The 71,843-nt window shown below is 48.7% G+C and overlaps 1 protein-coding gene across 1 annotated transcript; it reads left to right on the top strand.

Moving 5' to 3' along the window:
- Positions 1–56,789: 56,789 nt before the first annotated feature.
- Positions 56,790–67,006, top strand: LOC147096222 (tumor necrosis factor-like). The gene is made up of 4 exons (XM_085975076.1): positions 56,790–57,161; positions 58,511–58,553; positions 60,124–60,189; positions 63,541–67,006. Exons 1-4 carry the CDS (start codon positions 56,976–56,978, stop codon positions 63,954–63,956), a joined length of 711 nt encoding a protein of 236 aa, XP_085831202.1. The 5' UTR covers positions 56,790–56,975; the 3' UTR covers positions 63,957–67,006.
- Positions 67,007–71,843: the final 4,837 nt, after the last annotated feature.

Raw genomic sequence — 71,843 nt, 5'->3', positions numbered from 1 at the left:
CCAGATCAGGTACCGCACGGGTTAGATACAGAGTAAAGTTCCCACTAAACTGTCCATCAAACACTCCCAGGGCAGGTGTAGCACGGGTTAGATACAGAGTAAATTTCCCTCTACACTGTCCCATCAAACACGCCCAGAGCAGGTACAGCACGGGTTAGATACAGAGTAAAGCTCCCTCTATACTGTCCCATCAATCACTCCCAGGGCAGGTACAGCACTGGTTAGATACAGGGTAAAGCTCCCTCTACACTGTCCCATCAATCACTCCCAGGGCAGGTACAGCACTGGTTAGGTACAGAGTAAAGCTCCCTCTACACTGTCCCATCAATCACTCCCAGGGCAGGTACAGCACTGGTTAGATACAGAGTAAAGCTCCCTCTACACTGTCCCATCAAACACTCCCAGGGCAGGTACAGCATGGGTTAGATACAGAGTAAAGCTCCCTCTACACTGTCCCATCAAACACGCCCAGAGCAGGTACAGCACGGGTTAAATACAGAGTAAAGCTCCCTCTACACTGTCCCATCAAACACGCCCAGAGCAGGTACAGCACGGGTTAAATACAGAGTAAAGCTCCCTCTACACTGTCCCATCAAACACGCCCAGAGCAGGTACAGCCCGGGTTAGATACAGAGTAAAGCTCCCTCTACACGGTCCCATCAAACACTCCCAGGGCAGGTACAGCACAGGTTAGATACAGAGTAAAGCTACCTCTACACTGTCCCATCAAACTCTCCCAGGGCAGGTACAGCACGGGTTAGATGCAGAGTAAAGCTCCCTCTACACTGTCCCATCAAACTCTCCCAGGGCAGGTACAGCACGGGTTAGATACAGAGTAAAGCTCCCTCTACACGGTCCCATCAAACACTCCCAGGGCAGGTACAGCACCGGTTAGATACAGAGTAAAGCTCCCTCTATACTCTCCCATTAAATTGCTCGGTCCCAATAGTGAATGGACAGCGGTCTAATCCCCTCCACCACCGAATTCCCCAACCTTGAATCTTGAAAATGTAATTGAGAACAGTTGTGTTGAAACCTGCTCTGCTGCAAACACTCAGTTATATCCCCCAGAATATTTCTGGGAACAGATGAGAAGAAGCGTAGCGCCGGAGGGAATTTTACCAACTAAGATGATGGTGGTGAGATGCTTTGTTGTGGGAGTGCGTGCTGTCCCTCCCACACTTTACCAACCAGACCCGTACCTGATATGATGAAATTCTTGTAAATTGTCAAGGATGTGGTCAAAGTGATAGAAAAAGCTGTTGTCTGTTTTTGCACCGTACAACTCAGAGCAGACAGATCTGTGACTTTGTCTGTCTGACATTGGCACCGTTACCCTGAGCCACTGATTCCCCTCCTGTGGTCGTCGGTGAGCTGAGGGGAAACCCCACCCTGGTGAAGGAGCAACAGATTTTCAGCTCATTTTAACCTGAGCGGACCTCTTTCGTTTAGAGCTTTGTTTGTCAAATTAACGGCATCATCGTTTTAACACTGAATTTCAGTACTACCTCAACAAACATTGTGACAAACCAGACTCGACTATTCCAATTCTGTCCTGGCCGGCTACCCGTCTGCTGCCCTCCATAATCACATCATCACAACCAAAACTCGGCTGCCGGGTCCTAACTCGCACCAAGTCCTGGTCTCCCACCAGCTCCTGGGCTCGCGTACCTACATTGCCTCCCGGTCCGGCAACGCCTCGGATTGAAAATTCTCATCCTCATGTTCAAATCCCTCCGTGGCCTCGCCGCCCCATTCATTCTGCCCTCTTGCCCATCCCCGATTTTCCATCGCTCCACCAGCGGTGGCCGTGCCTTTAGCTGCCTGGGCCCCAAGCTCTGGAATTCCCTCCCTTAAACCTCTCCGCCTCCTCGTCCTCTCTCTCTCTCTCTCCCCTCTTTTAAGACGCTCCTTAAAACCTGCATCTTTGACCAAGCTTTCGGTCACCTGCCCTAGTATCTTCTCGTGTGACTCGATGTCAAATGTGTGTCTGATTACGCTCCAGTGAAGCACCTTGGGATCTTCTACTACGTGAAAGGTGCTATATAAATGCAAGTTCTTGTTGTGTAATGATCGGTTATGCAAGAGAAGTGGCTGATTATGTGTGGGATGGAGTGAAGTCAGACAGCACCATTGGTGGTGTTTAATGCTGTACTGTAGCTATACCCTATCTGGGGAACTGGTTAAGACAATTCATGTGTCTGTATTCCATCACGGTCTGAAAATTAGGGGTCGGCCATTTAGGACAGAGATGAGGAGAAATGTCTTCACTCAGAGGGTGGTGAATCTTTGGAATTTTCTACCCGAGAGGGCTGTGGAGGCTCAGTCGTTGAGTATATTCAAGACAGAGATCGATCGATTTTTGAATGTTAAGGGAATCAAGGGATATTCGGATAGTGCGGGGAAGTGGATTGCGGTCGAAGATCAGCCATGATCTTATTAGTCATAGAGTCATAGAGTTATACAGCACAGAAAGAGGCCCTTCGGCCCATCGTGTCCGCACCGGCCATCAAGCCCTGTCTATTCTAATCCCATTTTCCAGCACTTGGTCCGTAGCCTTGTATGCTATGGTGTTTCAAGTGCTCATCTAAATGCTTCTTGAATGTTGTGAGGGTTCCTGCCTCTACCACCCTTTCAGGCAGTGAGTTCCAGATTCCGACCACCCTCTGGGTTAAAAAGTTTGTCCTCAAATCCCCTCTAAACCTCCTGCCCCTTACCTTGAAACTATGCCCCCTGGTTATTGACCCCTCTACTAAGGGGAAAAGTTCCTTTCTATCTACCCTATCTATGCCCCTCATAATTTTGTACATCTCAATCAGGTCCCCGCTCAGCCTTCTCTGCTCTAAGGAAAACAACCCCAGCCTGTCCAGTCTCTCTTCATAGCTGAAGCGCTCCAGCCCAGGTAACATCCTGGTGATACTCCTCTGCACCCTCTCCAATGCAATCACATCCTTCCTATAGTGTGGCGACCAGAACTGCACACAGTACTCCAGCTGTGGCCTAACTAGCGTTTTGTACAGCTCCATCATAACCTCCCTGCTCTTATATTCTATGCCTCAGCTAATGAAGGCAAGTATCCCATATGCCTTTTTAACCACCTTATCTACCTTTCCTGCTGCCTTCAGGGATCTATGTACATGCACACCAAGGTGCCTCTGATCCTCTGTCCTTCCTAGGGTCCTACCATTCATTGTGTATTCCCTTGCCTTGTTAGTCCTCCCAAAATGCATCACCTCACACTTTTCAGGGTTAAGTTCCATTTGCCACAGTTCTGCCCATCTAACCAACCCGTCTATATCGTCCTGTAGCCTGAGGCTTCCCTCCTCGCTATTTACCACTCCACCAATTTTCGTGTCATCTGTGAACTTACTGATCATACCTCCTACATTGATATCTAAATAATTAATGTACACTACAAACAGCAAAGGACCCAGCACCAATCCCTGTGGTACACCACTGGACACAGTCTTCCAGTCATATAAACAACCTTCGACCATCATCCTCTGCCTCCTGCCACTAAGCCAATTTTGGATCCAATGTGCCAAATTGCCCTGGATCCCATGGGCTCTTACCTTCTTGACCAGTTTCCCATGTGGGACTTTGTCAAAAACCTTACTTAAGTCCATGTAGACTACATCAACTGCACTACCCTCATCCACACACCTAGTCACCCCCTCAAAAAATTCAATCAAATTGGTTAGACATGATCTCCCACTGAAAAAGCCATGCTGACTAACCTTGATTAATCCTTGCCTCTCCAAGTGGAGACTAATTCTGTCCCTCGGAATTTTTTCCAATAATTTCCCTACCACTGATGTTAGGCTCACTGGCCTGTAATTCCCTGGTTTATCCCTACTACCCTTCTTGAATAATGGTACTACATTAGCTGTTCTCCAGTCTCTGGCACCTCCCCTGTGGCCAGAGAAGTTCTGAAAATTTGTGTCAGAGCCCCTGCAATCTCCTCCCTTGCCTCACACAGCAGCCTGGGATACATCTCGTCTGGGCCTGGGGACTTTTAAGCACGCTAAAACTGCTAGGACCTCCTCCCTCTCAATGCTAATTTGTTCAAGTATATCACAGTCCCCCTGCCTGATTTCTATGCCTACATCATCCTTCTCCACAGTGAACACAGGTGCAAAATATTCATTTAAAACCTCCCCTACTTCTTCCGGCTCTGCACAGATTGCCACTTTGGTCCCTAATGGACCCTACTCTTTCCCTGGTTATCCTCTTGCCCTTAATATACTTATAAAACACCTTGGGATTTTCCTTTATTTTGCCCGCCAGTGTTTTTTTCATGCCCTCTCTTTGCTCTACTAATTTCTTTTTTATGTACTCATTTCTATACTCCTCTAGGGCTTCGACTGTTTTTAGTCCTTTGTATCTGCCAAAAGCTTCCCTTTTTTTCCTAATCCATTCTTGTATATCCCTTGACATCCAGGGTTCCCTGGGCTTGTTGGTCCCACCCTTGACCTTTACGGGAACATGTTGGCGTTGTACTCTCTCTGTTTCCTTTCTGAATGACTCCCACTGCTCTGATGTCGATTTTCCTACAAGTAGCTGATCCCAGTCCACTTTGGCCAGATCCTGCCTTATCATATTAAAAACGGCCTTCCCCCAATTTAGATCCTTTATTTCCGGTCCATATTTGTGCTTTTCCATGACTACCTTAAATCTCACCGAATTATGGTCACTGTCACCAAAATGCTCTCCTACTGACTCTTCTATCACTTACCCGGCTACATTCCCTAGAATTAGGTCCAGTACTGCCCCCTCTCTTGTAGGACTTTCTACATGCTGGCTCAAAAAGCTCCCCTGGATGCACTTTACAAATTCTGCACCCTCTAAGCCTTTCACACTCTGAATATCCCAGTTAATATTGAGGAAGTAGAAATCCCCTACTATTATTACCCTATTATTTCTACACTTCTCTGAGATTTGCCTAACTATCTGTTCCTCAATCTCCCCCTGACTGTTTGGGGGCCTATAGTACACTCCCAGCAAAGTGCTTGCCCCCTTTTTGTTTTTAAGTTCTACCCATATGGCCTCATTAGAGGAACCTGCTAAGATATCATCCCTCCTTACAGCAGTAATTGACTCCTTGATTAATATTGCAACACCCCCTCCTCTTTTACATCCCCCTCTGTCTTGCCTGAAGATTCTATACCCCGGAATATTGAGCTGCCAGTCCTGCCCCTCCCTCAACCATGTCTCTGTGATAGCAACAATATCATACTCCCATGTGTTCATCAACACCTTCAATTCATCTGCTTTACTCGCAAGACTCCTTGCATTAAAATAAATGCCATCCAGCCTTGCCATACTCCCTTGTGCCGTTACATATTTGCTCTGCCTTCCAGGCTGACTCCTCTATATTTGGCTGTGCATCACCCCCTACTATAGCTTCACTCCGTATCCCATCCCCTGCCAAGTTAGTTTAAACCCCCAACCCCCCCCCGCAACATTACTAGCAAACCTCCCCGCAAGGATGTTGGTCCCATTCCAGTTCAGGTGCAACCCGTCCGACTTGTACAGGTCCCACCTTCCCAGGGAGCAGAACCAGTCATCCAGGAAACTAACGCCCTCCCTCCTGCACCAACTCTTTAACCACGCATTTATCTGCTCTATCCTCCTATTCCTGTACTCACTAGCACGTGGCACTGGGAGTAATCCAGAGATTACAACCTTTGAGACTCTGCTTTTTAATCTGCTACCTAGCTCCCTAAATTTTTGTTGCAGGACCTTATCCCTCTTTCTACCCATGTTGTTGGTACCAGTGTGAACCACAACCTCTGACTGTTCACCCTCCCCCTTCAGAATGTCCTGCAGCTGCTCAGTGACATCCTTGACCCTGGCACCAGGGAGGCAACATACCATCCTGGAGACACGTGTGCGGCCACAGAAACGTCTATCTGTTTCCCTTACGATAGAATCCCCTATCACTATTGCTCTCCCATTTTTTTCCTCCCCTCCTATGCAGCTGAGCAATTCGTAGTGCCATGGACTTGGCTGTTGCTGTATTCCCCTGAGAAACCATCTCCCCCATCAGTATCCAAAACGGAAAATCTGTTGGAGAGGGAGATGGTCCCAGGGGACTCCTGCACTACCTTCCTAGTTCTTTTACTCTGTCTGGCGGTCACCCATTTCCTGTCTGCCTGTGTACTCTTTACCTGTGGTGTGACCACCTCATTAAACGTGCTATCCACGAAGATCTCAGCTTTGCGGATGCTCCACAGTGACTCCAGCCGCAGCTCCAGCTCTGAAACGCAGATTTCGAGTAGCTGCAGCTGGAGACACTTCCTGCACATGTGTTCGCCCTGGACACCGAAAGTGTCCCTAACTTCCCACATAGCACAGGAGGAGCACTCCACACTGCCGAGCTGCCCTGCCATGTCCAACCCTTAATTTACTCCCTTTACTTCCTTTAAATTAAAGAATATTCAATACACTAGGGACCTTACTTCCCTTTAAACACTACTTACTCTAAACTAGAGACCTTACTTTTACTTTAACGACTGGACTGTAGAAATACTCACCAGGTCCTGCTTACCAATCAGCTCCTTCCCTGGTTATGATGTCACTTTAGCGGTTTCACAGTTGTTGTTGTTTGACTGCTCCTGCTCTCGGACTCTTTCCTCGGTGTAAAGTAAGAACCAATTCTCAACTCGCAGCGCTCTGTTTAAACCACACTTTTATTTTTCTCCAGATGTGGTTGGGGGGTATCACAGAGCCGAACTCCCGCTGGTTCTCTGTCCCCTCTTGTGCAGCTTTTTAACTCCTGCTCTCCTGGAAGCTAACAAAGATAGAAAAAGAAAGGAACACCTCCCTCCCCGAACTCTCTCACTCACCAAACTTGCAGCTTAACATTCTGTTCCGATCTGCACTCCATGACCGCACTTATTGAATGGTGGAGCAGGCTCGAAGGGCCTACTTCTGCTCCTATTTCTTATGCAAGTGATCAAGAAGGCCAATGGAATGTTGGCTTTTATTGCTAGGGGGGTGGAATATAAAAACAGGGAGGTGTTGCTGCAGTTGTACAAGGTATTGGTGAGACCACACCTGGAATACTGCATACAGTTTTGGTGTCCATACTTAAGAAAAGACATACTTGCTCTCGAGTCAGTACAAAGAAGGTTCACTCGGTTAATCCCGGGGATGAGGGGGTGGTCATATGAGGAGAGGTTGAGTAGATTGGGACTCTACTCATTGGAGTTCAGAAGAATGAGAGGCGATCTTATTGAAACATATAAGATTGTGAAGGGGCTTGATCGGGTGGATGCGGTGAGGATGTTCCCAATGATGGGTGAAACTAGAACTAGGGGGCATAATCTTAGAATAAGGGGCTGCTCTTTCAAAACTGAGATGAGGAGAAACTTCTTCACTCAGAGGGTGGTAGGTTTATGGAATTTGCTGCCCCAGAAAGCTGTGGAAGCTACATCATTAAATAAATTTAAAACAGAAATAGATAGTTTCCTAGAAGTAAAGGGAATTAAGGGTTACGGGGAGCGGGCAGGAAATTGGACATGAGTCTAGGTTCGGAATGGTCGTGGCCCTGTGGGTAGTGGAGCGGGCCCAGGGGCCGTGTAGCCTGGTGCTGCTCCTACTTCTTGTGTTCTAATTCTGTTAGATTTCAGGAGATGGTTTTTATTCCTGTTCCTGGCTGGGGTGGAGATCACCTTTACAGAAGGTAAGTACTGTAGAAAATATAGGGACAGAGTGATCTCCTGGACGAGTTTCGATCGCCTAGATGGGTCGGAGAGGAATTTCCCAGATTTTTTCTCCCAAATTGGCCATTGGGTTTTTTTATCTGGTTTTTCGCCTCTCCCGGGAGATCACATGGGTTCGGGTGGGATGGAGAGTGATAGAAGATTTGAGGTTAGGATCAGATCAGCCATGGTCTTATTGAATGGTGGAGCAGGCTCGAGGGGCCGATTGGCCTACTCCTGCTCCTATTTCTTATGTTCTTATGTTATCTTATTGCCTACTGTTTACCCCTTTTACGTGAGTGTTGGGAGAATCTCAGAGGATTTTCATGCGACAGCACCGACCACCATTCCCATAGCGTTGTCGGAAGAATGGGATGACACTTGTCTCATGGCTGTTTCTGGCTTCTGAATTAATAACCTGATTTCAATTCCGCAACTGATAAAACATATTGTTCAATCTGAGCGTGTGGTAAGCGCTTCGCGAAATGAGACCGCTATCTCAGCTTACTCAAACTTGCAAATCTTTTGAGAGGAAGGATGTACTTAGCAGCCGAATAATCACTGACGGATTGTAAACGTTGTTGTTATCAAGATACAGAAATCACTAAAAGTTACTGGAAAGGTAAAAATAATTCAAAAGGTTAATACAAAGGGCTGAAAGTTACGCTACAGTCACATAAGCTCTGGTTAGAAGAAAGCATTTATACAGCGCCTTTCACGACCGCAGGGCGCCCCCAAATCGCTTTACAGCCAATGAAGTACTTTTTGAAGCGTGGTCACTGTTGTAATGTGGGAAGCACGACAGCCAATTAGCGCACAGCAAGCTCCCACAAACAGCAACGTGATAACGACCAGATAATCTGTTTTTGTTATGTTGTTTGAGGGATAAATATCGGTCCAGGATACCGGGGATAACTCCCCTGCTCTTCATCGAAATAGTGCCACGGGATCTTTTACGTCCACCTGAGAGAGCAGACGGGGCCTCGGTTTAACGTCTCATCCGAAAGACGGCACAGCCGTGTACCAATTAGACCCCATGTGGAGCACTGCGTTCAGTTCTGGGCACCGCACCTCAGGAAGCGTATATTGGCCTTGGAGAGGGAGCAGCACAGATTCACCAGAATGATACCGAGGCTAAAAGGGTTTAATTATGGGAACAGATTGCATAGACTAGACTTGTATTCCCTTGAGTGTAGAAGATTAAGGGGCGATCTCATTGAGGTGTTCAAGATGAATCAAGGAGTTGAGAGGGGAGATAGAGAGAAACTATTTCCTCTGGGGGGGGGGGGCAGTCCAGAGCAAGGGGGCAGAACCTTAAAATTAGAGCCAGGCTGATCAGGGGGGATGTCAGGAAGCACTTCTTCACACAACGGGTACTGGAAATCTGGGACTCACTCCCCCAAAAGCTGTTGAAACTGGGGGTCAATTCTAAACTGAGATTGGTAGATTTTTGTTCGGCAAGTGTATTAAAGATTAATCTCCTGGACAGAGCCGCGAGCAAATCAGGGGGAAAAATCATACGGACGTTAAAAATGTTGTGGTTTTAAAAAAATTTCTTTGAATACTTTTGAGTATTCGTTATAAAAATGTCGGCTGTGGGAAAGAAGAGGCAGTTTGACTAATAGTCAAGAATCATCTAATCGGGTAACGAGGAATCTATTCACTCTCCGATTGGCCATGGGAAGGCGGGGTGTCACGAGGATGGACATGTTGGGCGACCAATGGTGGAAGCGTGGGGTGGGGGGGCGGGGCTGACAGTGGGAGGTAGGAGGTCGTGCTGGGAACCTGAGTGTGGGCCCAGAACGGAGAGAAACACAGCTGGAAGTGCAAGTTAGAAAAGCAGTCAGCAAAACTAGTAGGGAGCAGAAACAAAGGCCAACAGCAAAGAGGGTCAAAGTACAGAAAAATATTAAACAGGCAAAGTTGAAGGCACTTTATCTAAATGCACGTAGCATTCGCAACAAGGTGGATGAATTAATGACACTAATAGAAGTAAATGGGTATGATGTAATTGCCATTACAGAGACATGGTTGCAGGATAACCAAAGCTGGGAACTGAATGTTCCAGGGTACTCAACATTTAGGAAGGACAGACAAAAAGGAAAAAGAGGTGGCGTAGCGCTGTTAATAAGGGATGAGATCGGTACGGTAGAGATAAAGGCCTAGAAATTCACTATGGCCCCGCCAGCTGGCTAGCGCCCAAAAGTTAGCGCTGGGCGCGGAGCCAGTTGCGACCGTCAGATATTCAGTTTTTGCGCCCCAAGTCGGAACCGGGCGCTATTCCAGGGTGTGCCCGCCCCCGCTTGGGGCGCTGAAACTGAATTTCAGCGCTCTAGGCGCCGCTGCGCCACCCGCTGCAGAGCGGCAGGCTGCGGTACTGCAGGCCTCCTCCTTCTCTTAAGGGGGAGGTGCCTGCCACGGGGAGATCGCCGCTGGATTGTGCTGGCCAATGAGCCCGGCACCACGGGGAAGTGCCGGGTTCGCGGAAAGCAGCCGGCAATGCCGCGGGGGGGGGGTGGTGGAGGAGGCCGGGGAAGGAGGTGCGGGCAGGCGGCTGCCGAAAAAGCGGCCGGCCGCACCTCCACCTTAAAGCGCCCCACTAAGGCTACAGGACGGCCCCGTTTTCTGGTCGCTGTTTGCGGCCGCTGCGGAAGAGGCGGCCGCAACTAAATATGGGGATCGGGCCGGTATCGGGGCGGAACTGGGGCACTGCGCACACCGATGACGTCATCGGTGCCGGCGCAGCGCTAACGGCTACTGCCGCCATTACCGCTGCACTGAATATCAGCGCAAATTCCTTTTTGGCGCAGAAGCCCTCTTTAGGCGGTAACTGGCCACAAAGCTGCCGGCGCCTTAATGAATTTCTAGGCCAAAAGATCTTGGTGTGGAGATGCCGGAGTTGGACTGGGGTGGACAAATGTAAGAAGTCACACAACACCAGGTTATAGTCCAACAGCTTTATTTGAAATCACAAGCTTTCGGAGCGCTGCTCCTTCGCCAGGTGAAGTGGAGAAATGCATAAAGACACAGCTTATATAGTCAGAGAATCATGTCAGATGTTTACAGGTAATGTTTCCAACTGCCATTTATCACACGATAAATGGCAGTTGGAAACATTACCTGTAAACATCTGACATGATTCTCTGACTATATAAGCTGTGTCTTTATGCATTTCTCCACTTCACCTGACGAAGGAGCAGCGCTCCGAAAGCTTGTGATTTCAAATAAAGCTGTTGGACTATAACCTGGTGTTGTGTGACTTCTTACATAAAAGATCTTGGCTTGGCAGATCGTGATGTAGAACTGGAAGCAGTTTGGGTGGAGTTAAGAAACAGCACAGGGCGGAAAACATTGGTGGGAGTTGTGTATAGGCCACCAAACAGTAGTGGTAATGTAGGGCACAGTATCAATCAAGAAATTAGAAGTGCATGTAACAAGGGCAATATGGTAATCATGGGGGACTTTAATCTACATATTGACTGGGCAAATCAAATTACCACTAATGGTGTGGAGGACGAATTCTTGGAATGCATGCGAGATGGTTTCCTGGATCAGTATGTGAAGGAACCAACCAGGGAACAGGCTATTTTGGATCTGGTACTGTGTAATGAGAAAGGGCTAATCAATAATCTTGTGGTAAAGGGGCCTTTAGGGACAAGTGACCATAATATGATTGAATTTTACATTAAGTTTGAGAGTGATGTATTCCAATCTGAAACTAAGGTCTTCAATCTAAACAGAGGAAACTACAAGGGTATGAGGGACAAGTTGATAGATTGGGAGACTGCACTGAAAGGTATGAAGGTGGAAATACAATGGCTAACATTTGTGATGAAATAACTCTGTGTTCTGGATTGTCTGTTGTTGTACTTGTTAATGTCTGTAATGTTTTACAGGTGTAACCACTAATGTTCCTCCTTAGCTCTGCCTTTATGGATCCTCCTGATTGGTGTGAGTCTTATTTATAAGAGCTGGGTTTTACTCATAAGGGCTGGGTCAGTGATGAATGATGGTTGCCCTGCGTTAACTTGATGCCATGATTCTTACTTAATAAAAGCCTTTAGTTTTAAGTTCTAACCTCATGGATTCAGGCAGTTATTTGGCACATCAACATTCAAGGAAATAATGCATAATTTGCAACAAACATATATTCCACTAGGGCATAAAAACCCAAAAGGAAAAGTGATCCAACCATGGCTAACAAAGGAAATTAAAACTAGTATTAAGTCAAAGGGGGAAGCTTATAAAGTTGCCAGAAAAAGCAGTCAGCCTGAGGATTGGGATCTTTTTAGAAATCAGCAAAGGGGTACCAAGAAATTGATAAAGGGAAAATGGAATATGAGCACAAACTAGAGACAAATATTAAAAACAGATTGTAAAAGCTTCTATAGCTATGTGAAAAGGAAAAGACTGGCAAAGGTCCTTGACAGTCAGAGATGGGAGAATTTGTAATGGGGAATGAGGAAATGGCTGAGAAATTAAATAAATCCTTTGTTTCTGTCTTCACGGAGGAAGACACAAAAACCTCCCAAAAATATCAGAAAAACAAAGGTGTGGCAAGAAGGAAGAACGTAAAGAAATTATTATTAGTAAAAAAACAGTACTAGCAAAATTAATGGGACTAAAAGTCGATAAATCTCAAAGACCGGATGACCTACATCCTAGGGTTTTGAAAGTGGTGGCCATTGGGGTAGTGCAGCTGTACAGGGCCTTGGTGAGACCACACCTTGAGTATTGTGTGCAGTTTTGGTCGCCTTATCTGAGGAAGGATGTTCTTGCCATGGAAGGAGTTCAGCGAAGATTCACCAGACTGATACCTGGGATGGCAGGAATGACGTATGAGGAGAGACTGGGACGATTGGGCTTGTACTCGCTGGAGTTTAGAAGAATGAGAGGGGATCTCATTGAAACTTATAAAATTCTGACAGGACTGGACAGACTAGAGGCAGGAAGGATGTTCCCGAAGGTCGGGGAGTCCAGAACCAGGGGTCACAGTCTAAGGATAAGGGGTAAGCCATTTAGGACAGAAATGAGGAGGAATTTCTTCACCCAGAGAGTGGTGAACCTGTGGAATTCTCTACCACAGAAGGCAGTAGAGGCCAATACATTAAATATATTCAAGAAGGAGTTGGATATATTTCTTAAGGCTAAAAGGATCAAGGGATATGGGGAGAAAGCAGGGACCGGGTACTGAACTTGGATGATCAGCCATGATCGCATTGAATGGCAGAGCAGGCTCAAGGGGCCGAGTGGCCTACTCCTGCTCCTATCTTCTATGTTTCTATGGACGCATTAGTTGTCATCTTTCAAAATTCGATAGATTCTAGAACGGTTCCTGCAGATTGGAGGATAGCAAATGTAACCCTGCTATTTAAGAAAGGAGGGAAGAGAGAAAATGGGGAACTACAGACCTGTTAGCCTCATTGGGAAAATGCTGGAATCTATTATAAAGGACTTGGAGGGGAACTTGCAGGTGGTGGTGTTCCCATGCGCCTGCTGCCCTTGTCCTTCTAGGTGGAAGAGGTCACGGGTTTGGGAGTTGCTGCTGAAGAGGCCTTGGTGAGTTGCTGCAGTGCATCATGTAGATGGTACACACTGCAACCACGGTACGCTGCTGGTGGAGGGAGTGAATGTTTAAGGTGGTGGATTGGGTGCAAATCAAGCGGGCTGCTTTGTCCTGGATGGTGTCGAGCTTCTTGAGTGTTGTTGGAGCTGCACTCATCCAGGCAAGTGGAGAGTATTCCATCACGCTCTTTATTTGTGCCTTGGAGATGGTGGAAAGGCTTTAGGGAGTCAGGAGGTGAGACACTCACCACAGAATACCTAGCCTCTGACCTGCTCTTGTTGCCACATTGTTTATTTGGCTGATCCAGTTAAGTTTCTGGTCAATGGTGACCCCCCAGGGTGTTGATGGTGGGGGATTCGGCAACGGTAATGTCGTTGAATGTCAAGGGGCGGTGGTTAGACTCTCGCTTGTTGGAGATAGACATTGCCTGGCACTTCTGTGGCGCGAATGTTCCCTGCCACTTATCAGCCCAAGCCTAAACGTCATCCAGGTCTTGTTGCATGCGGGCATGGACTGCTTCATTATCTGAGGAGTTGTGAATGGCACTGAACACTGTGCTGTCATCAGCGAACATCCCCATTTCTGACCTTATGTTGGAGGGAAGGTCATTGATGAAGCAGCTGAAGATGGTTGGGCCTCAGTCACTGCCCTGAGGAACTCCTGCAGCAATGTCCTGGGGCTGTGATGATTGACCTTCAACCACCGACACCATCTTCCTTTGTGCTAGGTATGACTCCAGCCAGTGGAGCTTCCCCCCCCCCGATTCCCACTGACTTCAGTATGAAGTGACCCCCAGAGGGAAATTTAATAGAGCTGTTAAAAATGATGAAGGGTTTTGATAGAGTAAATAAGGAGAAACTGTTTCCAGTGGCAGGAGGCTCGGTAACCACAGGACACAGGTTTAAGATCATTGGCAAAAGAACCAGAGGGGAGATAGGGAGAATTTTTTTTATGCATCGAGCTGTTAGGATTTGGCTGGCGTGGTGACTTCACAAAGGGAATTGGATAAATACCTGAAAAGGAAAAGTTTGCAGAACTACGGGGAAAGAGCAGGTGGAGTGGGATTAATTGGAGAGCTCTTTCAAAGAGCCAGGACAGGCACGATGGACCGAATGGCCTCCTTCTGTGCTGTGTCATTCTGTGATTCTATGGCAATGAGAGGAAAAGGACTGAGCGCTTCATCAACTGACAAAACAAGGCAGAAATATAAAGTTATCTTAATAATTGGATATCAGAAAGAAGTTTCACACACAGAGGGTAATAAATATCAGGAATAATCTGCTGGGAAGAGCAGTAAAGACACGGATATCGGGGTGCTCGAAATACTGTTGGATGCTGAGAGTTTGGACTTTTCCCCAACACCTTTCTCCTGTTTGTGACTGGACTACCGTTTCTCAGGAGTCCATCCTGAACCACAACCAGCCATGTTATTCTCTGCTGGGTATGAGGTAACGTAGCCCAAGGCTAATAATTGAACTATGCATCAAGCTCTCTCCAGAGAATGCATGGGGTGCTCACCACATTCTCCCATCACCTTAGCAGGCAGGAACATACCACTCTGTTAGACCACTAAAGGCTACAACTACTGGGGTGCTTTTACAGAGTGGTTCTGTAATAACCTCTTGTCCCACACAAGAGGTTAGTACACAAAATTAGAGCTCATAGGATTGGGGCTAATATACTAGCCTGGATTGAGGATTGGTTAATGGACAGAAAACAGAGAGTAGGAATAAACGGGACTTTTTCGGGTTGGCAGGCTATAACTAGCGTGTTTGACCGCAAGGATCAGTGCTTGGGCCTCAGCTATTTACAGTCTATATTAATGACTTAGATGAAGGGACTGAGTGTAACGTATCCAAGTTTGCTGATGATACAAAGTTAGGTTGTAAAGTAAGCTGTGAGGAGGACACAAAGAGGCTGCAGAGAGATATAGACAGGTTGACTGAGTGGGCAAGAACATGGCAAAGGGAATACAATGTGGGGAAGTGTGAAGTTATCCACTTTGGTAGGAAAAACAAAAAAGTAGAATATTGTTGAATGGTGAGAGACTGGGAAATGTTTGCATTCAGAGGGAGCTGGGTGTCCTTGTACATGAATCACAGAAAGTTAACATGCAGGTACAGCAAGTAATTAGGAAAGCAAATGGTATGTTAGCTTTTGTTACAATGGGATTGGAGTATAAGAGTGAAGAAGTCTTACTACAATTATACAGGGCATTGGTGGGGCCACACCTGGAGTACTGTGTACAGTTCTGGTCTCCTTACCTAAGGAAAGACATACTTGCCTTAGAGGGAGTGCAACGAAGGTTCACCAGACTGGTTCCTGGGATGAGGGGATTGCCCTATAAGGAGAGACTGAGTAGACTAGGCCTATATTCCCTAGAGTTTAGAAGAATGAGAGGTGATCTCATTGAAACATATAAAATTCTTACGGGGCTTGACAGGGTTAATGCTGAGAAAATGTTTCCCCTGGCTGGGGAATCTAGAACACGGGGTCACAGTCTGAGAATAAGGGGTCGGCCATTTAGGACTGAGATGAGGAGAAATTTCTTCACTCAAAGGGTTGTGAATCTTTGGAATTCTCTACCCCAGAGAGCTGTGGATGCTCAGTCGTTGAGTATATTCAAGAGAGAGGTCGATACATTTGTGGGAACTGAGGGAATTAAGGGAGATGGGGATAGTGCGGGAAGGTGGAGTTGAGGTAGAAGATCAGCCATGATCTAGTTGAATGGCGGAGCAGGCTCGAAGGGCCAAATGGCCTATTCCAGCTCATATTCCTTATGTTTTCTTATGTTCTTATGATAGGGAACTGGTAGTCTAAGGGCCTAAACTAATAAAAGGAATGAACTTGCATTTATATAGCGCCTTTCACTATCTCACGACGTCCCAAAGCACTTTACAGCCAATGAAGCCCTTTTGAAGCGTAGTCACTGTTGTAATGCAGGAAATGCCGCAGCCAATTTGCACACAGCAAGCTCCCACAAACAATAATGAGGTAATGACCAGATAACCTGTTTTATTGATGTTGGTTGAGGGATAAATATTGGCCCAGGACACCGGGGAGAACTCCCCCTGCTCTTCTTTGAAATAGTGCCCGTGGGACTCTGCTGGGAGCGGATTATCTGAAACCTGAGCCCTGGTGGAGAAAGCTGGAGAAAGGATTGCTTCTTTTCCACCCTCCCATGACGCCCGGTCAAGGGGAAGAGGTGGGTGAAAGGGTTAATCTCTATTGGGGTTAAAAGTGTCCGACAGCAAAAGGCCAATGGCAGGAAGCAGCAAGACCGATGATCAGCTCTGCTGGGAAAGCGGCTAATTATGACTGAACAGGTAAACACGTCAATACAACAAAACAGGATGTCCAGTTTCCAGCTCGTGATCAGAAGAGATTAAAGATTTCGTTTTTGAACCACAGGTGAGGAGGCCGACAAAAGATGACGCTTTGAAAATCTATCACACACCACCTCCTCATAAAATGCAGAAAATCCCCCTCCGGTTACCCAGAATTGAGAGAATTTTTGTTTACAGTCCACCACTGTAGACAGGGAGCAGAGGGTGGGGAGAATTTCAACTTAACCCACTGGGTGGGAAACCGAGAGGAATCGGTGGGGGGGGGGGGGGGGGCGGAAATCATGTGTTTACACCCCGCCCGATATTACTCTCCATCGACGACAATAAAATATCGGTCCAGGACACCGGGGAGAACTCACAGAATCACAGAAACCCCACAGTGCAGATAGAGGCCATTTTGGCCCATCGAGCCTGCACCGACACATATCCCACCCGATCCCCGTAACCCCTACACCAACACATATCCCACCCTATCCCCGTAACCCCACGTATTTAATCCCCCTAACACTAAGGGTCAATTTATCATAGCCAATCAACCTAACTCGCACATCCTCTGCTCTTCTTCAAAATAGTGGCCATGGGATCTTTATCATCCAACTGAGAGAGCAGATGGGGCCTCGGTGTAACGTCTCATCCGAAAGACGGCACCTCCGACAGTGCAGCACTCCCTCAATACTGCTCCTCCGACAGTGCAGTGCTCCCTCAATACTGCTCCTCTGACAGTGTGGCATTCCCTCAATACTGCTCCTCCGACAGTGTGGCATTCCCTCAATACTGCTCCTCCGACTGTACAGCAATCCCTCAATACTGCTCCTCCGACAGTGCGGCATTCCCTCAATACTGCTCCTCCGACAGTGCAGCATTCCCTCAATACTGCTCCTCCGACAGTGCAGCAATCCCTCAATGCTGCTCCTCCGACAGTGCGGCATTCCTTCCATACTGCTCCTCCGACAGTGCAGCGCTCCCTTAATACTGCTCCTCTGACAGTACAGCATTCCCTCAATACTGCTCCTCCGACTGTACAGCAATCCCTCAATGCTGCTCCTCCGACAGTGCGGCATTCCTTCCATACTGCTCCTCCGACAGTGCAGCGCTCCCTTAATACTGCTCCTCTGACAGTACAGCATTCCCTCAATACTGCTCCTCCGACAGAGCAGCATTCCTCAATACTGCTCCTCCAACAGTGCAGCATTCACTCAATACTGCTCCTCCAACAGTGCAGCATTCCCTCCATACTGCTCCTCCGACAGTGCAGCACTCCCTCAATACTGCTCCTCCGACAGTGCAGCATTCCCTCCATACTGCTCCTCCGACAGTACAGCACTCCCTCGGTACTGCACTGGGAGTGTCAGCCTAGATTAAGTGCTCAAGTCTCTGGAGAGGGGTTTAAACCCAAGTGCTCCACCCGCTCAAGGACAGAAGACTTTGGGAGCATCGGTCTTGGGCTAGAGTCAGCTCCCAAGAACCAAAGTCGAGTGCATCACGTTCTAACCCACTTTACTTCCAATTCACCCTCCTGTCACCTGTCAGCTCTTGAAGCAGAAGAGACTTTGGGCAGGATTTTCATTGGGCCGTGGAGGCGGGATTGGAGGCATGTGGGGGGTTAAAATTGCAAAAACTGGCGGGCAGGCCCTACCCCACCTCCATCCCGCCTCCACGCAATTTTCATTAATTCGTGTCTAATGGTCCCGTCTCCGTCCCACCTCCAAGAGGCGGGATAGGCCGTTAAGGCCCTTAACAAGCACTAAATTGCCTCTATAATCCCATTTTGAAAGGCCTTGGTGATTTTAACCCTTTTCCGACGTGAAGCACGCCTGCTCTGAAACACGATGGTGAAACCTGGCGGGAGCACAATTGGATTGCTGACTATTAGCTGCAGCTCCACCATTAAATAGGAGATTTGATCAGCCATCATTTGCAGGTGGCAGGACTTTGTTGTCTCAGGTCTGGGGGAACTTTTAGAAGGCATAACCACAGCTGTGGAAGTTTGGAGCCTGACACCCATCTCCAGTGTGACCTCCTGGGAAACCCCTCTCGCCACCTTGACTGACGACTTCCTTAACTGAGCCATATACCAGAAGCATGGGAACCATTTATTTCCTTTCCTCCTGGACATCAGATTTAGATGAAGACCAGCCGTGGCAGCAGCAGAATCCTGAACTACAGCAGCACCAACAGCAGGAGCGCCAAGTTGCTGCTCACCCACCTGAAGCTGCACAGGCCAGAAGGCGCCAGCACGCGACCACATTGCTGCCTGGGATGCAAGGAATGCACTCATCTTGGTCAGATTTGCTTAGCCTAGCCAATCAAGCACTTTTGCCTCACAACTTCTTACCTGAGCATCGACAATGGTCAAGGACCGGTGGATTCCTAGCAATTTGACCACCATACTGACAATTGCAAGTAATCCTAAGCCCTCAATGTGAAAGTCCCATTTGCTTAATGACACACGCCACAACTACAGCAGTAGCCATCAGATTTTTCATTTACATTATTCAACTGATGGCTTTTTCACAGAAAACATTAAATTTCCCCTAAGTGACTACCCTTGTGCCTATTTGTGCAGTACCGTTCTCTTACGCGTGCTCCTATGTGGTGCTTCCCCTGTAGCTTCAGCAGATGTAGAGGTCCCTTGCTCACTTTCCTGCTGCTCCTGTCTCGACACCTTGGGCAGGCGTCCTCTGGGGTTGCGAAGCTGTGAGGGCTCGTCAACAGTCTGCTGCTCCTGCGGCTGTGCAGGGGTTGAGACGCCGATCTCAGTTGGGTGTGGGGCTCTGACTGAGGGCTCTGCAGTGGCATGGCAGTGTGAGTGCTTGGAGAGGAGACCCCACTTCCTTGGTGTCTGCCACCAACTTCCCCCTCATGGGTCAGGTGCCCCTCAGTGCTTGCAAGTGGCTTGAGAGCACCTTGCTGCATATCAGGGGGGCCATGGTGACCCGTATCTGCACTGGCAGTTCTACTCAGAAGGACTTCCATGAAGGTCTGGTTTCTCTGTTCAATAGATGACCATCGCTCCTCCACAGATGTCATTCTATTCTGAATACTCACCATGTTTTCTGCACTCTGGCAACTTATCACCTCCATGGAGGTTGCCATCCTTTCCATGGTGATGCGTTCATGCGCCAATGACTCCACAAAGGCTCTGCTCATGTTCGCAATGGACTCCTCCATTCGCTCCACACTCGCAGCGACCCTGGAGACAAAACCTGCCAGAGACTCCTGCATCTGTTCCTGGAGTTCCAGCACCGCTGATCTTATGGATAGACCCAGAGGCAGAGGGTCGACATGCAGCTGAGCCAAGCTGGTAGAGTCCAGCGCCCTCTGACTAGGACTCTCCACTGCTGTCCCTGTCTCCTCAATCTGCTGATGCTCACATGTGAGCTGTGATACACCAGGTGATAACACTACTCTGTGTCCCGAAGGTCCCACCGAGGTGTGAGTGTCTGCGCTGGTGCTGGGTGTGCTTAATTCTGCTGAAGATGCGCCCTCAGAGGTTGCAGCTTCCTCTGAGGAGACTGGATGCTCAGGCTCTTCCTCCTGGACAGTGGGGATGGGGGCTCTCGATGGTCCTGTGGGGGAGAAAAGGAAAGAGTCAGAGATGTGAGGCCAAGGTTACATGTACATTGCATATTGCAGATGATCATAAGTCCATCTGTTAGAGCATCAGAATCATTATCAGTGACTCATGCAATGTCAATGAGAGAGATGGAAAACTATTCTGTCACCAGCTTGCTGTGATGCACCCGTCTGTCTGTCCCACACTTGCGCATCTTCCTCCACTCCTACGATCTCCAGGACCGCCTCCTCCCAGGGGGTGAGGTGGGCGACTGAGGGTGGTCCTCCTCCTGTCCTCACTCTCGCTTATTGTGAACTCTCTTTTCCTGCAATGAGGGAGACAAGTGGAGTTTGAGTGAGAATGAAGGAGTGAGTGTAGAGAATCCATAGCAGGAGACAAAGATGGAGTGAGGTGGCAAGACCAAGGGCCCTCCCTGTGTGTTGTCAGTTGTTTTCATAGCATCAGAGTGATAGGGAGTGTAAGGGCTGCATAGTTGAATAGTTAGGTGAATGTGAGCATAGAGAGAAAGGGAATGGGTAAGGGTGCATGGATGTCAGTGTCAAGTGGGATGTGGAGGAAGAGATTGCTAAAGTTGAGTGCTGGTGAGGAAAGGCAATGGGGACCAGATTGAGGGTGATGGGAAATTCAGACTCACTTGTCCAGTGCTCAGAAGGTCATGAAATCTCTTCCTGCACTGAATCCATGTTCTCCTCTGCCACCTGGATCCACACAGCCTTGGTCTGCTGGGGAGGCTTCTTCCTCCCTGAAGAAGGGAAGAGCACCTCTTTATGAGCTCTTGCTCCCTCAACTAAAACCTGCAGGGCAATGCCGTCAAACCTTGGAGCAGACCTAGGTCTTTCACTGGCCATTCTGCCTCCAGGTCCCTGTAGCATGAAAGGTCAAAAGGTTGGCAGCCTGCAGAAGAAGCAAGGCTTCTTGCAGACCTTAACTGCAGCAGCAATGATGACATCATCGGAGGCGACTTTCAGGCTGGAAAAGCTCATTGGCCATGGGTTCCCACACGTTGGAACTCAGTTGGCCAGTTAAGTTAAAATCGCATCAATTTCCCACATCAATTTAAATTCGTGTGGATAACACGAAATGCGGATTACACGACCCCAGCCCGCCCCTGAATTAAAATCCAGCCCTTTAACTCTATCAGCCTGGGCTGAATTCACATTCTAGCCCCCCAGGCGTGGAAAATGATAGAAAGACTTGCATTTCTATAGCGCCTTTCACAACCTCAGGACACTCCAAAGCACTTTATAGCCAATAAAGTACTTTTTGAAGTGTAGGCACTGTGGTAATGTAGGAAACGCGGCAGCCAATTTCCACACAGCATGATCCCAATCAACAGCAATGCGAGAATGACCAAATCATCTGTTTTATTGATGTTGATTGAGGGATAAATATTGGCCAGGACACCAGGGAGAATGCCCCCTGCTCTTTGAATTAGTGCCATAGGATCATTTGCCTCCACCTGGGAGAGCAGACGGGGCCTCGGTTTAACATCTCATCGTAAAGACGGCACCTCCGGCATTGCAGCACTCCCTCAGTACTGCACTGGAGTGTCAGCCTAGCTTTATGTGCTCAAGTCCCTGGAGTGGGGCTTGAACCCACAACCTTCTAACTCAGAGACGAGTGTGCGACCCACTGAGCCTCAGCTGAAGGGTACCTTTCCCCACTCAGTGCAAACTTAGTGCAGCCATCCGGGCTCAAAGAATCAAAGATTCAGGCAGGGCCCACTCGAAGTTAAGTGGAACCAGTTCGGAATTGTGGTTCAATCCAGGAGATTTACAGGGATCCCTGTTTGCATTTACGCCACTGATTTCAGCTCAAGGTTATGTCACAGCTCTGGGGAATATCACAAGTCAGTACACAGAGCACCGGAGATGGTTGAGAGCAAGAAATCAGGCTGATTTATCTGATGGTTTGGGCGATGTCATAAAATCATAAGACTGAATGTCAAAATGGTTATGGTTGAGGTTGAGGTGTCAGCCCATGGCACAGTGGGTAGCACGCTCTGGTCTCTGAGTCAGAATGGTTGCAGGTTCTGATCCCCATTCCAGAGACTTGACCACAAAATCTAGGCTGACACTCCCCCGGGCAGCACTGACAGAGTGCAATTGACTGTGAGATGGCCTGAGCTGTAAATGTAAGTCTGTTGGGTGCGCTGTATCTGACCCGGGGAGTGCTCGAGGCTGATGCCGCAGGCCCAGAAACCTGGGGGCTCCTGCTCCATCGCAGGAAGTGCAGAGGAGCAGGATTCCTCACCACCTCCAGCTGGACCCTGTACCAAGTCCCGCGGCTGGGGGGGGGGGGAGTCATTTAAATCGTCGGGATAGGCGCCTCTGTTACCCCTGTAGGAGTTCGAGTTACCCTGATTATTTAACTAAGACTGGCTGGTGACAGATTTGGGGGAAAGCCGACAGAAATCTCACCTGCCTCCTCACTCAGAATCTGGGTCCTTCCCACCTTGCTGCTCTAGAATTCCCTCCCTAAACCGCTCCGCCTCTCTCTCTCCTCCTTTAAGACACTCCTGAAAACCCATGTACACCTGTCCTAATATCACCTTGTGTCAAATTTATGTCTGATAATCGCTCCTGTGAAGCACCTTGGGATGTTCTAACTGCATTAAGGGCGCTATCTAAATGTAAGTTGTGCTGTTGTATGGTTGACCTGCTCACGCCCTTGACCAGCTGGGCGGACCCCATTTACCGTCCCAAGCAACAGACTCAAGTGTGCAGAATAAAGCTGCAACTTCAGAGAAACAAGAGGAACATCCGACACTGAACAACAAAAGTTTGTGAGGGTGAAAACACGCTCCTGTTAATGAGAATTTCGCATTCAAAGGGGCCGGGCCCGGCAAGCAGACACTTTGAGAGTACTGAGAAAACGACGCAAACAGCTGACGCCCTCAGGCAGTCATCACATCGAGTCGAGATGCCCCTTCCTGTCATAGTCTTCAGCTCTCTGTTTAAGGAAGTCATTCTGACGTGAACCACAAGATGTGAATTTCTCAGTAACCACAGTAAATTTCAAGTGTCATTGAGGCCAACAAAACAAAATGTAGTTCAAGGCGGAGATATGTTGACCTCCTTCCAATTCCCACCTGTTCCCTCCTTCCAATTCCCACCTGTTCCCTCCTTCCAATCCCTGCCTGTTCCCTCCTTCCAATCCCTGCCTGTTCCCTCCTTCCAATCCCTGCCTGTTCCCTCCTTCCAATTCCCACCTGTTCCCTCCTTCCAATTCCCACCTGTTCCCTCCTTCCAATCCCTGCCTGTTCCCTCCTTCCAATTCCCTCCTGTTCCCTCCTTCCAATTCCCACCTGTTCCCTCCTTCCAATTCCCTCCTGTTATCTCCTTCCAATTCCCTCCTGTTCCCTCCTTCCAATTCCCGCCTGTTCCCTCCTTCCAATTCCCACCTGTTCCCTCCTTCCAATTCCCACCTGTTCCCTCCTTCCAATTCCCGCCTGTTCCCTCCTTCCAATTCCCACCTGTTCCCTCCTTCCAATTCCAACCTGTTCCCTCCTTCCAATTCCCATCTGTTCCCTCCTTCCAATTCCCACCTGTTCCCTCCTTCCAATTCCCATCTGTTCCCTCCTTCCAATTCCCACCTGTTCCCTCCTTCCAATTCCCACCTGTTCCCTCATTCCAATTCCCATCTGTTCCCTCCTTCCAATTCCCATCTGTTCCCTCCTTCCAATTCCCATCTGTTCCCTCATTCCAATTCCCGCCTGTTCCCTCATTCCAATTCCCGCCTGTTCCCTCATTCCAATTCCCATCTGTTCCCTCCTTCCAATTCCCATCTGTTCCCTCATTCCAATTCCCATCTGTTCCCTCATTCCAATTCCCGCCTGTTCCCTCATTCCAATTCCCGCCTGTTCCCTCATTCCAATTCCCGCCTGTTCCCTCCTTCCAATTCCCACCTGTTCCCATCCTTCCAATTCCCGTCTGTTCTCCTTCCAATTCCCACCTGTACACTCCTTACAATTCCCGCCAGTTCCCTCCTTACAATTCCCATCTGTTCTCTTTCCAATTCCTGTCTGTTCCCCTCCTTCCAATTCCCACCTGTCCCCTCCTTCCAATTCCCGTCTGTTCTGCTCCTTCCAATTCCCGTCTGTTCCCTCTTGCAATTCCCCCCTGTTCCCGCCTTCTAATTCCCATCTGTTCTGCTCCTTCCAATTCCTGTCTGTTCCCTCCTTCCCATTCCAGTCTGTTCCCCCCTTCCAATACCTGCCAGTTCCCTCCTTCCCATTCCAGTCGGTTCCCTCCTCCTAATTCCCACCTATTCCCTTCTTCCAATTCCCGCCTGTTCCCCTCCTTCCAATTCCCATCTCCTGTCTGGGAGAGAGAAAACAGGGAACTACAGATCGGTTACCCTAACATCAGTAGTAGGGAACATGCTAGAGTCTATTATAAAGGATTTGATCACAGGACACTAAGGGGGAGAAATTCAGTTGGTAGCGCCAGCCGCTAGCGCCTTAAGAGGGCGATAAGTGGGGCGCGAAGTGGCCAGCCCCCGGGCACGGTGCAACATGCGCCTCTCGCGAAATTGAGCGGACATTTAGCGCCGGCGCAAAACCGCAACGCCCGCTCAGCTGCGCGCGCAGATCCTGACGTCATTTCATGGTGCAACGCCCTTGGTGCGCCCGATCCGGAACTTCAGTGGCGCCCCCCTTCTTTCCACCTGGCGCTCCCAGTGACTGGTTGAGTGGAACGGTTCCCAGTCGCTGTGGGGTTGGGGGGGCGCTATTTAAAGGGGGCTATTCCTGGCTTCTTTGTGGTAGCCATTTTTGGACCACTCCTTCTGTGTGAGAGAGAGAGAGATTTGCAGAGAGACAAAGGGAGAGAGCTTTCTGCATTGACTCAGCGCTCGCACAGGTACTTCTGGCTTCAGCCCAGAACTTTGCAGGTGGATTGATTTTTCAGTGCCATAGCCTTGAGTGGCCACATATTATGGGGGCTGCAATGGGTGGAAACGTTGGGTTTCTCCATTGCATTGAGAGGGCTCAGAGATGCCAAGAGAGAGTGCCAATCATGGCCAGATGGAGGAGGGCCAACAGGCGTCGGCACAGGAGGCCTTACCCTCCCAGGGTATATCGCCAGCACTTCTCCTACCTCAACATGTCTGAGGAGCAGTATATTCGGAAGCTTCAATTCAGAAGGGAGGTGGTAACTGAGCTCTGCCACCTGCTTCAGAGAGATCTGCAGCCTCAGCTGAGGAGCAGGACGTCTCTGTCGGTAGCAGTGAAGGTGACAGTGGCTCTCAACTTCTATGCCACCGGCTCCTTCCAATCCGCTACTGGGGACATTGCCAATGTCTCCCAGTTCGCAGTGCATTGCTGCACCCGCCAAGTCACGAATGCCCTCTTCAAAAGGAGACATCAGTACATTTCCTTCCCCATGACCCTGGACAAGCAGCAAGAGCGCACAGTGGGATTTGCAAGAATAGCGGGCTCCCCATGGTCCAGGGTGCCATTGACTGCATGCATGTGGCTTTGCGGGCGCCTCTAGAGAATGCCGAGGATTACCACAACTGGAAGGGGTTCCATTCGTTGAACGCGCAGTTGGTGTGTGACCACAGACAGCTGATACTAGCTGTCAATGCCCGCTTTCCAGGCAGCAGCCACGACGCCTTCATCCTGCGCCAGACTTCTGTGGCAGACCTTTTCGAAGCCCCGGCTCACCCAGGAGGTTGGCTTCTCGGGGACAAGGGCTATCCTTTGTGCACCTGGCTGATGACCCCGCTCCATGCGCCCAGCACCCCTGCTGAAGAACGATACAATGACAGCCATCAAGCGACCAGGAACATCATTGAGCACACAATCGGCATGCTAAAGCAATGGTTTCACTGTCTGGACCATTCCGGGGGAGCCCTTCAGTACTCGCCTGAGCGAGTCTCCCATTTCGTTGTAGTGTGCTGCATGCTGCACAACCTGGCTATCCTCAGGACTCAGCCACAGCCAGCACACATTGGAGGACCACCAGAGGAGGAGGAGGAGGAGGAGGAGGAGCACCAAGACGGGAGGGAGGCACAAAGTGCAAGGGCCGTCTGTGGGCGGCTTATTGCAAGTCGGTTCTAGGCCCCCTCTGAGTGAATGGCTTGTGCCATTTAAAGAACAAGAATGGAACTGGGCCGTAAACCCTGAGCCGGTCAAGGCAACAAATAGTTCAAAGAGCAAACATGCACAATCTGAATAAAGACAATTATTTATTTAACAAACTCTGTGCCCTTCCCGCATGACAAACAAATACAGAGAAACCCTCAAAATAACAGTCAGACATATAACTGGCTCTCACAACCTGGAGACAATGAACAAAAGGCTTAACCAAAAATGACCATGATCCTCGGCCTTCACTAAAAAAAAGTCACAGCATTTTGCCACACCTCCTACTTTTTGGCCTGCGAGGGTGATCTGCTTCGCTTGCGAGATTGACCCCTTCCCACCCTGCAGCTCCTCCGCAATGGGACCCCAGTGGCTGCAGCAAGGCTGGGGGAAGGCTGCTGAATGTCAGGTAGTGAGTCGGCAGATGCCCTTGGGGGATGGCCTGGACCAGCTCTAGGCCTGGAGGGCCCGGCTGCTGACTGCTCCAACTCTGGATGGGCGGCAGCAGTCTGTCCTACGGGTGGTGGCAGCTGCAGTGGAGGAGTGACAGTGTTGGCAGCAGAAATGCTGCCAACCTGACAGAGCACAGGCACTCCCTGGTCGGATGAGACACTGGCACTCGCACGGGGCAGCACTGAAGCATGCGCAGCAATCTGCTGAAGCACACTCTGCTGGCCTGCCGCGGCGCGGCGAGGCCCCCGGCGAGTCCTGCCCGATCCAGCGAGGGTGGCAGCAGTTAGTGCTCGTGTGGCCCTGATCTGTGTCTGCATCAGACCAGCCAGTGACTGCATGGCACGACTAAGCACTTGGCTGGAAGCCACCTGTGCTGCACCGAAGTCCTGGAGACTCCTTGCCTGTGCTGCACCGAAGTCCTGCAGACTCCTTGCCTGTGCTGCACCGAAGTCCTGCAGACTCCTTGCCTGTGCTGCACCGAAGTCCTGGAGACTCCTTGCGTGTGTTGCACCGAAGTCCTGGACACTACTTGCCAGTGATTCTATGGAGTCAGGCATCCTTGCCACTGCAGCCATGAGCTCAGTGTGCCTGTGCTCCGCCTGGGTGCCCATTTCAGCGAGGAGCCACACCTTCTCTGCGCTCACTGTAGCAGGACTGGAGGCCACACTCTCCCTCTGGGGAGAAGGCCGCCGTGCTTCCCTACAACCCCCCCCCTGCGTTGCTGCAGCCCGCTGGGCCCCGGAGCTTCACCCTCCTCAGACCCTTCCTCCCTGCTCCCCTCCAGGGAAGACATGTCCCCATTATGGCCATGGGCTGCCTCGGCTGAGGGTGGCACTGATGGTCCGGCTTCCTCTTCCTGCTCCTCGCCTTCAGAATCACTCACACTGGCAGCTTGAGGGCCCGCCTCCTCAGCTGGCGAATCAGCATCTGAAAGCAGGGAGGTACAAGAGTTGCTTTAGCGTGAGGACAGGGCGGCAGCGAGGGAGGCATGAGTGCTGCAATGCACTGCATTGGTTCGATAGTGGCAAAGGATGCTGGTGTGAGGTACAAGTGGAAGGAGAGAGGTCAAAAAGGTGATGACCTTACCATTGCTGTCCAGAACGGGGACGGCATCTCCAGTGGCGACGGGGCCTATCACCCGGCCTGCCATAATCCGTTCCACTCATTGCTCCAGATCGCTGAGGTCTTTAAATTCAGGACGGCCTCCCCCGGTCCGTTGCTGCTGCCTCCTATTGTGTGCCAGCTTGCCCTGCAAGAGAAAGGACAGGCTCTCAGTACAGTGTGAAGCCCTGATCTTGGCTGCACTGCCTCCCGTGGTGGAATAGCCCTTACAGTGTGAAGCCCTGATCTTGGCTGCACTGCCTCCCATGGTGGAATAGCCCTTACAGTGTGACGCCCTGATCTTGGCTGCACTGCCTCCCATGGTGGAATAGCCGTTACAGTGTGAAGCCCTGATCTTGGCTGCACTGCCTCCCATGGTGGAATAGCCGTTACAGTGTGAAGTCCTGATCTTGGCTGCGCTGCCTTCCATGGTCGAATAGCCCTTACAGTGTGAAGCCCTGATCTTGGCTGCACTGCCTCCCATGGTCGAATAGCCCTTACAGTGTGTAAAGTGCTGAATGTGCATGTGAGTTTCATGAGAGGCCCATAGGTGTTGGATGAGGGCTAGGCATTGGGACTTTCAGGACCCTTTGGCCATAAAGTGAGGTGCACATGCAGGGATGAAGAGGATACTGGAAAGGGTACTCACCCCGACAACCCGAGTGAGGTCATTGAACTTTTTCCTGCATTGCGTCGGGGTCCTAGGTACCATGCTGCTGGAGGTCACTCTGTGTGCCACCTCCCTCCAAGCTTTTTGATATTCGTTGGGCAGCGGCCTCCTGTCACTGTCCGGAAAGAGGATAGGTCACCTGCGCTCCACTGTGCCAACCAGAACCTTCAGGGCCCCTTCACTGAACCGCTGCGCTCGCTCCCTGGCCCTCTCCATGGTCGTAGTCGTTACAATGTCGCAGCAGGTCTGTCCAGGCCGAGAATCAGGGCTCCAATATGCAGGGCGTGGCTGCAAGCCAAATCAACACTCCCCCTTTAAGAGCTGACCGGTGCCAGCGTGTCTGCGTGCAATCGCTAACTGGCTGCACCTGCGCTGCGCCCACCCTCGGTGGTAGCGCCTCGCCTCTCCGGCTTAGCGCCTTAGGATAGTCGTGCAGCGCCTGATTTAGCGCACCAACAACCTCTTGGGGCGAAACAACTCAATTTCGCTGAAGGTGGCGATAATTTGCACCGGGCGCTAAATTTAGCGCACGCTCAACTATAGCGCCCCAAACGTGGCGATACTGAATTTCTAGGCCTAACAATATACCAATGGGATTAGACAAAGTCAACATGGATTTATGAAAGGGAAATCATGTTTGTCAAACCTACTGGAGTTTTTTGAGGATGTAACTTGTAGAATAGGTAAGGGAGAACCAGTGGATGTGGTGTATTTGGATTTTCAGAAGGCCTTTGATAAAGTCCCACATAAGAGGTTAGTGTGCAAAAGTAAAGCACATGGGATTGTGGGTAATATACTGGCATGGATTGAAAATTGGTTAACAGACAGGAAACAGAGAGTAGGAATAAATGGGTCTTTTTCGGGGTGGCAGGCGGTGACTAGTGGGGTACCGCAGGGATCAGTGCTTGGGCCCCAGCTATTCACAATATATATCAATGATTTGGATGAGGGAACCAAATGTAATATTTTCAAGTTTGCTGATGACACGAAACTAGGTGTGATTGTGAGTTGTGAGGAGGATGCAAAGAGGCTTCAAGGCGATTTAGACAAGTTGAGTGAGTGGGCAAATACATGGCAGATGCAGTATAACGTGGATACATGTGAAGTTATCCACTTTGGTAGGAAAAACAGAAAGGCAGAGTATTATTTAAATGTGATAGATTGGGAAAAGTTGATGGACAGAGGGATCTGGGTGTCCTTGTACACCAGTCACTGAAAGCAAACATGCAGGTGCAGCAAGCAGTTAGGAAGGCAAATGGTATGTTGGCCTTCATTGCAAGAGGATTTGAGTACAGGAGCAAGGATGTTTTACTACAGTTATACAGGGCCTTGGTGAGACCACACCTGGAGTACTGTGTGCAGTTTTGGTCTCCTTACCTAAGAAAGGATATACTTGCCATAGAGGGAGTGCAGCGAAGGTTCACCAGACTGATTCCTGGGATGGCAGGACTGTCATATGAGGAGAGATTGGGTCGACTTAGGCCTGTATTCACTAGAGTTTAGAAGAATGAGAAGGGATCTCATTGAAACATATAAAATTCTGACAGGGCTAGACAGATTGGATGCAGGGAGGATGTTTCCCCTGGCTGGGGGGTGGGGTCTAAAATGAGGGGTCACAGTCTCAGGATACGGGGTAGGACATGTAGGACTGAGATGAGGAAAAATGTCTTCACGCAGAGGGTGGTGAACCTATGGAATTCTCCACCACAGATAGCTGTGGAGGCCAAGTCACTGAATATATTTAAGAAGGAGATGGATAGATTTCTAGACGCAAAAGGCATCAAGGAGCAGGAATATGGTATTGAGATAGAGGATCAGCCATGATCATATTGAATGGCGGAGCAGGCTCGAAGGGCCGAATGGCCTACTCCTGCTACTATTTTTCTATGTTTCTATGTTTTCCCTCCTTCCCATTCCCGCCTGTTCCCCTCCTTGCTCGTTCCCTCCGTCAATATTCCAGCTGTGAGCAGGGCTCAGGAATTGCTATCACTGCGCTTCCAACCTGGCAGCCCGTAGTAAATAAATTTGTTCTTATTATAGAATTAAACATCTGATATATACTATTTACACTGAATTTTAAAAATGGCTATATACACTGTAGAGGGATCCTGCCACTGTATAGAATTTTAAATGACCCTATTGTAAATAGATGGATAATGGCTGTTTTAAATTAGTGAAGGGAGGAATGCTGTCGAAATACTACATGATAATTGTAATTTCTGGGTACTTTTCAGGACACCGTTTTGTGAAGCATTTGCTGTGAATTTTGAAAAACTCCAATTCACACATACGTGTCAGGACTGATGCGCTGGCTTGCTGCTTTAATTCCAAGAAAGCGTAGCAGACTCAGGTACCTGTTCTTCATACATCAGTCGCTCTGCACTCCTCCATCAGTGCTTCAAACACACAGTTTCCAACTTGTTTATAATCTTCTAAGATAATATATATTTTTTCAATCCCTTAAACTCTGCTGCGCAGGAAGATGAATAACCTTTGATAGACAAACTATTGCTGCAGGTTGCTCGGGCCTACGGGCTCTGGGGTCACAGCCCAGTCATTGGGTTTAACCACTTCCTCCGCTGCTCTATTGTCAGACTGTTAAGCGACAAGCAGAAACAGCGATTCACTTTCCCCTTCAACGCTGCCCTAGTTCCATCTTCCTGCTCTCTGTCTCTGCCAGGTTTCTCTGCTCCCTGTCGGGTGGCCCCCTCTCTGGGCTCCTCCAATTCTGGCCTCTTGCGCATCCCTGATTTTAATCGCTCCACCATTAGCAGCCATGCCTTCAGCTGCCTGGGCCCTAAGCTCTGGAATTCCCTCCCTAAACCATTCTGCCTCCTTTAAGACGCTCCTTAAAACCTACCTCTTTGACCAAGCTTTTGATCACCTGCCCTAATGTCTCCTTATAGAAACATAGAAGGTAGGAGCAGGAGTAGGCCATTCGGCCTCTCGAGCCTGTTCTGCCATTTAATGAGATCATGGCTGATCATCCAAATTCAGTACCCAGTCCCTGCTTTCTCCCCATATCCCTTGATCCCTTTAGCCTTAAGAAATATATCTAACTCCTTCTTGAATATATTTAATGAATTGGCCTCAACTGCCTTCTGTGGTAGAGAATTCCACAGGTTCACCACTCTCTGGGTGAAGAAATTCCTCCTCGGTGTGGCTTGGTGTCAAATTTTGTCTGATAATCGCTCCTGTGAAGCACCTCGGGACGTTTTACTACGTTAAAGGTGCTATATAAATGCACATTGTTGTTGCTTGAGCAACAGGATCAGAAACATTAATTAACATTGAATAAGTATTACATGTTAAACTGTGCACAAACACTTTTACCCAGTGTGCACTCTATATGTCATGTATTAGAATTTGCAGGGCTATGGGGAAAGAGCTGGGGGAGTGGGTCTAATTGGAGAGCTCGTTCAAAGAGCCAGCACAGGCACGCTGGGTCAAATTGCCTCCTTCTTGATTCTGTGATTCTAATAGGTTTTCGTGTTCCTAGCACGGTGAATGGAGTTGAGGCAGAAGATCAGCCATGATCTCATTGAATGGCGGAGCAAGCTCGAAGGGCCGACTGGCTGACTCCTGCTCCTAGTTCTTCTGTTCTTATGCTCTCTCCATACTGAAGATGTTGGCCTCTCACTGGATACAGTTCCACGGATGCCTTTTTGACAGGCACTCCCCGCATTGTAGCAGACGGGAGTGAATTATTACCTATTAGCCAGCGGGTGCGATGCACATTGAATAGCTCACCGTGTGACTTGTGTAAACCGCACTGTACCAGACAGGGGTGAAGTGTCAGTTTTTACCCAATGTGCACTGTATCTGTCGAATAGCTAACCATGTGACGTACAGGTTGGGTGATTGGGCAGAATCATGGCAGATGCAATATAACGTGGATAAATGTGAGGTTATCCACTTTGGTGTCAAAAACAGGAAGGCAGATTATTATCTGAATGGCAATAGATTGGGAAAAGGGGAAGTGCAACGAGACTTGGGTGTCCTTGTGCACCAGTCGCTGAAGGTAAGCATGCAGGTGCAGCAGGCGGTTAAGAAGGCAAATGGTATGTTGGCCTTCGTAGCGAGAGGGTTTGAGTACAGGAACAAGGATGTCTTGCTCCAGTTGTACAGGGCCTTGGTGAGACCACATCTTGAGTATTGTGTGCAGTTTTGGTCGCCTTATCTGAGGAAGGATGCTCTTGCCATGAAGGAGTTCAGCGAAGATTCACCAGGCTGATGCCTGGGATGGCAGGAATGACGTATGAGGAGAGATTGGGTCGATTGGGCTTGTACTCGCTGGAGTTTAGAAGAATGAGAGGGGATCTCATTGAAACTTATAAAATCCTGACAGGACTGGACAGACTAGATGCAGGAAGGATGTTCCCGATGGTCGGGGAGTCCAGAACCAGGGGTCACAGTCTAAGGATAAGGGGTAGGCCATTTAGGACAGAAATGAGGAGGAATTTCTTCACCCAGAGAGTGGTGAACCTGTGGAATTCACTACCACAGAAGGCAGTAGAGGCCAATGCATTAAATATATTCAAGAAGGAGTTGGATATATTTCTTAAGGCTAAAGGGATCAAAGGGTATGGGGAGAAGGCAGGGACAGGGTACTGAGTTTGGATGATCAGCCATGATCGCATTGAATGGCGGAGCAGGCTCGAGGGGCTGAATGGCCTACTCCTGCTCCTATCTTCTATGTTTCTATGTACATGAATAACACTGTACCAGACAGGAGCAGCCGTGGCTCAGGGGGTAGCGCCCTGGTCTCTGATGGCAGAAGGTTGTGGGTTCAAATCACACTCCAGAGACTTGACCATAAAAATCTCGGCTGACACTCCAGTGCCAGCTCGGAGGAAGTGCAGAACTGTCGGAGGTGCTGTTTTTTGGATGAGACATTAAACTAAGGACCCATCTGCTCTCTCAGGTGAATGTATCAGATTCTGTGACACTATTTCGAAGAAGAGCTGGGAAGTTATCCCCGGTGTCCTGGTCAATATTTATCCCTCAATCAACATCACTAAAACAGATTATCTGGTCATTATCAAATTGCCACTTGTGGGAGCTTGCTGTGCGCAAATTGGCTGCCGCATTTCCTTCATTATAACATTGACCACACTTCAAAAGTACTTAATTGGCTGTAAAGCACTTTGGGACATCCTGAGGGCGAGAAAGGTGCTGTATAAATGCAACTCTTTCTTTAATGTTTTCTTTTTTTTAACCAGAGAGGGCTGCACGTGTACAGGAGTTGACACTGCAGACCACTGGGCAGGAATGAATTGCTCCCTTTTACCCAGTGTATACGGTGCACGTATAGGAGCCCGCACAAAAACACAGAGGAATATAAGGCTGAGTTTCACAATTGTGCTCTCCTTGACTGGAGCCTCACACACCAGGAAATCGCTCTTGACCCTCTGCCCAGTGATCAGAAAGTGGCGGGGTAGTGTGTGGATGGTTTCCCAGTGTGGGCTCCAGCTGGGTGACACTCTCTGCTGGGAGGGTGCACTCAAAAACCATCATTACTTTCTGATGGACGTGAGTTATTAGTTTTCACCCAGTGTACACAGTACATGCACAGGACTTGTTAAGTCTGTGTGTTATATTGCGAATTACTACACAGACCACAAGAGTAAACTTTAACAGGTCTTTACTGGTTGAAGGTCAGGGCGGAACTGCCCCATAAATCATTACACAGCACTTATATACCGGTGTGGTCACCACCGGTATTACAGTATACAGCAGCCAAGATAAAGTAGTGCAACCCTTAAAGTAGTTCTCTTAAAGGTGGAACGGTTACATACACTACAATCCTCCCTTTTTAGCTTAACTGTATATATTCCCCATTAAACATAACATCATAACATATATACACAACTTCATGTAAAAGCAGTTCACAGATTCAGTCTCTCTGGAGGCTTCCTGACTCGGTCCGGATAACGCCGCGGTGGTGTAGTAGTTTTCGGTGGTGTAGTAGGTTCTTTTGGCAATGTCGATTCGGCTTGAATGCCAGTGTCGGGTTCATCTGGTTCCAGTATCACCGGATCGGAGGTAGCTCCTATGGGTATCTCTGCTTCATCATTAGGCGTATAGAGTTGTGGAGTAGGTTGTCCCTTTTCGGATGACTCTATGATCTGGTCAACATGGCGCCTTATTATGCTTTCACCAATGTCCACGGTATACATCAGCGGTCCAAGTCGTGTGCAAATAGTTCCAGGCTGCCATTTCTCGGTACGGTAGTCCCGGGCCAGAACTTGTTGACCTATCTGGAAGGTTCTAGTTGGCCTTTCATTCATGCCTTGAAATTGCTGGTTCTCTACGTCCCTTCTGATGTTTGGCTTGAGCAAATCCAGCCGGCATCTTAGTCTTCTATTGAAAAACATCATGGCGGGAGTTTGGTTTGTAACCGCATGTGTTGCATTCCTGTATGCCAACAAGAAGTTATCTACCTTATGTTGTAGATTTATGTCTTCATTACCCATGGCCTTTATGGCCTTCTTGAAGGTCTGGACAAACCTTTCAGCTAATCCATTGGTGGCGGGATGGTATGGGGCGGACGTGTAGTGCTTAACCCCATTGCTTTTTAAGAACTTCCTGAATTCTTCGGATACAAATTGCGGTCCATTATCAGAACAGATCTGTTCCGGCAGGCCATTCCTGGCAAATATGGTCCTTAATACTGTGATGGTTTTTTCCGTGGTGGTGGAGGACATCTTTATTACCTCCGGCCACTTGGAGTGTGCATCCATCGTGATTAAGAACATTGAGTCCATAAATGGACCAGCAAAGTCGATATGTACCCTTTGCCATGGAGATGAGGGCCACTCCCATGGATGTAGAGGGGCTTGTGGTGGGGCGTTTTGGACCTTCTGGCATCCTGGACAGCTCTTGGTCATTTCTTCGATGTCTCCATCGATACCTGGCCACCACACAAACGCTCTGGCTAGGTTCTTCATTTTTACTCCACCCAGATGCCCCTCGTGAAGCTCCTTTAGCACTTTATGCTGGAGTTTGGGTGGAATCACCACTCTGGATCCACACATCAAAGTTCCTCGGCACACTGACAGCTGCTCTCTTCTTTGCGAGAATGCTGGCAACAGTGGTTCACCATGTGCTGGCCATCCCTTCACCGTTAAATCGTAGACTCGTGAGAGAGTCGGGTCATTTCTCGTTTCCTTTTCGATGGTAGAATTTGTTACTGGTAGACATTCCACTATGGTTGCGTGGAACATCTCCACTGGGTCCACTGTAGGCGCCTCTTCTACCGCTGGCAACGGTAGGCGCGATAACCCGTCAGCATTCCCATGCTGTTTTGATCCTTTGTATTCTATGTCATATTGGTGTGCCCCTAGGAACAGGGACCACCTCTGTAGCCTTTGCGCTGTCATAATGGAAACGCCCTTTTTCGGGTTGAATATGGATACCAACGGCTGGTGGTCTGTCAGCAGTGTAAACTTCTGGCCCTGCAGGTAATGATTAAACTTCTTTACTCCCCACACCAGGCTGAGAGCCTTCCTATCTATCTGAGCATAGTTGCGCTCAGAGGAGGTCAATGATCTGGATGCAAATGCGACTGGCCTTTCCGAACCATTTGGCAACTTGTGTGAGAGTACTGCTCCAATACCATAAGGGGAAGCATCACAAGCTAAACGAATAGGTAGTGTTGGGTTGAAGTGAGCCAACACTTCCTCTGAGGTGATCAATGCCTTGCTCTTGCGAAAGGCCTTCTTACAGTCCTCGCTCCACTTCCATGGTACTTCTTTCTGCAAAAGAGCATTCAGCGGGTGCAGCACCGTGGATAGATTTGGCAGAAACTTAAATTAATAGTTAATCAACCCTAGGAACGACCTCAACTGGGATACATTTTCCGGAGCGGGAGCCTTCACAACAGCTTCGATCTTGTCAGGTGACTTGTGCAGCCCCTCCTGGTCAATGACATGACCACAGTACGAGATCCGTTTCTGAAATAACTCACATTTTTGGCGATTAACCCGAAGGCCATATTCCTTCAACCTGGTGAGCACCAGTTTCAAATTTGCAAGGTGTTCCTCATCGTCATCTCCTGTAATCAGGATATCGTCCAAGTAACATTGAGTGCTTGGAATTCCCTGTAATACCTGCTCCATGGCCCTCTGCCAAATTGCTGGGGCCAAAGCCACTCCAAAAACCAGTCTATTATATCGATACAAGCCTCTGTGCGTGTTGATTGTGAGATACTGGTGCGACTCTTCCTCAACTTCCATCTGTAAGTACGCTTGCGCCAGGTCTATCTTGGTGAAGTGTTTCCCGCCAGACAATGAAGCAAAGATATCCTCAATCCGCGGAAGCGGATATTGCACCGTGTGAAGCACCGGATTAACTGTGATCTTGAAGTCTCCACAGATGCGGACCTTCCCCGGTTCCCCTGGCTTGTTACTCGATGAACGCTTCATGACGGGAACAATGGGCGTGGCCCACTCACTCCAGTCCACCTTAGACAGTACTCCTGAACGTTCTAGCCCTTCCAGCTCAGCTTCCACAGCAGGTCGTATCGCATAAGGTACCGGTCTGGCTTTGAAAAATTTTGGGTTTGCATGTTCTGCAATCTTGATTTTTGCCTTAATTCCTCTTAGTGTTCCCAGTCCCTGTTGGAACACTTCTTTAGCCTCATCCAATATTCTGTACAATCGTTCAGGTTTGACATTTTTGTTTCCGGAATCTACTGTCATTGCTTTTAGGGAGTGCCAGTCCATATTTATTTTCCTGATCCACTCCCATCCCAGAAGTGGTGGACCTCCCTCAGGTAGTACATATAAGTCCATTCCTTGGTGTTCTTTGCCCTTGTGTATCACCTTGACTTTTATCTTTCCGATGGGGTATACTTTTTGCCCCGTGTATGTCTGCAATACTATCTCCGTATCCCGTAGGGGAATATGTTTGAATAACTTTTTGTAATCTTGCTTATTCATGACCATCAACGCCGATCCGGTGTCCAATTCCATCTTCACTTGGACTCCTGCTATCTGCAGTGTGACCCAGATAGTTTGTCGGTCAGCTTCCTTACTCACATTGTGAATTCTCAGACTACCCAGTTCCTTGCTGTTGGGGTCTGAATCCGAATTCTGTTCATCCGAACTCTTCTCAGCCACCTTATGTACCTTTCTGCACTTTTCCTGTGGTGACTTTTTGTTGCTGGTCTTCTTTCCTGACCGGCATACTTTAGCTATGTGACCAAGCTTGCCACATTTTCTACATTCCTGGTTTTTAAACCAGCATTGGTTCTGATCGTGTGTTGTCTTCCCACAACGATAACATTTCGTTGTACCCGAAGCCATTTGATCTACGCTGAGTACCGCTGCCTTCAGCTGCATTTCCGCGGTGCCTCTCGCTGCGGCTTCGTGCGATGCTGCAATAGTGACAGCCTTATCAAGTGTAAGATCATTCTCTTCAAGCAACCGCTTTTGTGTTCCTTCTTTTGACAATCCACACACGAATTTGTCTCTCAGTGCCTCTGTCAGGCTTTCCCCAAACTGACAGTATTTCGCTAGTTTGCGCAGTTCAGTTAAATACTCCGCGTTGCTTTCCTCTTTCAGTTGCGTTTTCGCATAAAATTTAAATCGTTCCGCTAACATCAGCGGTGTGGGGTTCAAATGATTCTTCAGGACAGCAACAATATTAGCGAAAGTCTGATCCGCCGGTTTAGCTGGTGATAGAAGATGCTTCAATAGCCCGTATGTCTTCGCACCCATTGAGTTTAGTAAGGTTAGTGCTTTATCTTCATCTGATATTTTATTTGCCTTACAATATATCTCTATGCGTTCTACATACGTGGCCCAATCTTCAACATCGGGATCGAAATCGTTGATGTTACCACGCTTAGGCATCCTCGCGATCTTCTTGAGAAACAAAAGAATTTTTTTTTTTTTTTTACAAAATGGCGGTTTCCCGCGCTTGTCTTCTTCCCCTGCCTCCGAAAATGGCGGCTTCCCGCATTTGCCTTTCTCCCCCCCGCTGGCTGTAATGGCGATTGCCGAATTGCTGCGTTCGCCCTCCCCAGCGGTTTTCAAGTCGTGCCTCCCAGCCCCTCTTGCAGTCCGGTCCTTTCCCCCGGCTGCGGCTGAGTTCTCCGCGGTTTTTTTTTTTTTTTTTTCACCCGCGCCTTACGCTGACCCGGTCGCTGCGCCTCGCGGCCTCGGTAGCTGCCCGGCCTTTTTCACCGGTCGCGGCCGAGCTCTCTCTCGACGCCGTTGCATCTCCCAGCCCGCTATTTTCTCCCGCGCCTTCCGCTGTCCCGGTCGCTGCGCCTCGCGGCCTCGGTAGCTGCCCGGCCTTTTTCACCGATCGCGGTCGAGCTCTCTCTCGACGCTGTTGCATCTCCCAGCCCGCTTGTAGCCCGGTCTCTCCACCGGCTGCGGTTGTATTCACCGCGGCTTCCGTGCCTTACGCTGCCCCAGTCTCAGCGCCTCTGGCCCCGACTTCTGTCCGGCTCTTTTCCCCGGCCGTGGTCGAGTTCTCCGCCCTTATATCCTCCGTTTTATTTTATTTTCTCCCCTACTCACAGTCAACGTGGCCGACTTGCTGCTCGTCGCTGATCGGCTTACCCACCACCGTGATAGAAGGGATGATCACTGCCTGTTGCTGATGGAAGGCTTCGTGTCAGAAATCTTCCGTTTCTCTGCAGACCCGAGTCTTTTCTCAGCAGAATGATGAGGGCGGATGCCTCCTCTCGACGCCCGTTAAACTGCCTTGGATGTATCTCTGCCGCAGGGTAAGATCGTACTCGTCGCCACTGTTAAGTCTGTGTGTTATATTGAGAATTACTACACAGACCACAAGAGTAAACTTTAACAGGTCTTTACTGGTTGAAGGTCAGGGCGGAACTGCCCCATAAATCATTACACAGCACTTATATACCGGTGTGGTCACCACCGGTATTACAGTATACAGCAGCCAAGACAAAGTAGTGCAACCCTTAAAGTAGTTCTCTTAAAGGTGGAACGGTTACATACACTACAGGACTCAAATGGGATTCAGTTAATATCTGTTACCCAGTGTGTACTGCATATGTACAGGAGATGAGCCTGAGGCCCACATGAGCCACGCATTACCAGAGGGGAGTGAAGTGTCATCTGTTACCCAGTGTGTACTATGAAATGAAAACAAAAGGACTTGCATTTCTATAGCGCCTTTCACGGCCTCAGGATGCCCCAAAGCGCTTTATAGCCAGTGAAGTACTTTTTAAAGTGTAGTCGCTGTTGTAATGTAGGAATCGCGGCAGCCAATTTGCGCACAGCAAGCTCCCACAAACAGCAGTGAGATAATGGTTGAGGGATAAATATTGGTCAGGACACTGGGGAGAACTCCCTTGCTCTTCTTCGAAATAGTGGCCATGGGATCTTTTACATCCCATCTGAAAGGGCAGACGGGGGCCTCGGTTTAATGTCTCATCCAAAAGACGGCACCTCCGGCAGTGCAGCGCTCCCTCAGTACTGCACTGGGAGTGTCAGCCGAGATTTTATGCTCAAGTGCCAAGAGTGGGTCTTGAACTGTGGCTCATGGGTAGCACTCTCACCTCTGGTTGTGGGTTCAAGTTCCACTCCAGAGACTTGAGCACTCAGTGACATTACCTTCAGTGAGAGAAGGGAGAATCATGGGGGAGGGGAGACAGCTATTGAGAGCCCATAATCTGTGTCTCTCAGTGGGTTACACTTTAAATTCCCAAAGTGACATTAAATGCAAGCTCTTTGTTTCAGTTCTTGTTTTCAGTTCTATTTTTGAAAAGGTCACCCTTAGCTCAGTGGTTAGCTCTCTCACCTGTGAGTCATGACAGTTGTGGGTTCAAGTCCCACTCCAGAGACTTGAGCACATAATCCAGGCTGACACTCCCAGTGCAGTGCTGAGGGAGTGCAGCACTGTCGGAGGTGCCGTCTTCGCATGAGACGTTGAATCGAGGCCCCATCTGGCCTCTCTGGTGGACGTAAAAGACCCTGTGGCACTATTTCGAAGAAGAGCAGGGAAATTCTCCCCTGGTGTCCCGGCCAATATTTATACCTCAACCGACATCACTAAAACAGACTACCTGGTCATTATCACATTGCTATTTGTGGGAGCTTGCTGTGTGCAAATTGGCTGCCGCGTTTCCCACATTACAACAGTGACTGCACTTCAAAATATTTCATTGGCTGTAAAGGATATATTGGCCTTGGAGGGGGTGCAGCGCAGATTCATCTGAATGATACCAGGGTTAAATTAGGGGGATAGGTGTTGGAGAGACTGGGTTTGTATTCCCTTGAGTTTAGAAGGTTGAGGGGTGATCTGGTTGAGGGGCGATCTGGTTGGGGGGTGATCTGGTTGGGGGGTGATCTTGTTGAGGGGTGATCTGGTTGAGGGATGATCTGATTGATGGGTGATCTGATTGAGGGGCGATCTGGTTGAGGGGTGATCTGGTTGAGGGATGATCTGATTGATGGGTGATCTGATTGAGGGGCGATCTGATTGATGGGTGATCTGATTGAGGGGCGATCTGGTTGAGGGGTGAGCTGGTTGGGGGGTGATCTGGTTGAGGGGTGATCTGGTTGAGGGGTGATCTGGTTGAGGGGTGATCTGATTGAGAGGTGATCTGGTTGGGGGGTGATCTGATTGAGGGGTGATCTGGTTGAGGGGTGATCTGATTGATGGGTGATCTGATTGATGGGTGATCTGGTTGAGGGATGATCTGATTGATGGGTGATCTGGTTGAGGGATGATCTGATTGATGGGTGATCTGGTTGAGGGATGATCTGATTGAGGGGGTGATCTGATTGAGGGATGATCTGATTGATGGGTGATCTGGTTGAGGGATGATCTGGTTGAGGGGTGATCTGGGTGAGGGGTGATCTGGTTGATGGGTGATCTGATTGAGGGGTGATCTGGTTGAGGGGTGATCTGGTTGAGGGATGATCTGATTGAGGGGGTGATCTGATTGAGGGATGATCTGATTGATGGGTGATCTGGTTGAGGGGCGATCTGGTTGAGGGGTGAGCTGGTTGGGGGGTGATCTGGTTGAGGGGTGATCTGGTTGAGGGGTGATCTGATTGAGAGGTGATCTGGTTGGGGGGTGATCTGGTTGGGGGGTGATCTGATTGAGGGGTGATCTGGTTGAGGGGTGATCTGATTGATGGGTGATCTGATTGATGGGTGATCTGGTTGAGGGATGATTTGGGTGAGGGGTGATCTGGTTGAGGGGTGATCTGATTGTGGGGTGATCTGGTTGAGGGGTGATCTGATTGATGGGTGATCTGGTTGAGGGGTGATCTGATTGATGGGTGATCTGATTGATGGGTGATCTGATTGATGGGTGATCTGGTTGAGGGATGATCTGATTGATGGGTGATCTGGTTGAGGGATGATCTGATTGATGGGTGATCTGGTTGAGGGATGATCTGATTGAGGGGGTGATCTGATTGAGGGGTGATCTGGGTGAGGGATGATCTGATTGAGGGGGTGATCTGATTGAGGGGTGATCTGGTTGAGGGGTGATCTGGGTGAGGGGTGATCTGGTTGAGGGGTGATCTGGTTGATGGGTGATCTGGTTGAGGGGTGATCTGGTTGAGAGGTGATCTGGGTGAGGGGTGATCTGGTTGAGGGGTGATCTGGTTGATGGGTGATCTGGTTGAGGGGTGATCTGGGTGAGGGGTGATCTGGTTGATGGGTGATCTGGTTGATGGGTGATCTGATTGAGGGGTGATCTGGTTGAGGGGTGATCTGATTGATGGGTGATCTGATTGATGGGTGATCTGGTTGAGGGATGATCTGATTGATGGGTGATCTGGTTGAGGGATGATCTGATTGATGGGTGATCTGGTTGAGGGATGATCTGATTGAGGGGGTGATCTGATTGAGGGATGATCTGATTGATGGGTGATCTGGTTGAGGGATGATCTGGTTGAGGGGTGATCTGGGTGAGGGGTGATCTGGTTGATGGGTGATCTGATTGAGGGGTGATCTGGTTGAGGGGTGATCTGGTTGAGGGATGATCTGATTGAGGGGGTGATCTGATTGAGGGATGATCTGATTGATGGGTGATCTGGTTGAGGGGCGATCTGGTTGAGGGGTGAGCTGGTTGGGGGGTGATCTGGTTGAGGGGTGATCTGGTTGAGGGGTGATCTGGTTGAGGGGTGATCTGATTGAGAGGTGATCTGGTTGGGGGGTGATCTGGTTGGGGGGTGATCTGATTGAGGGGTGATCTGGTTGAGGGGTGATCTGATTGATGGGTGATCTGATTGATGGGTGATCTGGTTGAGGGATGATCTGGGTGAGGGGTGATCTGGTTGAGGGGTGATCTGATTGTGGGGTGATCTGGTTGAGGGGTGATCTGATTGATGGGTGATCTGGTTGAGGGGTGATCTGATTGATGGGTGATCTGATTGATGGGTGATCTGATTGATGGGTGATCTGGTTGAGGGATGATCTGATTGATGGGTGATCTGGTTGAGGGATGATCTGATTGATGGGTGATCTGGTTGAGGGATGATCTGATTGAGGGGGTGATCTGATTGAGGGGTGATCTGGTTGAGGGGTGATCTGGGTGAGGGATGATCTGATTGAGGGGGTGATCTGATTGAGGGGTGATCTGGTTGAGGGGTGATCTGGGTGAGGGGTGATCTGGTTGAGGGGTGATCTGGTTGATGGGTGATCTGGTTGAGGGGTGATCTGGTTGAGAGGTGATCTGGGTGAGGGGTGATCTGGTTGAGGGGTGATCTGGTTGATGGGTGATCTGGTTGAGGGGTGATCTGGGTGAGGGGTGATCTGGTTGATGGGTGATCTGGTTGATGGGTGATCTGATTGAGGGGTGATCTGGGTGAGGGGTGATCTGGTTGATGGGTGATCTGGTTGAGGGGTGATCTGGGTGAGGGGTGATCTGGTTGATGGGTGATCTGGTTGAGGGGTGATCTGGTTGAGGGGTGATCTGATTGAGGGGTGATCTGGTTGAGGGATGATCTGATTGATGGGTGATCTGATTGAGGGATGATCTGATTGAGGGGGTGATCTGATTGAGGGGTGATCTGGTTGAGGGGTGATCTGGGTGAGGGGTGATCTGGTTGATGGGTGATCTGATTGAGGGGTGATCTGGGTGAGGGGTGATCTGGTTGATGGGTGATCTGATTGAGGGGTGATCTGATTGAGGGGTGATCTGGTTGAGGGGTGATCTGGTTGATGGGTGATCTGATTGAGGGATGATCTGATTGAGGGGGTGATCTGATTGAGGGGTGATCTGGTTGAGGGGTGATCTGGGTGAGGGGTGATCTGGTTGATGGGTGATCTGGTTGATGGGTGATCTGATTGATGGGTGATCTGATTGATGGGTGATCTGATTGAGGGATGATCTGGTTGAGGGGTGATCTGGGTGAGGGGTGATCTGGTTGATGGGTGATCTGGTTGATGGGTGATCTGGTTGATGGGTGATCTGATTGATGGGTGATCTGATTGAGGGATGATCTGGTTGAGGGGTGATCTGGTTGATGGGTGATCTGATTGAGGGGTGATCTGGTTGATGGGTGATCTGATTGAGGGGTGATCTGGTTGAGGGGTGATCTGGGTGAGGGGTGATCTGGTTGATGGGTGATCTGGTTGAGGGGTGATCTGGGTGAGGGGTGATCTGGGTGAGGGGTGATCTGGGTGAGGGGTGATCTGGTTGATGGGTGATCTGGTTGATGGGTGATCTGATTGATGGGTGATCTGATTGAGGGGGTGATCTGGGTGAGGGGTGATCTGGTTGATGGGTGATCTGGTTGAGGGGTGATCTGGGTGAGGGGTGATCTGGTTGATGGGTGATCTGATTGAGGGGGTGATCTGGGTGAGGGGTGATCTGGTTGATGGGTGATCTGGTTGAGGGGTGATCTGGGTGAGGGGTGATCTGGGTGATGGGTGATCTGATTGAGGGGTGATCTGATTGAGGGGGTGATCTGGGTGAGGGGTGATCTGATTGAGGGGTGATCTGGTTGAGGGGTGATCTGGGTGAGGGGTGATCTGGTTGATGGGTGATCTGATTGAGGGGTGATCTGGTTGATGGGTGATCTGATTGAGGGGTGATCTGGTTGAGGGGTGATCTGGGTGAGGGGTGATCTGGTTGATGGGTGATCTGATTGAGGGGTGATCTGGTTGAGGGGTGATCTGGGTGAGGGGTGATCTGGTTGAGGGGTGATCTGGGTGAGGGGTGATCTGGGTGAGGGGTGATCTGGTTGATGGGTGATCTGATTGATGGGTGATCTGATTGATGGGTGATCTGGTTGAGGGGTGATCTGGTTGAGGGATGATCTGGTTGAGGGGTGATCTGGTTGATGGGTGATCTGGGTGAGGGGTGATCTGGTTGAGGGGTGATCTGGGTGAGGGGTGATCTGGTTGAGGGGGTGATCTGGTTGAGGGGGTGATCTGATTGAGGGATGATCTGGTTGAGGGGTGATCTGGTTGAGGTCTTTAAAATTATAAAGTGATCCAATAGGTTTAGATGCAGAGAAACACCTTCCCCTGGTGGGGGAGGCAGAGCAGTGGCGCAAAATCTTAAAATGAGAGCTGGACCATTTAAGAAGAAGAGACGATCAGGGAGCCCTTTATAGCACAAAGGGTCGTGGAAATCGGAAACTCTCTTCCCCAAAAAGGCTGTGGATGCTGGGGGACAATCAGGGCTTTCAGGACTGAGATCGATAGTGTTATGTTGGGTGAGGGTATCAAGAGACACAGAGCAAAGGCGGGTAAGTGGAGTTAAGATAGAGATCAGCCATGATCTGATAGAATGGGCCGAACATGCTCGGGAGGCTGAACGGCCTCCTACCGTTCCTGCGTTTGTGTGACACAGCTGGCATGGGACAGCTTCTGTGTTCGCCTCCAGAACAACAAGAATCATTCGATGCAAGACTACAGTTTAAGATCTCACGAAGCAGTTCTTTTACATCAAGGTAAAAAAATAAATAAACTGAACCTCAAATTTTACTGCCGCGAGGTTGTAATACGTACAACCTCCCAAGAGAGGGGGGTAGAGAGCAGAGGGCGTACGGAGCACTGACTCACTTTAAGTAATCTCCCTGGGGATCTCAGCAGGATGTGTCGTGCACCTGTTAATATTGGTCATACCGTTATCAGTAAAATAATTTCCCTTATGCAACTGTATTCTCTCAAACCTGCAACACCCGAGGCCATCAAAAATGCAAGCCAAGCACTGGGGTTCATTTCTAGAGGAGTAGAATTGAAAAGCAGGGAGGTTATGTTAAACTTGTGTCGGACAATTGTTAGACCACACTTGGAGTACTGTGCACAGTTCTGGTCTCCATATTACAAAAAGGACATTGAGACACTGGAGAAGGAGCACAAAAAAAGAAGCTTTACAAGTATGATACTAGAACTCAGAGGTTATAACTATCAGGAAAAGTTGAACAGGCTGGGTCTTTTTTCTTTGGAAAAGAGAAGACTGAGAGGTGACTTAAAAGAGGTCTTTAAAATCATAAGGAATTCAGGAGAAAGTTCTTCACTCGGAGAGTGGTGAGAATGTGGAACTCGCTACCACAGGGAGTGGTCGAGGCGAATTGCACAGGTGCATTTAAGGGGAAGCTGGATAAGCACATGAGGGAGAAAGGAATAGCAGGAATAGCACGGTGGCATAGTGGTTAGCACTGTTGCCTCACAGCGCCAGGGACCCGGGTTCGAATCCGGCCTCGGGTGACTGTCTGTGTGGAGTTTGCACATTCTCCCCGTGTTTGCGTGGGTTTCCTCCGGGTGCTCTGGTTTCCTCCCACAGTCCAAAGATGTGCGGGTTAGGTTGAGTGGCTATGATAAATTGACCCTTAGTGTTAGGTGGATTAAATACGTGGGGTTACGGGGATAGAGTGGGATATGTGTTGGTGTTGGGGTTACGGGGATCGGGTGGGATATCACAGAAATCACAGAAACCCCACAGTGCAGATAGAGGCCATTTCGGCCCATCGAGCCTGCACCGACACATATCCCACCCGATCCCCGTAACCCCTACACCAACACATATCCCACATATGTGTCGGTGCAGGCTCGATGGGCCGAATGGCCTCTATCTGCACTGTGGGGTTTCTGTGATTCTGTGATATGAGGATAGAGTGAGATGAAGTAGGGTGGGAGGAGACTCGTGTGGAGCATAAACACCGGCACGGACCTGATGGGCCGAATGGCCTGTTTCTGTGCTGTAAATAACATGTAATTCTATGTAAAGTTGCGAGCTTCATTTCAGAAGAAGGGTCACTGATTGATTCCTTGCACGATTCTGGTCCCATGGAAGTCTGCAGTCAGGCACTGACTGACGTGTCCTTCTCAAATAAAAAAATCAAATCAAATCAACTTTTATTGTCATTGTTAGTGCACAAGTGCAGTACAGCGAAATGTAGTCTTACGGCTCCCGAGAGTGTACATTTAGATTAAGACATTTAAACATTCAACACACATTTGGCTTGTAATACATTAACATAAACATAACCATAATAAAGTGCATTGGCAGATGTGCAGGCTTTAGAGTTTATTTGTGGAGTTCAGTAGGATGACAGCCCTGGGAAAGAAGCTGTTCCTAAATCTGGTCGTACGGGTGTGAATGCATCTGTAGCGTCTCCCAGATGGCAGGAGGGCGAACAGACTGTGGCTGGCGTGGGTAGGGTCTTTGATGATGGTCCGTGACCTCCGTAAACAGCGTTTCTGGTATATGTGCTCTATGGTCGGTAGCTGGGTGCCGGTAATACGTTGGGCAGTTTTGACTACCCGCTGCAGGGCTTTCCGGTCATAGTAGCTACAGCTGCCATACCATACTGTGATACAGTTTGTCAGGATGCTCTCTATAGTGCAGCGGTAAAAGTTAGAGAAGATCAGGGGTGACAGGTTACATCCCTTCAGCCTCCTTAGGAAATATAGGCGCTGCTGGGCCTTCTTCACCAGAGAGGAGGTATTGAGGGACCAGGAGAGGTCTTCCGTGATGTGGACTCCGAGGAACTTAAAGCTGTCCACCCTTTCCACCACAGCCCCATTGATGTGGATGGGGGCGTGACTTCCGCCTTTAGACTTCCTGAAGTCCACAATGATTTCTTTGGTTTTCTTGATGTTAATGGCCAGGTTGTTATCGGCGCACCACTTCACGAGATGCTGGACCTCCTCCCTGTAGGCTGACTCATCGTTGTTGGTGATCTGGCCTACTACCGTGGATCATCCGCAAACTTGATGATGGTGTTGGAACCATGAACAGCCACACAGTCGTGGGTGAAGAGGGAGTAGAGGAGGGGGCTCAGCACACATCCTTGTGGGGCCCCCGTGTTCAGGGTCGGGGGGGGAGGTGTGGTTACCTAATTTGACAGACTGGGGTCTGTTTGTTAGGAAGTCCAGGGTCCAGTTGCAGAGGGAAGTGTTCAGGCCAAGAGTTTGGAGTTTGGTGGCCAGCTTGTTGGGGACGATAGTGTTGAATGCTGAGCTGTAGTCTATGAACAGCATTCTGATGTAGGTCTCCTTACCATCTAAGTGATTCAGTGCCGAGTGTAGAGCAGTTGTGATTGCATCCTCTGTTGATCTCGTCCCTTAGATCAATATGCTTTGAAAAGGGTTTTAATAGATTAGATAGAGAAGGGCTGTTCCCTCTGGTGAGTGGGCCAATAACCAAAGGCCATAGATTTAAAATCATTGGCGAAAGATCTGGAGGGGAGGTGAGGAGAATTTTTTTTTCACCCAGAGTGGTGGGGATCAGGAACGCTCCACCTGAAAAGGTGGTGGCAGCTGGTTCCACTAATAATTTTAAAACAGAGTTGGACACAATGAGGATGAGGAACTTACAGGGATACGGACAAAAAGTGAGGGGTGTGGGATGGGACTGAGCACGACTGCTCTTTCAAAGAGCCGGCACTGGCACGATGGGCCGAATGGCCTCCTTCTGTGCTGGAAGACACACAATCATTAATTCAACCGCGCAGAAGGAGGCCGTTCAGCCCATCGTGCCCACACTGCCTCTCTGAATGAGTTCTCCACTTAGTCCCATTCCCCTACCCTTTCCAACAGCCCTAACAAATTGTTGTTTCTTAAATATTTATCTACTTCCCCTTTTAAATGTGATTCTGTTGCCATCTTTTCTGGTCAGAAATTCCAACTCTTAACAGCCCACTGTCAAAAAAAAAACCCTTTGCTGTTTCGGAGAATATCTTACATTTATTTCCCTGAGTCACCCGCTCACGGACCAACGGGAATAGTTTCTTACCCAGCTAGAATAGAATATTGAACACCTCTATCAGATCTCCTCTTAGTTCAATTAGATCGTGGCTGATCTGTATCTTAACTCCATCTACCCGCCTTGGTTCCATATCCCTTAATACCCTTGCCGAGCAAAAATCTATCAAACTCAGTTTTGAAATGTTCAATTGACCCCCGGCCGCAACAGCTTTTTCGGGGAGAGAGTTCCAGATTTCCACTGCCCTTTGTGTGAAGAAGTGCTTTCTGGCATCACCCCTGGACGGCCTAGTTCTAATTTTAAGGTTATAGCCCCTTGTTTTGGACTCCACCCCCACCCACACCTCCCCCACCCCACCCCCCCCTCGCCCCTCCGCCCCACCAGAGGAAATAATTTCTATCTACCTACCCATCATAAGAACATAACGGCCCGTATTTTCCAACTGGAGGCTTCCTGCATGCGGAGGCCTCTGATCTGGAAAAAATCTACGGACTTACCCGAGGGCTCCCGAGGTGCGTATACTTCCGCTCCTGGGCCTCTCCAAACACGAAATGCGCAGGGTCCACGTATCCCAGAGGTGCAGGCGGTTCGCAAGCATCGCTGGGATCACGTGGGCCATGGGGAGCCAATAGGAGAAGGGAATCTCCCTTCATCCACTTGACAGATAGACCTGTCAAATATATGAATGGAGGTCACCCCAAAAACACAATAAAACATTAAATAATTTTTTTTTAAACCGTCACATTTTTTAAATGAGTTCAAATTACAATAAATTAAACATTTTAAACAAAAGTTTAATTTTTTCAAAAAAATAGTTAAAGTTTTTTACGGGGCTAAGAATAAATGTATCTTTATTTAAAGTATTTTTAAATGATAAATGAGTGAAAAACAAATTTTTTTTACTCTTCATCTCTTAAGCTGGTAAAACCAGGCGTAAGATTTCTAAGGGCGGAGGTTCTCCAGAAAGCAGAACTCTCCACCCGCAGAGGCCCTTCTCTAGGGCAGGATTCTTGACAGATCGGAAATGCCGGTTTACAGCGCATGCGTTTCGCATACCTAAAACCAGCATTTACGCTGTCCCTATGGGTGTGTACACAGCTCGTACACACCCGTAGGGATCGGAATATACGGCCCATGGAATAGGAGCAGGATGAGGCCATTCGGCCCTTCAAGCCTGATCCACCATTCAATAAGATCATGGCTGATCTTCTACCTCAACTCCACCTTCCCGCACTGTCCCCATATCCCTTGATTCCTTTAATATCCCAAAATTTATCGACCTCTCTCTTGAATATACTCAACGACTCAGCATCCACAGCTCTCTGGGGTAGAGAACTCCAAAGATTCACAACCCTTTGAGTGAAGAAATTTCTCCTCATCTCAGTCCTAAATGGCTGACCCCTTATTCTCAGACTGTGACCCCGTGTTCTAGATTCCCCAGCCAGGGGAAACAGCCTCTCAGCATTAACCCTGTCAAGCCCCTTACGAATTTTATATGTTTCAATTAGATCACCTCTCATTCTTCTAAACTCTAGGGAATATAGGCCTAGTCTACTCTAATCATCTTAAACGCCACAATTAGATCACCCCTTAATCTTCTATACTCAAGAGAATAAAAGCCTAGACTCTGAAACCTGCCCTCATAATTTAACCCTTTTAGCCCCGGTATCATTCTAGTGAATCCGCGCTGCACCCCCTCCAAGGCCAATACATCCTCCCTGAGGTGTGGTGCCCAGAACTGAACACAGTGCTTCACATGGGGTCTAACCAGAGCTCTGTACAACTGTAACAGGCAACAAGGCAGCACCCGTTAAATACGCCATTGAAGTATCAGTGTGTTCAAATGCCATAGTGAGGCTTGAACCCACAACCTTCTAACTCACCAGCAAGCACACTAGCACTGAGCTGAGCTGGCATGCATGGCAAAGTGATAAAGAAAAAGGTTAGGCAGATTGATCAATAGACAGTTAAAGAGAATGAGACAGAGGATAAGATAGTTGGCTCGATTTAATGGTACAGAGGTTGGAATAATGAAAGGCATGTTCACATATTATCTGCCAAAAGTACCTTTCCAATCTGTGGCAATCAATATATCATTCTGTGGGAGGCAGTTATCCCCGAAGGCACTATAATACTTCATATGAGCAAAGAGCCAAGAGGAAACAAAGAATATTGGGCAATGCAACCAAACCCCACTCAAATGAAACAATCGTCAAGTCTTTGTCCCACCGACCCATCAAAAAATCCATTCAGACATAAACTCTGAGCAAAACAGCACAAGTGGTGAAACAAAATGTAGACAATTGGGAGAACCCATCTATTCAATGACTTGGATAGGGAAGGATTCGCATTGAATTTGGTTCAGTGACTGGGATAGGGAAGGATTCGGATTGAATTCTATTCAATGACTAGGAACAGGGAAGGATTCGGATTGAATTCTGTTCAATGACTGAGAACAGGGAAGGATTCGGACTTGAGCACCAAAATCTAGCCTGACACTCCAGTGCAGTACTGAGGGAGTGCTGCGCTGTCGGAGGTGCCATCTTTCGGATGAGACGTTAAACCGGGGCCCCCGTCTGCTCTCTCAGGTGGATGTAAAAGATCCCATGGCAGTATTTCAAAGAAGAGCAGGGGAGTTCTTCCTGGTGTCCTGGCCAATATTTATCCCTCAATCACTATCACTAAAACAGATTACCTGATTATTATCACATTGCTGTCTGTGGGAGCTTGCTGAGCACAAATTGGTTGCCACGTTTCACAACAGTGACTACACTCCAAAGTGCTTCATTGGATTTAAAATACTTTGGGACGTCCGGTGGCCATGAAAGGCACGATATATATATTCTTTCTTTCTTTGAGTTCTGTTCAATGACTGGGAATAGGGAAGGATTCGGGTTGAGTTCTGTTCAGTGACTGGGAATAGGGAAGGATTCGGGTTGAGTTCTGTTCAGTGACTGGGAATATGGAAGGATTCGGATTGAGTTCTGTTCAGTGACTGGGAATAGGGACGGAATCGAATTGAAGTCGGTTGAATGACTGGGAATATGGAAGGATTCGGATTGAGTTCTGTTCAGTGACTGGGAATAGGGAAGGATTCAGATTGAATTCTATTCAATGACTAGGAATAGGGAAAGATTCGGGTTGAATTCTGTTCAATGACTGGGAATAGGGAAGGATTCGGGTTGAATTCTGTTCAATGACTGGGAATAGGGTAAGCTTCGGCTTGAAGTCTGCTGAATGACTGGGAATAGGGAAGGACTCGGATTGAATTCTGTTCAATAACTGGGAATAGGGAAGGATTCAGATTGAGTTCTGTTCAAAGACTGGGAATAGGGAAGGATTCGGACTGAATTCCCTTCAATGACTGGGAATAGGGAAGGATTCCCTATAACATAGAAACATAGAAGATAGGAGCAGCAGTAGGCCATTCGGCCCCTCGAGCCTGTTCCACCATTTAATGAGATCATGGCTGATCATCCAAACTCAGTGCCCCGTCCCTGCTTTCTCCCCATATCCCTTGATCCCTTTAGCCTTAAGAAATATATTTAACTCCTTCTTGAATATATTTAATGAATTGGCCTCAACTGCCTTCTGTGGCAGAGAATTCCACAGGTTCACCACTCTCTGGGTGAAGAAATTCCTCCTCTGTCCTAAATGGCTTACCCCTTATCCTTATACTGTGACACCTGGTTCTGGACTCCCCCGACCATCGGGAACATCCTTCCTGCATCTAGTCTGTCTAGTCCTGTTAGAATTTTATAAGTTTCAATGAGATCCCCTCTCATTCTTCTAAACTCTAGCGAGTATAAGCCCAATCGACCCAATCTCTCCTCATACGTCATTCCTGCCATCCCAGGTATCAGCCTGGTGAATCTTCGCTGCACTCCCTCCATGGCAAGAACATCCTTCCTCAGATAAGGCGACCAAAACTGCACACAATACTCAAGGTGTGGTCTCACCAAGGCTCTGTACAACTGCAGCAAGACATCCTTGTTCCTATATTCGAACCCTCTCGCTACGAAGGCCAACATACCATTTGCCTTCTTAACCACCTGCTGTACCGGCATGCTTACCTTCAGCGACTGGTGCACAAGGACACCCAGGTCTCATTGCACTTCCCCTTCTCCCAACCTATTGCCATTCAGATAATAATCTGCCTTCCTGTTTTTGCCACCAAAGTGGATAACCTCACATTTATCCACATTATACTGCATCTGCCATGCATCTGCCCAATCACCCAACCTGTCCAAATCATAAATTCTATAGACTCTGAAACAATTCCCATGGATTGGCGGGTAGCTAATGTAACCCCGCTATTTAAAAAAGGTGGTAGAGAGAAAATGGGGACATCGGTAGTGGGGAAAATGCTAGAGTCCATTATAAAAGATGTAATAGCAGGGCACTTGGAAAACAGTGACAGGATTGGACAAAGTCAACATGGATTTACAAAAGGTAAATCATGCTTGACTAATCTACTGGAAATTTTTGAGGATGTAACTGGTAGAATAGATAAGGGAGAACCAGTGGATGTGGTGTATTTGGACTTTCAGAAGGCTTTCGATTAGTGTGCAAAGTTAAAGCACATGGGATTGGGGGTAAGGTACTGACTTGGATAGAGAACTGGTTGGCAGGCAGGAAGCAAAGAGTTGGAATAAACGGGTCTTTTTCCGAGTGGCAGGCAGTGACTAGTGGGGTAGCGCAGGGATCGGTGCTAGGACCCCAGCTATTTACAATATATATTAATGATCTAGACGAGGGAACTAGATGTAATATCTTTGCGTTTTGAAAAAGGGTTCACCCGAAACGTCGACTCTAATTTCTCTCCATGGATGTTGCCTGGCCTGCTGAGATTTTCCAGCATTTTCTGTTGTTATTTTTAGATGTAATATCTCCAAGTTTGCAGATGACACAAAGCTGGGTGGGTGGGTGTGCTGTGAGGAGGATGCAGAGTAACTCCAGTATGATTTGGACAGGTTGGGTGATTGGGCAGACGCATGGCAGATGCAATATAATGTGGATAAATGCGAGGTTATCCACTTTGGTGGCAAAAACAGGAAGGCAGATTATTATCTGAATGGCAATAGATTGGGAAAAGGGGAAGTGCAACGAGACCTGGGTGTCCTTGTGCACCAATCACTGAAGGTAAGCATGCAGGTGCAGCAGGTGGTTAAGAAGGCAAATGGTATGTTGGCCTTCATAGCGAGAGGGTTCACGTACAGTTGCAAGGATGTCTTGCTGCAGTTGTACAGGGCCTTGGTGAGACCACAGCTTGAGTATTGTGTGCAGTTTTGGTCACCTTATCTGAGGAAGGATGTTCTTGCCATGAAGGGAGTGCAGCGAAGATTCACCAGACTGATACCTGGGATGGCAGGAATGACGTATGAAGAAAGATTGGGTCAATTGGTCTTATATTCGCTAAAGTTTAGAAGAATGAGAGGGGATCTCATTGAAACTTATAAAATTCTAACAGGACTAGACAGGCTAGATGCAGGAAGGATGTTCCCCATGGCGGGGGAGTTCAGAACCAGGTGTCACAGTAAGGATATGGGGTAAGCCATTTAGGACTGAGATGAGGAGGAATTTCTTCACCCAGAGAGTGGTGAACCTGTGGAATTCTCTACCACAGAAGGCAGTTGAGGCCAATTCATTAAATATATTCAAGAAGGAGTTAGATATATTTCTTAAGGCCAAAGGGATCAAGGGATATGGGGAGAAAGCAGGGACAGGGTACTGAATTTGGATGATCAGCCATGATCTCATTAAATGGCGGAGCAGGCTCGAGGGGCCGAATGGCCTACTCCTGCTCCTATTTTCTATGTTTCTATGATTCGGATTGAATTCTGTTCAATGAGTGGGAATAGGGAAGGATTCAGATTGAATTCCGCTCCATGACTGGGAATAGGGAAGAATTCAGATTGAAATATGTTTAATGATTGGGAATAGGGAAGGATTCGGATTGAGTTCTGTTCAATGACTGGGAATTGGGAAGGATTCGGATTGAATTCTGTTCAATGACTCGGAATAGGGAAGGATTCGGATTGAATTCTGTTCAATAACTTGGAATAGGGAAGGATTCGGATTGAGTTCCGTTCAGTGACTGGGAATAGGGAAGGATTCAGATTGATTTCTGTTCAATGACTGGGAATAGGGAAGTATTCGGATTGGGTTCCATTCAATAACTGGGAATAGGGAAGGATTCGGATTGAGTTCCGTTCAGTGACTGGGAATAGGGAAGGATTCGGATTGATTTCTGTTCAATGACTGGGAGTAGGAAAGGATTTGGATTGAGTTCCGTTCAATGACTGGGAATGGAGTAGGATTCGGATTGAGTTCTGTTCCAGGACTGGGAATAGGGAAGGATTCGATTGAGTTCCGTTCAATGACTGGGAATGGAGTAGGATTCGGATTGAGTTCTGTTCAATGACTGGGAATAGGGAAGTATTCGGATTGGGTTCCATTCAATGACTGGAAATAGGGAAAGATTCGGGTTGAGTTCTGTTCAATGACTGGGAATAGGGAAGGATTCGGATTAAATTCCGTTCAATGACTGGGAATAGGGAAGGTTTCGGATTGAGTTCCGTTCAATGACTGGGAATAGGGAAGAATTCAGATTGAAATATGTTTAATGATTGGGAATAGGGAAGGATTCGGATTGAGTTCTGTTCCAGGACTGGGAATAGGGAAGGATTCGATTGAATTCTGTTCAATGACTGGGAATAGGGAAGGTTTCGGATTGAGTTCCGTTCAATGACTGGAAATAGGGAAGGATTCGGATTGAGTTTGTTCAATGACTGGAAATAGGGAAGGTTTCGGATTGAGTTCCGTTCAATGACTGGAAATAGGGAAGGATCCGGATTGATTTCTGTTCAATGACTGGGAATAGGGAAGGATTCGGATTGAGTTTGTTCAATGACTGGGAATAGGGAAGGATCCGGATTGATTTCTGTTCAATGACTGGGAATGGAGTAGGATTCGGATTGAGTTCTGTTCAATGACTGGGAATAGGAAAGGATTTGGATTGAGTTCCGTTCAATGACTGGGAATGGAGTAGGATTCGGATTGAGTTCTGTTCCAGGACTGGGAATAGGGAAGGATTCGATTGAGTTCCGTTCAATGACTGGGAATGGAGTAGGATTCGGATTGAGTTCTGTTCCAGGACTGGGAATAGGGAAGGATTTGGATTGAGTTCTGTTCAGTGACTGGGAATAGGGAAGGATTCGGATTAAATTCCGTTCAATGACTGGGAATAGGGAAGAATTCAGATTGAAATATGTTTAATGATTGGGAATAGGGAAGGATTCGGATTGAGTTCTGTTCCAGGACTGGGAATAGGGAAGGATTCGATTGAATTCTGTTCAATGACTGGGAATAGGGAAGGTTTCGGATTGAGTTCCGTTCAATGACTGGAAATAGGGAAGGATTCGGATTGAGTTTGTTCAATGACTGGGAATAGGGAAGGTTTCGGATTGAGTTCCGTTCAATGACTGGGAATATGGAAGGATTTGTCCCATTTATTTTATGTTTGGATCAGTTGTGTGGTGGTTTGCAATGCGCTGATATATAAAATGCCTCTTAGACAGTGACTGGGATGTGATTCCCCCTCCCCCCACACTCCATCACACTCTAACTGTGTACTACTGGCTCCCTTGCTTCTTCTAATCCCTTTCCTTTAAAAAAAAGTTCATATAATTTGCCCCCCTTTCCTACCAGCATTCCCCCCCACCCCACACACATTCATCCTCTGGGTCTCCAGAGTGATAACGTTTGCTTTCGTACCATGCTGGATATGACTTTATATCTATCAATCATTCTACATCTTATCGATGAATTAATCTACTTTTATGGGAAAATATGAATAAAGTCAAAGGACAGATGGGGTGGGGGATACCCCAATACTTTAAGAGTAAAAATAAACTTTCACATCCACCTCTATTCCCGTACAAGCCCCCGTTTTCCATGTACCTCTCTCTCTCTCTCTCTCTCTGTCACTGCCTCTCTTTCTGTATGTCTCTCCCTCTGTTTATTTCGCTCTCTCTCACTGTCTATCTTCCTGTCTCTCTCTCTCTCTAGCTCAAACTCTCTATCATTCTCTCTCACTCTCACTCTCTCAAACACACACTCTCTCTCTCTCTCTCTCTCTCTCTCTGTCACACCGCCCAGTTCTCGGGGGCTGGGCCGAGCCGGGTAATTCCCATGAGCTACTTCAAATACGGAGCCGCTGCAATGCGTTGGCCAGAGACAACTGGAGAGAGATAAGACTCAGAGAGAAAGCCTTCATCTGGAGCAGCGTAGCCGGGACCATGAGCAGCGAGCAGATGTTATCCAAGCTTGAGAATGGGAAGGAGCTTGAAGTGGAAGAGTTAGGGTTTCAGGGTAGCCGGCTCCTGAAGCTACTCTGCACCGTCACACTTCTGGTGTTTGCTGTTGTGCCTGTGTATCTCTTATTCTGTCACAGCGAGACTCTGACTTCAAACCAGTCAAGCCGGGTATGTAACATCAAGCTCCACTTTGTTAGTTTTTTTTAATGTAGTTCCTGCTATTCAAATCTCCTTTTTTATTTAAAGCATTAAATCTCGTTTCCTCGGTACTTCCCCTAAATTCTACAGTTGACCCCTTGGCGGTTGTCTGGATTTATCTTCGTTCCGTCCAAATTTCGGTCCAAAATGTGGCGCCGCCAGCCTCGCTGGTGCCCTTACATTAACCCCCCGTGGATCGAGTCCCAGATGATGTCGAGTTGTTCAATCGGTTGGGTGGCTGTTGCCGCGTCCCGGAACATGAGGGCGAATTTCTTGCTAATTTCGCCGCCGCGTCGCCCCTGCTTTACGCGCGCTCATGCCGAATTTCTGCCCCTTGCAAGTTGCAGGAGCTCGCAGGAAATTGCCCCCAGCGGTTACTCCAGTCCTACCTTGCCAGTGGTCCAGAGCTCCCCGGGCAGCACGGTGGCATAGTGGTTAGCACTGTTGCCTCACAGCGCCAGGGACCCGGGTTCGAATCCGGCCTCGGGTGACTGTGTGGAGTTTGCACATTCTCCCCGTGTTTGCGTGGGTTTCCTCCGGGTGCTCCGGTTTCCTCCCACAGTCCAAAGATGTGCGGGTTAGGTTGATTGGCTATGATAAATTGACCCTTAGTGTTAGGGGGATTAAATACGTGGGGTTACGGGGATCGGGTGGGATATGTGTTGGTGTTACGGGGATCGGGTGGGATATGTGTCGGTGTAGGCTCGATGGGCCGAAATGGCCTCTATCTGCACTGTGGGGTTTCTGTGATTCTGTGATGAGGCCGAGTTCCCTCTTTCCCAGTGCTTGGCGAGAGGCGCAAACCCGCGTCGCAAATTTCCGGCACAAAACTGCCCGCGATTGTAAGTGAAATTAGTCGGAGTTAAAATCGTGCGCAGCCTGTGCCTGGACTAATGATCGGGGCTTTGGTCTGAGTATCCTGGCACCGAGGAGGAACATCTGCAGGCTGGTTGTTCCGAAATTGCTGTCGGTGAGATTACCGCCTGAATGGTTAACATATTTATGCCACATCGCGCTGCTATTGTAACCGAGTCTTTAACCCGTCTCATTTAGAGCGGATAGTGACTCCATTCTGGGAGAGAAAGCCATCTGCGGGTGGGATCGCCTCGGGCCCCAGCCCAGACTCGGTTTGACTGAAGTCAATGAGACCCAATATCAGGCGGGGGTTATAACGGGCAGGCGATGCCACACCAGCTGCTTTGCGCTACCGCCCAAGACCGATTTCTACCCCTGAGCATCCAATTGGGGCCAGCAGTGATTTCTAGGCTTTGGTGTGGATCTCCTGTTTAATCTCCAACTCTCTCTGTTCCCTTCTGCAGAAAGCAACACCGAGAGGAACTGAGAATCTGCCCGTTAACAATGGTGAGTGCTCTCTCTCTCCCTCTCTCTCCCTCTCTCTCTCTCCCTCTCTCTCTCTCTCCCTGTCTCTCCCTCTCTCTCCCTGTCTCCCTCTCTCTCTCCCTGTCTCCTTCTCCCTCGCTCTCTCCCCGTCTCTCTCTCCCTCTCTCTCCCTCTCTCTCATGCTCTCCCTGTCTCTCTCTCCGTCTCCCTGTCTCTTTCTCTGTCTCTCCCTGTCTCCCTCTCTCTCACTGTCTCCCTTTCTCTCTCCCTGTCTCCCTCTCTCTCTCTCTCTCCCTGTCTCCCTTGCTCTCCCCCTGCCTCCCTCTCTCTCCCTGTCTCCCTGTCTCCCTGTCTCCCTCTCTCCCTGTCTCCCTCTCTCCCTCTCTCCCTCTCCCCCTGTCTCCCCCTCTCTCTCCCTGTCTCCCTCTCTCTGTCTCTCTCCCTGTCTCCCTCTCTCTCTCTTCCTGTCTCGCTCTCTCTCCCCATCTCCCTCTCTCTCTCGCTCTCCCTATCTCCCCCTCTCTCTCCCTCTCCCTCTCTCTCCCTGTCTCCCTCTCCCTCTCTCCCTGTCTTCCTCTCTCTGTCCCCCTGTCTCTCTCTCTCCCTGTCTCCCTCTCTCTCTCTCCCTCTCTCCCTCCCTCTCTCTCTCTCCCTGTCTCCCCCTCTCTCTCCCTGTCTCCCTCTTTCTCTCTCTCTCTCTCTCCCTGTCTCCCCCTCTCTCTCCCTGTCTCCCTCTTTCTCTCTCCCTGTCTCTCTCTCTCTCCCTCTTTCTCTCTCTCCCTGTCTCCCTCTCTCTCTCTCCCTATCTCCCCCTCTCTCCCTCTCCCTCTCTCTCACTCCGTCTCACTCTCTCTCTCTCCCTGTCTCCCTCTCCCTGTCCCCCTGTCTCCCTCTCTCTCTCCCTGTCTCCCTCTCTCTCTCTCCCTGTCTCCCTCTCTCCCTGTCTCCCTCTCTCTCTCCCCCTTTCTCTCTCTCTCTCCCTGTCTCCCTCTCTCTCTCCCTCTCTCCCTTTCTCTCTCTCTCTCCCTGTCTCCCCTTCTCTCTCCCTGTCTCCCCCTCTCTCTCCCTGTCTCCCTCTCTCTCTCTCTCTCCCTGTCTCCCCCTCTCTCTCCCTGTCTCCCTCTCTCTCTCTCTCTCCCTGTCTCCCCCTCTCTCTCCCTGTCTCCCTCTCTCTCTCTCTCCCTGTCTCCCCCTCTCTCTCTGTCTCCCTCTCTCTCTCTCTCCCTGTCTCCCTCTCTCTCTCCCTGTCTCCCCCTCTCTCCCTGTCTTCCTCTCTTTCTCTCTACATCTCTCTCTCTCTCTGCCTGTCTCTTGCTCTCTCTCTCTCTCTCTCCCTATTTCTCTCTCCTCTCTCTCTCTCTCTCTCTCTCTCTCTCTGTCTGTCTGTCTGTCTGTCTCTCTCTCTATCTGTGTGTGTGTCTCTCTTTTTTTCTTTCTCACTCTCACTCTGTCTCTCTCTCTCTCTGTCTGCCCATCCCCTTTTCCCTCTCACTCTCTCTGTCTCTCCATCCCTCTCTCTCTCTTGTTGTCAGTCAGTTTTTGTTCCATATGCACCACAATAGCGACTGAGTGTCCGGCCTTTCTTTTCCAGGTCTGCCTTCTCTCATGAAGCAGGTGGGAAACGACCCGAGGGAAAAAATCGCAGCTCACCTGACAGGTAGGAGACTATTATTGATGTTAACGGATGTTTAGCAGACTATGAAAGGAGGATTCATTAATGTACATAATGATATTTATACCACAGACGGCAGAGTACAATCCGAATCTGTCAACACGCCCTCAGTGTTACCGCACAATGTTAACCTCGAGTGTCGGTAGTCTTTTGCCCCCCTGCTGTTACTCTTCTGCCCTCTTGTGGTATCTAGGTCGCTGTCCCTCCCACTCTAGTGCCTCTCACTAGCAGCAGCTGCCCTCTAGTGCTGGCTGCATGTGCCACACTGAGCAACGAGTGTCCGTGGGCTCTTTAACCAGGCTGGGCGTCGCAGGTTGGGGTGTATACAAGTCTGATGTACGGTGAGCCTGCTCCACACTAACTACAAACCTGAAGAATAGAGAGGACTGAGGGGTGACCTGATAGATATCTTTATAAAGAAAGAAAGACTTGCATTTCTATAGCACCTTTCACAACCCGAAGCGCTTTACAGCCAATGAAGTACCTTTGAAGTGTAGTCACTGTTGTAATGTAATTTAAGATTATGAAGGGATTTGATAAGGTAGACATAGAGAAGATGTTTCCACTTGTGGGGGAGACCAAAACTAGGGGCCATAAATATAAGATAATCACTAATAAATCTAATAAGGAATTAGGAGAAACTACTTTACCCACAGAGTGGGGAGAATGTGGAACTCACTACCTCAGGAAGTGGTTGAGGCGAATGGCACAGATGCATTTAAGGGGAAACTGGATAAGTACATGAAGGAGAAAGGAAGAGAAGAATATGTTGTCAGGGTGGGAGGAGGCTCATGTGGAGCAGAAACACCGGCACAGAACATAGAAACATAGAAGATAGGAGCAGGAGTAGGCCATTCGGCCCCTCGAGCCTGCTCCGCCATTCAATGAGATCATGGCTGATCATCCAAATTCAGTACCCTGTCCCCGCTTTCTCCCCATATCCCTTGATCCCTTTAGCCTTAAGAAATATATCTAACTCCTTCTTGAATATATTTAATGAACTGGCCTCCACTGCCTTCTGTGATAGAGAATTCCACAGGTTCACCACTCTCTGGGTGAAGAAATTCCTCCTCATCTCTGTCCTAAATGGCTTACCCTTATCCTTAGACTGTGACCCCTGGTTCTGGACTCCCCGACCATCGGGAACATCCTTCCTGCATCCAGTCTGTCCAGTCCTGTTAGAATTTTATAAGTTTCAATGAGATCCCCTCTCATTCTTCTAAACCCCAGCGAGTATAAGCCCAATCGACCCAATCTCTCCTCATACGTCATTCCTGCCATCCCAGGTATCAGCCTGGTGAATCTTCGCCGCAGGACAGCTGGGCCGAATGGCCTGTTTCTGTGTCTTAAAATTCTATGAAAACTGAAGTTCAACATAAATAAGCTTAATTGTCTGTCAGGCCCGGGAAAGGTGAGACGGGTATTTGTGCCTCTACGTTTGAATGCATTTTTAATTTTGAGGTTTTGTACCTCCTCCCCAGTTTTCTAACCCCCCTCCTCTCCCCACAAAACACTCCTGAAAGCTCTGTCTCTTTCTGGGGGGTGGCTCCTATCCTATGACACTTCCTCCAAGGCCTCCTGTATGAGCCAAGGCAGGGAGTTTTGGCAAACTATTTGAGGACTAGTAGGGGCGTCACAGCTGAGTCCAGTCCTGCCCTCACGCATGTGCACTGCCAGCAGAGGTGACTGGATGGTGAGCAAGGAGCAGGAAGCTAGCTCAATTTCTTGCCCTTCATTAGCCTTGCACTGAGACCAGTTACTGGAGATTGTCCAAGCAGGCGCATGGGAACACCACCAGCTCCAAGTTCCCCTCCAAGTCACACACCATCCTGACTTAGAAGTATATCGCCGATCCTTCATCGTCGCTGGGTCTAAATCCTGGAACTTCCTCCCTAACTGCACTGTGGGAGCACCTTCACCACGCGGACTGCAGCGGCTCACCCCAACCTTCTCAAGGGCAATTAGGGATGGGCAATAAATGCTGGCCTTGCCAGTGACGCCCATATCCCGAGAGTGAACAAAACAAAAAGACCATCACAGAAACCCCACAGTGCAGATAGAGGCCATTTCGGCCCATCGAGCCTGCACCGACACATATCCCACCCGATCCCCGTAACCCCTACACCAACACATATCCCACCCTATCCCTGTAACCCCACGTATTTAATCCCCCTAACACTAAGGGTCAATTTATCATAGCCAATCAACCTAACCCGCACATCTTTGGACTGTGGGAGGAAACCGGAGCACCCGGAGAAAACCCACGCAAACACAGGGAGAATGTGCAAACTCCACACAGACAGTCGCCCGAGGCCGGATTCGAACCCGGGTCTCTGGCGCTGTGAGGCAACAGTGCTAACCACTATGCCACCATCCTGGGGCTTAGTTTATAACTGGGCAGTGTGTTAACCAAGTGATTCAATGGGTACGTGGCATGGACCAGTTGGGCCATATGGCCTGTTTCTGTGCTGTACGTTCTATGTAATGCTTCATTTTTGAGAGAGGGGGAGAGAGAGATGCAGAACGGAAATAACATTGGAGAATCAAATGTACCTTTACAATGACACATCTGTCCAGTAGAGGGCGGGCCTCTGGCGTTGTGGCTGTGGCACATGAAAGAAAGACTTGCATTTCTATAGCGCCTTTCACGACCAGCAGACGTCTCAAAGCACTTTACAGCCAATGAAGTACTTTTGATGTGGAGTCACTGTTGTAATGTGGGAAACGCGGCAGCGAATTTGCACACAGCAAGCTCCCATAAACAGCAATCTGATAATGACCAAATAATCTGTTTTTGTTATGTTGGTTGAGGGATAAATATAGGCCAGGACACCAGGGATAACTCCCCCTACTCTTCTTCGAAATAGTGCCATGGGATCTTTTACGTCCACCTGAGAGAGCAGACGGGGCTTCGGTTTAACATCTCATCCGAAAGACGGCACCTCTGACAGTGCAGCACTCCCTCAGCACTGCACTAGAGCATCAGCCTAGCCTTACGTGCTCAAGTCCCTGGAGTGGGACTTGAACCCACAACCTTCTGACTCAGAGGCAAGTGTGCTACCCACTGAGCCACAGCTGACATGGTGGCACAGCAGAGGGCGCTGCACCCTTCCGATGGGCAGGCTACAACTCAACGAGATGCTCTTGCTAGCTAACACTGGGTGCTTGAATTCTGAAAGTCTTCCAGTCCCCCAACACTTAAATCCCCTCCCCTCCATCAGCATGAAAACTGACCCCTCCTCCCCCACCCCCCCCACCCCCAACATGGACAAGAACAGGGAAAGATAGAACGAAGGTCGCATATTTACGTTTGCATTTTCTCCTTGTCTCTCTCAGCCGATCCCATCAAGGGTAAGATCAACCAGCTGACTTGGCAAGAAGAGGTCGGCATTGCATTCTCTTACGGCATCGAGTTCGCCAACAACAGCCTGCTGATCCGCAAGCCCGGCTTCTACTTCATCTACACCCAGGTGGTCTTCTACTCCAGCCGCTGCGAGGGGAGCACCGTCTTCCTCAGCCACGACATGCACAAGCTCTCCTTGGCCTACCCGGAGGAGACCATCCTACTCAAGGCCACCAAGTCGGTCTGCCACAATGGTCAGCACGACGACCCCTGGTACAAGACCTCCTACCAGGGCGCCATCTTTGAGTTCGAGGCCGGGGACAGGATCTTCTCCAGGGTCACTGAGAAGGTGGTCAAGTACTTGGACACTAAAGAAGGCAAGACCTTCTTTGGAATATTTGCTTTGTGAGGAATGTTTCTTTTTTTTGGTGTTGGCCAGCAGAGTGCCAAAGTCCGATGGGTTTGGGCCTCTAGAAGCCAGGTTCAAATCCAGCTCAGGCTGATTAGGGGTGGAAGTTGATGTCTGTGCTGGCTTTAAGGGTCCCATGTGAAATGGGTGTGAACAGTTTCAAAGAAAGAACTACACATTTATATATAGAGAGGGTCTTCCATAACCTCAGGACGTCATAATGCGCTTTACAATACTTTTTGAAGTGTGGTCACTGTTGTAATGTAGGGAAACACAGTGGCCAATTTGTGCACAGCAAGATCCCACAAACAGCACTGTGACCACGACCAGATAATCTGTGTCTTTTAAACAATGTTGGTTGTGGGATAATTATTGGCTCAGGACACCAGAGAGAATTGCCCTGCGCTTCTCCGATATAGTGGCCATGGGATCGATTACATCCCATCTGAAAGGGCAGACGGGGGCCTCGGTTTAACGTCACATCCAAACGACGGTGCCTCTGACAGCGCATCAATCCTTCAGCACTGCACTGGGAGAGTCAGCCTGAATCATGCGCTCAAGTGTCTTGGAGCGGGGCTTGAACCTGCAACCTACTGGCACTGAGGCAAGAGTGCTACCCGCCGAGCCACGGCTGACACCGATGAACCTCGTCCCTATTTGAGCTTGAGAGCCCTCAGCGCAATCGGTGCCTCTAATCTGGGACTAAGTTGGCTATCTCATTCGTGAGCGACCACGGGGTTGGCGAATGGGTGGCATTCCCGCACTGGCGCAGTAGGAGGCACTCTTCCAATGGTGGAAGGAGGCCGTTGGAGTAGACTGACATATACCACCGCCAACCTAACTGCGCCGACACTGGCCTGTTGCGATGGGGAAACTGCTCCCCAGTGCAACACACCACACCTTGATGTGGAGCGTACAAATTTACACGCAAAACAAGAGTGGAAGCGATAGGGGTCATTTTCCGAGCGCATGTACACAGCGGCAAACCTCCCATGCTCCCGCCCCGCACATCACGGGAGTTGCACAGGTCATGACCTTTCCGGTCCAAGATGGCGTCGGGTGTACTGGGACAACAAAGCCTAATAGAAAGTTTAAATTGTTCACGGTGGATATTCTGGTCAGTGCTGTTCTCCCACGATGCCGACTTTACCACGGCCCGAGTGAGTTTGGTTATCCGTTGTGTTAAACGCCGCTGACCAGAAAATCCGCTCCTGTAATCCCGTCCCTCTGAAACAGGCCCGCACCTTTTAAGACTGTTTGGGGGGTAATCTGATAAGAGGTCTTTAAAACTATGAGTGGTTTTGAAAAGGTAGGCATAGAGAAGCTGTTTCCACTTGAGCGCAAGACCACAACTAGGGGCCGTAAATCCAAGATAGTCACCAATAAATCCAATCGAGAATTCAGGAGAAACTTCTTTACCCAGAGAGTGGTGAGAATGTGGAACTCACTCCCACAGGGAGTAGTTGTGGTGAATAGCACAGGTGCATTTAAGGGGAAGCTAGATAAGTAGATGAGGGAGAAAGGAATAGCAGGCTATGCTGATAGGGTGAGGTGAAGTAGGGTGGGAGGAGGCTCGTGTGGAGCATGGACACCGGCATGGACCAGTTGGGGCAATTGGCCGGTTTGTGTGCTGTAAGTTCGATTTGACACTGGGAGTGCGGGCACGGCCCTCGGGATGTTCTGCTGTGTGGGAGTCTTTGCGTTACAGGAGGGTGACCCCTATTATTATAAATATGTAACAGGACAGTTGTGCGATAATCATGCTCTGAATAAGCTGATGTACTGAACAGATGTTTGGAAAGCCTGCGCCGTTTAGGCGAGTTTGTCCTCGACCGGCCCTGATTTAATTTATGACAAATGTTATTTAAACTGATACTTCCCAGGGATACACTAATCACAAAATGCCTGGAGTTACCAGGTTGGGATACTTGGGCTGGCTGTTCAACCTGTATCTGAACTGCCTGGTATCTCAAGATTGTTGGGCACTGTGCCAGTCAAGTGTGATTGGCGCTGAATCCATCTGTTGGCTGATGCCTGAAGAATGTATTTATAATGCGTGTAAATTATTATTTTTTCCTTCACATGAGCTGGTATCATTTATTTATTGCTCAATACTGTGTTTCTTTAAATGTAAATTTGAATGTAACCTGCGCTCGTCAAAGTGCACTGTGGGATTGCCCCTGTTGCACCAGTCAATGTCTGGTTGCTATGCACTGTCTGGTTGCTATGCACTGTCTGGGAAACCCAAGTCCATCTAATGCTGCTCTCATATCTGGGAAGACTCTCTTGCGCTCCTGGACGGGAACAAGCTTGTCCTCTGATAGGTGATAGATTCTTCTCCTACCTCTAGCCTTTCTCTCTCTCTCTCCCAGTCTTCCCTTTCTCTGTACTATTGATGACCATTCTCTATGGCCATTACTGATCAGAACATTCCTCTAAACACAGCATCCTATGCAACCTTCCACCTCCTTCCATCTCTACTGCATTGAAATCAAGATTCATCACTTAGTTTGACTCATGCTTTCCCCAGGTCTCGCAAATTCCTTATCTCCCTTCGTCTTTCCTTCTTCCTGCAGCCAATAGGATTCAGGCTTGGTGTCACCTCACCAGCACCCATCTTCTCTCCTAGTCCTCTCCACCATGGAGATGTCCCACACGAGCTTTTCCGCACTAGCGACACAAATCGCATTCCCACAATGTATAGATCCTTACGCGCCCTCTGGAATGGGGCCCAAATGGGAAAAGTCAGTTATCTGGAATGTAGGGAACCCTGTTGGCATGTGGCTTTAGGTTCAGAATATTTTAACCTTTCACCTTTATTTAGCCTGGGCAAAACTTGGACATTTGTAATCTTGTGTGTGGACCAGCCAAAGATTAACAATTGCAGTTTGCGGCAGGTAAAGGAACATGTTTTATGTTAAAACATGCTCTGCGTTATAAATGGATCTTGACTGCTGTCTGGATTTAATTTGCGCAGTTCAATTATTTTGGAATGTATTTAATAATAAGCACTTGTATTTATTTATTTTTATTCAATAAAGTATTTTGCTACAAAATGAAAGCTACTTTCTCTTTTTTTTAATGATGGTTCAATTATTTATCTCATTAAAATGTTGTGTTTGCGTCAATGAATGTAGAGTTGCTTCTGGCCTCCTGATTGATTAGTGATGACCATGGCAACTGTTTATCAAATTCCCTCTTAAATACTGTGATTGGCTGGGCTTCAATTAGCCACTTATATGAATGTAGGAACAGGAGGTGGCCATTCAGTCCTTCGAGCCTGTTCCGCCATTCAATTAGATTGTGGCCGATCTGTACCTCAACTCCATTTACCCGCCTTGGTTCCATATCCCATATTCACTCATACTGCACTCCATATTCTAATAACCCTGTACATAAGAAACAGACTCTTCTAGTGTTCCCTCTTTAAGCTTTTAGCACTAATCCTCCAATTCTGGCCTCTTGCGCATCCCTGATTTCTTTCACTCCACCATTGGCAGCCGTGCCTTCGGCTGCCTGGGCCCTAAGCTCTGGAATTCCCTCCCTAAACCTCTCATCCTCACTAGCTCTCTCTCCTCCTTTAAGTCACTCCTTAAAACCTAATATAAGAGTAGGGAGGTTATAATGGAGCTGTACAAAATGCTAGTTCGGCCACAGCTGGAATACTGTGTGCAGTTCTGGTCGCCACACTGTAGGAAGGATGTGATTGCATTGGAGAGGGTGCAGAGGAGATTCACCAGGATGTTACCTGGGCTGGAGCACTTCAGCTATGAAGAGAGACTAGACAGGCTGGGGTTGTTTTCCTTAGAGCAGAGAAGGCTGAGGGGGGACCTGATTGAGGTGTACAAAATTATGAGGGGCATACATAGGGTAGATAGAAAGGAACTTTTCCCCTTAGTAGAGGGGTCAATAACCAGGGGGCATAGTTTCAAGGTAAGGGGCAGGAGATTTAGAGGGGATTTGAGGAAAAACCTTTTCACCGAGAGGGTGGTTGGAATCTGGAACTCACTGCCTGAAAGGGTGTTAGAGGCAGGAACCCTCACAACATTCAAGAAGCATTTAGATGAGCACTTGAAATGCCATAGCATACAAGGCTATGGGCCAAGTGCTGGAAAATGGGATTAGAATAGACAGGGCTTGATGGCCGGCGCGGACATGATGGGCCGAAGGGCCTCTTTCTGTGCTGTATAATTCTATGACTCTAACTCTTTGACTAAGCTTTTGGTCATCAGTCCTAATATTTCCTTAAGTGGCCTGGTGTAAAATTTTGTCTGATAACAACAACTTGTATTTTCACAGCACCTTTAAGGTATTAAAATGTCCCAAGACGCTTCACAGGAGCGATTATCAAACAAAATTTGACACCGAGCCACATAGAGATATTAGGACAGGTGTATTGATCAAAGAGGTAGGTTTTTGAGGAGGGTCTTAAGGAGGAGAGAGAGGTGCAGAGGTTTCGGGAGGGTATTCCGGAACTTGGGGCCCAGGCAGCTGAAGGCACGGCCGCCAATGGTGGCGCGATTAAAATCCGGGATGCTCAAGAGGCTAGAATTGGAGGAACGCAGAGATCTCGGAGGGTTGTAGGGCTGGAGGAGATTACAGAGATAGGGAGGGGGGGTGAGGATGATCATTTTAAAATCGAGGCGTTGCCGAACCGGGAGCCAATGTAGGTCAGTGAGCACAAGCGGGGATGGGTGAACGGGACTTGGAGCGAGCTAGGATGCGAAGCACCTTCGGATGTTTTAGTACTTTAAAGGTAATATCTAAATGGCAGTTGTTGTTGTTTCCGCCCCCTCATTACCGATAATCTCATTAGCCTTCACATGGTCAAGAGGAACCCAAAAAATGTTGAAACCCCTCAGAAACCAGCAGAAATCTGCTCATTCCTGTGATACAGGGTCACACTGGATCACAGGATAGGGACGGTCTGTTCTCGTTCATCCTTCCAGAAAATCCGAGAGGCCCACGCTTTCCCCAGGCCCACATCACATCAACAATCGTTTCTTAAATGAGTCCGATGTGTCACCTCCACTGCACCAAAGAGTCCGTTCCATGGATTTGAGGTGTTTTTTCAGAGCTGTACATTACTGCACTATCACAGCACATGAGATATGACGTAAGAAAACTACTCGGCACTTGGTCTAAGCATTAAACAAAGCTTTAATCAACTGTTTTACAACATGGAGGTCTAGTTGTGTCCTTCACTAGTTCCTGTTAAGAATGTCCTGCGCAAGCTGGGCCCATGCCCGAGTATTTATACTCTCCCTGGGCACCGCCACCCGCAGGCCACTCAATATTATTTCATAAGTCTTTCTTTCATGAATGACTGATTCATGTCAAGGTATCTACTCTTCCCCTCACCACAAGGCTAAAAGAACAGTTCCTCCAACCACAACCATTGCTGAATATGTACCTCATTATCATTTGACTCAGTAAAAGGAAAGAAAGACTTGCATTTATATAGCGCCTTTCATGTGCTCAGGACGTCCCAAAGCGCTTGACTGCCAATGAAGTACTTTTGAAGTGTAGTCACTGTTGTAAAGTAGGAAATGCGGCAACCAATTTGCGCACAGCAAGCTCCCACAAACAGCAATGAGATAAATAACTCGGTAATCTGTGTTTTTTTTAGTGTTGTTGATTGAGGGATAAATATTGGCCAGGTCCTCCGGGGAGAACTCTGCTGCTCTTCTTTGAAATAGTGGCCATGGGATCTTTTATGTCCAACCTGAAGAACAATTTGTATTTATATAGTGCCTTTAACGTGGTAAAACGACCCGAGGCGCTGCACAGGAGCGATTATCAGACAAAAGATTGAGACCGAGCCACATGAGCAGATATCTTCGTAGCGAGAGGGTTTGAGTACAGCAACAAGGATGTCTTGCTGCAGTTGTACAGGGCCTTGGTGAGACCGCACCTTGAGTATTGTGTGCAGTTTTGGTCGCCTTATCTGAGGAAGGATGTCCTTGCCATGGAGGGAGTTCAGCGAAGATTCACCAGACTGATACCTGGGATGGCAGGAATGACGTATGAGGAGAGATTGGGTCGATTGGGCTTATACTCACTGGAGTTTAGAAGAATGAGAGGGGATCTCATTGAAAATATAAAATTCTAACAGGACTAGACAGACTAGATGCAGGAAGGATGTTCCCGATGGTCGGGGAGTCCAGAACCAGGGGTCACAGTCTAAAGATAAGGGGTAATCCATTTAGGACAGAGATGAGGAGGAATTTCTTCACCCAGAGAGTGGTGAACCTGTGGAATTGTCTACCACAGAAGGCAGTAGAGGCAATTCATTAAATATATTCATGATGGAGTTAGATATATTTCTTAAGGTTAAAGGGATCAAGGGATATGGGGAGAAGGCAGGGACAGGGTCCTGAATTTGGATGATCAGCCATGATCTCATTGAATGGCGGAACAGGCTCGAGGGGCCGAATGGCCTACTCCTGCTCCTATCGTCTATGTATCTATGTATTAGGGCAGGTGAGTGAAAGCTTGGGCAAAGAGGCAGGTTTTAAGGAGCATCTTAAAGGTGGAGAGAGAGGCGGAGAGAGGATAGACAGGGCCTCGGTTTAACGTCTCATCTGAAAGACAGCAACCTCTGAGCTGGGTGTGAAGCACACTCTGCGATGCAATGGAAAGGCTAATTATCCGGCTGTGGGAAGACAACTTCCTGGGTGCTTTGCATCATTTGGTGGGAGTGTTACACGTGGAAGGTGGCAAACACAAATTTATTTTTGTTGCAATTGTAATGTTTTCCTTCGATAGGTGATGCAATACAATGGGTTTGCGACAGACACTGGGCCAAGCAGCAATCTTGGAAAACATCATTGTATAATTAGCGATACCTCATGGTGAATCACAATGTTTCAGTGAAATTTAATGCTGGGGATTATTCCTTGCGTTAACATAGAAATGACTGTGCTCATTTAAACCTTGTAATAAGGGGTGGTTCCACCGTAAGTGAACAAAGTACTGTGTTCTTCTTGGGGGAGGGGGGTATAACTGATTGTACCATTACCAACAGAGTGGAAAAACCCTCCGAGGCCTAATGATCTGTCACGGTGCGCGAGATTCCTTCCTCTGCTATTTTAACAGAGGCGGCAACACGTTTCAGACAGGTCCCCCTTAAATAGCGGAGGGAGGAACTTGATGTGACCACGTTGCACAGTCGTGCGGATGATAGTTCCGCAGTGCCTTTGTGTGGATGGAGTCTTTTGAGCTTAGAAACGGTCCCGTGGGGCAGGAGCGTTCAAGGGATCGGCGGGTTTTCTCTTTGGTTTGAAATTCCGTCATCCCGTTGAAAGAGAATTGGGGGGGCGGGGGGGGCAAGGTGATTTTAACGTCGGTCGATGGATTCGAATGGACAAGATCGGTCGGGCCACCTCGCATAAACTAGAGCTCATCCAAAACTCGGCTGCCCGTGTCCTAACTCGCACGAAGTCCCGTTCACTCATCGCCCCCTTGTGCTCGCTGACCTACGCTGGCTCCCGGTCTGACAACACCTCAATTAAAAAATTCCCATTGTTGTATTCAAACCCCTCCATGCCTGCTCCAGCCCTACAGCCCTCCGAGATCTCTGCGCTCCTCCAATTTTGGCCTCTTGCGCACTCCCGATTTTCATCGCGCCATCATTGGCAGCCGTGCCTTCAGCTGCCTGGGCCTCAAGCTCTGGAATTCCCTCCCTAAACCTCTCCGCCTCTCTACCTCTCTTTCCTCCTATAAGACGCTCCTTAAAACCTACCTCTATGACCATTTTGGTCACCTGCCCTAATATCCCTTTGCGTGGCTCAGTGTCAAATTTTGTCTGGTATTGCTCCTGTGAAGCACCTTGGGATGTTTTACTACGTAAAGGCGCTGTATAAATACCAATTGTTGTTGTGCACT

Source organism: Somniosus microcephalus, unplaced genomic scaffold, assembly GCF_052327205.1.
Source record: "Somniosus microcephalus isolate GS21.2 unplaced genomic scaffold, FLI_Smic_1.0 unresolved_chr1, whole genome shotgun sequence".
Taxonomy (NCBI): Eukaryota; Metazoa; Chordata; class Chondrichthyes; order Squaliformes; family Somniosidae; genus Somniosus; species Somniosus microcephalus.
The sequence above is the reverse complement of the archived record's forward strand: the minus strand, read 5'-3'. Positions and strand labels throughout refer to the sequence as shown.

Bases quoted from the DNA above. Each gene is read 5' to 3' on its own strand.
- LOC147096222 (XM_085975076.1), top strand. From the start codon at position 56,976: ATGAGCAGCGAGCAGATGTTATCCAAGCTTGAGAATGGGAAGGAGCTT. The intron at 57,162-58,510 runs GTATGTAACATC...TCCCTTCTGCAG, and splicing joins CTTCAAACCAGTCAAGCCGG to AAAGCAACACCGAGAGGAAC. The intron at 60,190-63,540 runs GTAGGAGACTAT...TGTCTCTCTCAG, and splicing joins AATCGCAGCTCACCTGACAG to CCGATCCCATCAAGGGTAAG.